Genomic DNA, 69,233 nt, shown 5'->3' on the forward strand with positions numbered 1-69,233 from the left:
TAATTTGATTTTCTTATTTTCCCTGTCATATCCCTAACCTTTTATATTTCACATCTTTGTCTTTCTGATCTACACACTACAGGTACATAATTTTTTCAGCTCTAACCTCCACCTTATTAATTTTTTTTCAGATATTTCCAATCTTCTACCTAATCTATCCACTGAGTTTTAAGAGTCAACACAGTATTTTTATTTCTAGAAATTCTTTTTGATTCTTTCCAAGTTTTCCTAGTGATTTATGCCCCCTTGTTACTTACTTGTTTTTGAAGTTCTCATTTCTCAAAGCCTATTAGTTGTTGTTTTTTTTTTATATTGTATTTGAAATTTTTAGTGGCTGAAGCCTTTTGTGGGGGTCCTGCTAATTCTCTCAACATGATCTATTTCCATGTGTGTTTTGCAACTTTGTGAGCTGCAATTACCCTTGAAATTTTGTCAATGGCAAGTTTTTGAGTACTGAAATGTGGGTGGGATACCAGCACAGAAGAGATATGTTTGGTTCTGCCAGTTACTTGAACAGCACCAGCATGATGTCACTTTAAATAAATTTCATACTTGTTTTTTGTATTGCGTGCCATATAGACTGGTACTGCATAACTAGAGAATCACAGGCATGTGGCTGTCAGCTTAAGGGAATATATATTCTCATTCCACCACCTAGAATGACTCAGGCCAGTTTCTTTAATGTCCCTATCTATATGGGCCTTTCTCAGTTTTCGTACACAGAATTCTGGACCCCTTGAGGGTCCAGCTTGATGCAGGATGATTCCTTGGCTTTGCCTTCTGTGCCCATACCCTTCAATGTCCTCAAAGGGGGAGCTCAGGGTCTTCAGGGTCCTACAGTAACCCTCAGGTTGAAGGCGAGGTTTGATCCCGGTTTATCAATCGGCATGTCCACTTCTGCCTCCATTTTGAATTGTGCACATTTCTTTCTTCAGTCCAAGTATAGCAATAGTTAAAAGTTTAGAAAGTTGTTTCATTTGGGAGGATCCTTCAGGTATCTAATTCATTGTTCTGTTAGAAATGAAACACCCTCTTCAAGCCAGGGTTATGATGAAGGCAATGCAACCATGACACATATAATGCTTTGTCTGTTCTGCTCCAACATCACTTGCACCCAGATGGCCTCTCCTTAAAAGGGTGTGTGCTACTTGGGAGAAAGAAACACACAATAAATTCTGAATTATCAGGGATCAAATGTCAATTAATCCCCTACTGAAAGAAGATAACAAATGAGTAGAGGGAGACCATTATTATCCACAAAGCAGGCATTGTATCTCTTCACCCCAAGGGTTTTGATAAGGAACTAACCAGCTGTAGGCACTAGGGGAGCTTTTCTATTGGGCCAGGGTGCACTGGTATAACCTCCAGGATGGGTCGGGTCAGTCTGAAGTTGAACACTCCAGGAATCGAGGAGAAGATGGGATGAGTCAGTGATGTAGAGACACTCGATTCTCTAGTTTCTGCTCCCAACATGGTGGAAATGGCTGAGTCACTCCAATTATCTCTACAAGGAACAGTGGAGATTTTGACATTTGCCTCTGAGAATCACTTCAAATTAAGATCAAGCATAAAGCTCCTGGAAAGAGAAACAGAAGGCAGGGAACTGGGACACTAAGATTATGTCAAGAGTATAGAGAAAAGGTGACACTGTTCGAATTCATTGTTTTGATCCAGCAACATGTTCAGAACCTCCATTCTGGCCCAGTGAGGAATCCACAGCCTGAGCTCTCAGGTCCAGGTATCTGAATGGCTTATTTCAATGTTCTTTACACCTTCTTCACCATGTCTTAGAGCTTTATTGTTGCTGTTGTGTGTTTGGGTTTTGTTGTTATTGTTGTTTTAATTTTTTATTAGTACATGTTTGCATTACACAATGACTACATTCATCATGGGGAATTGGTACATGTACATAACACATGTCAATTTCTTTTTTATCCCCGTCTTCCCTCCCCGCTTCTCTCTTCCTTGTTCCCCTTCCCATTTGAACATTTTTCTCCCTACATCCCAACATTTTGGTCCTTATTTGTGCTATTGGTTTCTCATACATGAAAAACACTGCAATATTTAAACATGTGTGTCCAATTTATTTCACTTAAAAGTATGGTCTCAAGGTGCATCCATTTACCTAGAAATGTCTCAGGTTTATCCATTTCTTTATGGCAGAAATGTCAACAGATGACTGGATAAAGAAAATATGTTTTTTATACACAGTTGAGTACTACTCATATCTTAGATTTTACTGAAGGGAAAGGACAGATAATAGAGTGGACCTATTATTCTGTGATATTATTTTCCTTCCTGGGAAGGTCCAAGTCACAGACTCTTTAATGACCAGCTCTGACAACCCACAACCTCCCTACCACTTGACAGGTGAGAAGTCTGGTGGTGAATAAGGAATAGAGGTACACACAAGCTGAAGACTTCCTAGAAGTTAGCCAAAGTCTTTTTTTTCCCCAGTACTGAGAATTGAACCAGGACCAAACTACATCCTTTCCTTTCCTTTTCTTTCTTTCTTTCTTTCAAGACAGAATTTCACTGAGCCACCATATTGCCTAGGCTGGTTTCAAATTTGCAGTCCTCCTGCCTCAGCCTCCCAGAGTGCTGGGATTGTAGATATGTACTACCATACCTAGCCAATACATTCTCTTCTTTCCACATTTTTTATTAGGGCATGTTAATTATACAGATCAATGGGTCTCATTTGGGCAGATTTGTACATGCACATAGTATACTTTAATCATTCCTCCTCAATACACTCCTTGCCCTACCCTCCTCCAATTTCATATGTTAAAATGCATGATATATATAAAGTATATAGGTATAAAGGGAGAAATATATACCTTTATACCCCTTTATACCCCTTTCCCCCCCTTATTCACTTCCTCTTGTCTCCCTTCTAGTGCCATCTTTTTTTAGATTTCACATATTAGGGAGACTATGTAATATTTGTGTTTATGAGTCTAGCTTATTTCACTCAACATGATGATTTTTAGGTCCATCCAATTTTCTGCTAATGGCAAAATTTCATTCTTTTCATAGACTATATACCACATTTTCTTTATCCACTCATCTGTTCATGGGCACCCAGGTGGATTCCATATATTGGTTATTGTCTATTATGCCACAATAAACATTGTATGCAGGTATCCCAATAGTATGCTGACTTTAATTCCTTCAGCAAGGAAGGGTAGAACTGGATCAAATGGTAGCTCTATTTTTAGTTTTTTAAGGGACCTCCATAGCAGATGATACTAACTTACATTCCCACCAGCAGTGTAGAAGAGTAGTTTTTTAATCACACATCCTCACCAGCATTTCTTGTTTTTTATATCCTTGATGACAGCCACTCTGACAGGAGGGAGATAAAATCTCAATGTAGTTGTGATATTCATTTCTCTAATGGCTAAAGATGGTGAACATTTTTCATGCACTTAATGGCCATTGGTATTTCTTGTGAGAAGTGTTCATTCAATCCTTTTGCCCATTTATTGACTGAGTGATTTTGATTTTTTTTGGTGTTAAGTTTTTTTTATATATTCTGGATATTAATCTTCTGTCAGAAGAATAGCTGGCAAATTTTTTCTCCCATTCTGTAGGCTTTTTTCACTCTGTTGGTTGTTTCCCTTGCTGTGCAGAAATTCTAATTCTATGTAGTCCCATTTGCTAATTCTTGCTATTCTTTCCTGTGCTATTTAAGTCTATTCAAGAAGTCTCTGCCAGAGCTTATGGCTTCAAGTACTTCCTCTATGTTTTTTTAGTAGTTTCAAAGTTTTAGATCTTTTACCCAGGTCATCAATCCATTTTAAATGAATTAACAAATTAAAAAATTGAAATAGATCAAAATGGAATGAAACAAGAAATCAAAAATAAGAGAAACTATATGAACACATGGAGATTGAATAACTCACTTTTGAATGATCAGTGGGTCACTGAAGAAATCAGGGAGGGCATTTTAAAATTCCTACAGTCAAATGAAAGTACAACATACTAGAATCTCTGGGATACAGCAAAGATAGTTCTAAGAAGAAAGTTTATAGCTATGATTGCCTCTAACAAAAAATCACAGAGATCTAAGTAAATAGTCTAATGATACCTCTCAAAGTTCTGGAAAAACAAAAGCAAACTGAAACCAAATCTAACAGAAGGAAAAAAATAATATAAATCACTGCTGAAATTAATAAGATAGACACTAAAATAACAACTCACAGGATCAATAAAACAGAGTTGGTTTTTTGAAAGATAAACAAGATTGATAATGCCTTAGCCAAACTAATCAAAGAGAGAAAGAGCAGACCCAACATAATTAATCCAATTAATACAATTAGAGATAAAAAGGGAATGTTACAACAGATATCCCAAAATCCAGAGGATTATTGGGTATTACTTTGAACACCTAATTCTAATTAATTGGAAGTTCTGAAAGAAACAGACACATTTCTAAACACATACAACCTACCAAAACTGAACTGAGGATATAAAAAAACCTAAGCAGATCACTAACAAGCAGTGAGATTAAAGCAGCGATAAAAAGTCTTCCAACAAGAAAAGCTGAAGATCAGATGGGTTCAATACAATATTTTACCATTAAAATAGAACACCAATGCTTTTGAACTATTTCATGAATAGGAAGGAAAACAATGTTTCCAAACTCATTCTACAAAGCCAACATCATCATGATAGCCACTGGACAAAGATACAATAACAAAAAGAGAAATATGTAGACCCATATCCTTGCTGAGCATCCCTTAATAAAATACTTGCAAATGAATTCAACAACACATTAAAAAGATTACATGTGAAGATCAAGTTGCTTTCATTCCAGGGATGCAGGATGGTTCAACATACATATACCAAGAAATGTAATACACCACATAATTAGAATCAAGGATAAAAATCACATAACCATCTCAATTGATACATAAAATGCCTCTGACAGTATTCAACATCCCCGTGTAATAAAAACCCTGAAGAAATTAGGTATTGAAGAATCACTGCTCAATATAGGAAAGGCCATAGATGATAAACCCAGAGCCATCATTATTGTGACACTAGAAAATGGAAAGTCCTCCCATGTTCATGGATTAGCATATTAGCATATTATTAAAATGACCATACTACCAAAAGCTACCTACAATTCAATGCAATCTCAATCAAAACATCAATGACATTCTTCACAGAAACAGAAAACATAACCCTAAAATTTACATGAAAACACAAAAGACCTAGAATAGCCAAAGAATTCTTGAGCAGCAAAAGCAAGGCTGGAGGCATCACAATACCAATTTCAATTAAACTACAAAGCCACAGTAACAAAAGCAGCATGGTACTGACATAAAAATAGACCCAGATCAATGAAACAGAGAAGACACAAAAACAAACCATCTGAATATGGACCATGGAGCCAAAAATATACACTGGAAACAATGTATATTAACAAATGGTGCTGGGAAAACTGGATGCCACTTGTAGAAGACTGAAACTAGACCCCTATCTCTCACCTTGTGCAAAAACAAATTCAAAATGGATCAATATATTCTTCAGTGATGGGATATGCCATCATTTTAAGAATACCCAACAGGCAGGGACAAGGGGAAAAAATGAGAACCAAGGCCTGTCATGTAAAGGTACAAGATCCCAATAACGAATGTAACTGTACTGTATACCTAAAATGTACCAATAAACTCAATGAGGAAAAAAAAAGAATACCCAACAGTTTACTAATAGACCTACAGATTTCTTTAAAATCACAATAAGGCCAAGCATTCCTATTCCCTCTCCCCTCCCCTCTCCTCTCCTTTCCCCTTCCCTCTTTCCTTCCTTCTTTCCTTTCCTTCTATTCAGTGATATAAGAATTAAAGACCAAGGAAAAGGGCGATAGCTTGTTGAGACTCCAGGTGCCATGGCAATTTTAATTGACTACAACAACTAATAGCTACAATGAATACATATTAGCAAGTTAGTTAATATTGAATGAATACTTAGTATGTGCCAGGCAGAGCGCTAAAGGTTTTATGTGGGTAATTTCACTAATCTCCTTGATAGCCCTATAAAGTCAATAATCTATTAGTATTTTTTATCCCCATTCTATTGGTGGCAAAACTGATTCTCAGAGAAGTTAAGTCATTTGCCCTGATTCACTTAGCCAATAAGGAAGAGTCCAAGCTCTTTTGTTCCTCACTCTCTGAAATCTCAGTCTCTGTGACTTTGTAGAAATGTGCCAGGGACTTCATCAGGCACAGAGAGATCACTAACCCAAATTGTTTTATGTTTCAAAGGTAGCACTATTCAAAACTCAAGTGCATAGAGGCCCGGGCTAAAGACAAGGTCCCCTACCAGACTATCCTCAATACAGGGGCAACAGTGCTGAAAGGAACTTCCAGAGAGGGAGAAGATGAACTGTGGCAGCTCACAAGCAATCTGTCTTGCTCCCTTTCCTCAGATGAGTGGCTCCATTTCTCCAAAAGCAGAGAGAAGAGGAGGAACAAGAAGTTGGAAAGAGCAAGATCCCTATTTAAAGGTAGCAGACTCTGCCTCTAAGACCCCACTTGATGGCTCACAAACTATAACTTTGGATGAGCCACCTAAACTTGCTGGACCTTCTGGATCTGAGTTCCCCTTTGTCATTCTCTCAAGCAGTAGCCTCTACAAGATGTGCTACATAATCTCCTGGGGATAGACAATATTATGGCTTCCTCTGTATTTGTTTTTTGTCTTCAAAACACTACGTTTTAATATGTTGAATATCCAGAGGATCATGAGCACCACAGGTAATCTTCTTGTGGCATGGTCATCTGGCAGGTACACTGGGGAAAGTATCTGAATTTAAACAAGGAAAGCCTGAGAAGTCAGAAAAAGGTTTCAGAAAGTATCAAGAATACCACTTGAACCATGAATTTATATTCATTACTGTTGATGAATGGCACCAAAAGTGTAGAGTGTACTTTCAGCTATTAGCTAATGATAGTACTTTACTATTTGTATGTGGGAATGGCAGGTTTTTTTCCAATAGGATTTTACAATCAAAAACCATTTGAGGTTGTAGGACCCGTGGATGACACCCAATAACACCACACCACTGTCATTCAGTTCAGAGAGACTTCTGCTGGAAATGGCACACGTCAGAAACAAAAACTGCAACAAAGTGACATCTTTAATGACATAGAACAATGAGGCAAATGCCACAGAAACGGGCAGCAGTGTCTCACAATGTGCTTGTTCCAGGCCAGAGGCCAAAGGCAAAGGAGAAGAGCTGTCAACAGCCACGTTTCTAGAGTTGGGGCCCCAGGGGAGAGATGCTGAACACATTCCTGGGCTGCTTATGGAATGTCCTTCCTGTTCTGGAGAAACAAATGGGCCTGTCCAAGACAAGGCTTGTGGGCCTTTGCTCATTGGTATGAAGAAAAAGAGATTGTTTCCCAATCACCCTTCCCGGAGACTTTCCTCTGCAAAGGGGGATTTGTTTTGCCTGTAGCTTTTCCCTACTGATCTCTTTGGCAGTAATGTGACACTAACTATCCTCATACCGGCTCCTGAGTTGCTTATTCCCACCCCAGAGTCTTTCCACTTCCCTCCATCACTAGGCCCTTCCACAAGGCACTCTTCCCTAGAGGACCACAATGGGAATCCTGCACCTGTTGTGAGAGTGACTGCAGTCACTGCAGAAGCCATTATTAGGGGGAAAGATCCCTAACCTCTGGTGTATTCCACCAGCCTCAGTGGATGGCCTTGGGCTTAGCAAAGAGTCATCACTGTCTGCTGGAGTTTGGACAGGAGCCCAGCAAATGCCTGGGAGCCTGGGAGAGCTCTGAGCTGCCTGTGCTTGGAGGTGCAGGTGGTAGTCTGCATCTTCCTTCCTCTGGCCCCCAGGCTCTGCATTACCCTGCCAGCAGACACCGTGTGCGGGCAGCAGGCTGGCAATCTTGGACTTGAGGATGTGGGAGCAGGTGGGAAAGACATGTGCCAAAGCCCTGAGGATGGAGACATGAGCTGGGCTACTGAGAATGGAGCCCCAGGGCCAGATGGATTAGGAGTGAATACCTGACAGTGCACAATTCCATCTAGAGCAGACTTAATTTGCAAACTCTCATTTCGCATGGCACGGCAGATAACTACCCAGAGCTGTTTTGCTCTGGAGAAGTCAGGACTTTTGAAAAGCCATCAGGTTTACCAGGGCAAAAGAGCCTCCAAAATGCAAGGGCTGAGTTAAGAGTCACAAAAGCAAACTTTGGATGACACAGGCTGCCTTGGTGGCCTTACCCTAACCATGTGATTTTGGAGGTAGAATCCTCCAAAGCTCTGGAGCCAGCATGGAGCCACCATGGGACTCAAGAGGGTGCTCCTTGTAAACCATGCTGGACTCCGAAATGCCCTTCTGGGACTCTCATTTTGTAGGTTCTAAATAAGAAGATGTCATGGCAAGATAGATTTCTTCATGTTTTTAGAATCAAATTCTTGGATGAAACCCTCCTTCCATAGGTTGCTTAAACAATCCATTCGGTATAACGCATGACCAAGGGAAAGTTTTAAAACACTGGGTAATAATCCAGAAATCAAAGTGGTAGACCCCAAAACAAAAGAGAAAGAGGAAGAAATGAGGGAGGGAGGGATGATAGAGAAAACAACAGAAAATATTGCAGGGCACTTCTTGTTTCTTTCTTTCTTTCTTTTTTTTTTTTTTTTTTTTGTACCAGGGATTAAACTCGAGTCCTTGCGCTTGCAAGGCAGGCCACCGAACCGCTGAGCTAGATCCCCAGCACACTTCTTGTTTCTTAATACATATTTATATGCATGAGTATACTAAGTCATGGTAAAAATTCATATTTTACTGAATCTAAAAAACACTGGGAAGACTTTTGTTTTACTTACTTTCCTTTTTTACAGTGTTTTCCATTCATTCACTCCATTTCCACCATCTAGAAAATAAAAAAGAACATGTTGTCCTAGGCCCTTTTTTGTCCTAAAAATAAATGAGTTAATCTTTGTGGGCTTAACTCAAAAAAAAAAAAAGTATCCAAAACAGGGGAAACAGTGTAAAAGGATATCTTGGTCCCTTCCTCCTTTATGACCCCACAACTCTGTCCCTTAGACTGTTCTTTGGGAGTTTGTTGAGTGACAGCCTTTCCTTCAGTCCTCCTAGACCCATAGGCATAAAATAGTTAAAGGTTTTTTTTTTTTTAATAAAATGGAGTACTACTCAGCAATAAAGAACGAGAAACTAGAGACATTTATAGCTAAGGGGATGCACACTGAGGCCATACTCTTAAGTGAAATTAATAAGACACACATGCATCAATACCAAATAGTTTCTCTGGTATGAAAAGCTAAAAATGTAAATAAGGATCAAAATGTGAACTGGTATTTTGTAATAGGAAGAAAATGTCTAAAAGAGTAGGGGAAGTAGGAGGGGCAGGGAAAGATAAGAAGGAAGAGAAAAGGAAAAACATGGAAACAATATCTCTGTAAACAGGGAAGGGTGGAGGGAGTGAAGGGAGGGCTGGGTAATGGGGAAAAAACAAGAACCAATTTATGTCAGGTAAAGGTGCAAGATCCCAATGATGAATGTAACTGTACTGTATGCCTAAAATGTACCAAATAGCCTTAAAAATAAATGAATAAAGGGGAAAAGGCCCTGTTTTGGCTTGTGTCTACATGTCCTTCCAAAGTCTTATGCAGTCATAGGTGGGGCTTTTTCAGAAGTAGCTGGGTCTAGAGTTTGAGATGCTGGAATTGCATCGTGGTGCAATGCTAGGATCAAGTACACTAGGATTAAGGGTGTGAGTGCTGCCCACCCTAAGTAGCCTGGATAAAATATAAAGGATAGAAAGAGCCATGGTCATCCCCTGCTTGCTCTTGCCTACCTGCTTGCTGTGGACTATTTCTCCTCTGTGATGCCTCTCAGCCATGCCACTCTGCCTTGGAGCCAGCCAACTATGAGCTGAAACCTCTACAAACTGTGTGCTAAATAAACCTTTCCTCTTTTAACTTTGGATGTCAGGTATTTTGTCTCAGGAGCAAGAAAAGTAACTAAGACAGGCCCTAAGAAAGGAAAGCAGTCAGATGGGAGTGGATCAGAGAGAGCTCAAAGGGCACACTTTTACCTGGAAAGCAGCCTCTGGGCAGCTTAAACCTACTCACGGGGACAGGGACTCTGAGAATCTCTAAGGGACAAGGTGACTCACTCAAACTCTGGCACCATGGTAAGGGGTTCAAAGTGTGTTGGCCAGCCTGGAGGAAAATGGTCAGGCTGCAGAAGACAGAGGTTCATGGGCTGCAATAGGCTGTAGCCTGTGGCCCACCTGCAGCCATACTTGCCCTGGCCACTTATAGGTACATAGAGCCAGAGAGGCCAAGACACTGGGCTCTGCTTTTTCCCCAATTCTGTGACATCAAGTGCACAGGCGTGGCCTAAAACTGGCACCTGAAATCTTTCCCTCCAGATAGGATGCACTTAGCACAACCCTTTGGTTTCGGTACCGATCACTGAGTCTATAGCATGAAGAAGTGTGTGTCTCTTCTGTTTGTTGTTTCGTTTAAGTTTCCCAGGGAGAAAATTTCCCCACTATCACCTTAATCGCCTACTTCAGTACTTTACTTCAGAACTTGACGTTTAATTTTCTTCTTTCCTGTTTAGCCTCAGTCCTTTCCCCAGGATCTAATAGTTAAGAGTTGGGAAAGGCTTGTTATCATACAAGTTGGCACAGCTGTCTCACAAAGTTCCCTGCACCAGCGGACTTGCTGGGCTTTAATACTCATCCTTCATGGAATAGCTGAATCATGCTAGCCAAGTCACTTCACCTCTCTATGCCTCAGTTTCCCACCTGTCGGCCTGGCCCCTTCAAGCCAGAGCATCCTCTTCTGTAAAATGTAAATGTGCAAACGCAGTATCTTCCCTGCCTGAAGGAGCTCACCAAACGCGGGATGACCTCGTGGGCATCTTTACTCTGGGATATTCTGCGCACTTCAGTTGCAATTCCCCCGCTGGACGGTGGAACTCAACGAAGGAAGGAACCCCAACTTTTCCCTCTCTCTTCTAGCATCTAGTGTGTACACAGGGAAACAAGAGTGGAAAGTCATTTTTAGCCAAATTTTTCTATGGCAAATTTTATGGAGCCATCCACAATTTCATGTTTCAGGACACACTTTTTAACTTTCTCCCCTTACCCCAATATCCGGGTAGGAAGGAGGAACTGGGGACCAGGAGCGCGGAAACAAAGACTGAGTCCACTCGATTGAGTCTCGAAGGGCTAGCGACAAAGCAGCTCCAGGCTCCACTTCGGCCCGCGTGCTCCTTTATCCTCCCTTGTGGGCACAGGCCGAGTTCCCCGTTTTCCACAGGCGCCCCGCAGCGCCACGGGCGGCCAGGCCCGGCCACAGCCCAGGTGGGGGTGACGCACCTGGCTGCGGCGTCCCCGGCAGGCTGGGTAGAACCACGGCTGCGGGGGTGGCGGGGAGGCGACGCCAATCATTACAGGCAGAAGCCTGGATCTGCACAGACGAAATCATCGAAAACTCTGCCCCACGGGGTGCAGAGGCATATCGTGCCCTACGGACGGCAGCAGTGGAAAAGTTTCACAAATCAGTCCCGAAGGAGACAGGGCAGTGGTTGGTTCCAAGTCAAGATGGTTGAGTCGCTGATGGAGCGCTCCGCGGGAGAGGACCGGACTGGTGGGCGTGGCTATGGGATGGGCGGGTCCTGGGCGGGGCTTGGGAGGGGCGGGGCCAGGTGCTGGGTTGTCTCTGCTTGTCAAAAGGCAGCAGCCCAGCGAGAGGCGCCGCGAGCTCCGAGCAGCGTGTCCACCCACCGGACCAGGTGAGGACCTGGGAGCAGTGGGCAGAGAGGTCCTAGGATAGGTATTAGGCCGGGGTAAGGGCGTCGGGGGTCTCGAGGTCTGCGTTCCCGGGTCCGAGTCCTGGAGTCTAAGTCAGAGCAAACTTGTTGGCTGAGATCCCGGCTGTTGTACCTTGAGGTTGGGACACTGAGGAGACACCGATGTCTGGGAGAACTGAAGTTTGCTCTAGGGTGGTGAGGAGGGATCAAGGCAGAAGGACTCCACTAGCACAGTGCTCAGCACTTGGGAGGCCAAAGAAGAATTTATTTCCTTCCTATGTCTGGCGCCTTGGCTTGGAGTGGAGGAGTAAGGAAGGAAGCAATTGGCTGTCGAGGGTGCCAAGGTCTTCTGGGAGCGGAGTGTGTGTAGCCTTGTTGATTGTCTTGTAGGAGCTCCATGTGGCCACCTATGATGGTGGACCACCAATGATTTGACACCTAATTGGCTCTAGTCACTAGATTGATTTTTTCAGGAGCGCTGGGCCATAGATGTCCAGAGGAATTCAGGGGCAAGCATGTAATTGAAGAGGGTACTTAGAGAATAGTTTCTATTTGGGTCCCGAGTCTGTGGGTGGTGGGTGAGGATTCAGAGGGAGTATTTAGGTGGGAATTGCATGTGGTCCCCAGGACCAGTGGACAGCTGCACCCCCTCCCATGGACCAGAGGCTGAGACCCAGTTGGTTTGCACTGGGGAAGCCTTGGATCTCTGAGTCTAGACCATTCTCTGTCCTTCTGCTCCTCCTCCTCCCCCCCCCCCCCTCCTCCTCCCCTTTCTCCTCTGTGCAGTGAGTGAGTCAGCCAGCCTCCTGTCTGGGCTCAGTTACAGCCAGAGGGGCCAGAGCTCAGGCAAGCAGTTGGGCAGGCATTTTCTGAGTACTGCAGAAGTTCTGGGCAGAGTTCAGCTGTGCTGAGGCTCCCTGCTGGAAGGTGTTCTTCCTCAGGGACAGGGGTAAGGGGCAGGGGTTCAGACAGCCCAGAGCAGTGGATGACTGGGATAATGCTATGGGTTGATTCCAGAAGGAGTTGACCGTAAAGGGATTGTGGCTTTGTGGTAAATCCACATCTCTTATCCTTCTGTAGGATTGGGAGATGCATCCCTTTTCCCATCCCTCATCCCCATTCTACCTAGTGGTCTTGTTAGCTGCCCTTCTCCACTAGTAAGGTAGGCATGGAGAACAAATTGGAAAGATTGTAGTGCCAGAAAATGAAACAAATGCTTTAACCCAGGCTGGGGATTTGGGGAGGTTTGCTGAGGTGGGATGGGTTGTCTGGAACATGAACTGGGAGTGTTGTACGTTGAGGGACCTTCACTCATTCCTTCCCCATTCAAATTCTGGAAAGAATCATAGATCTCTCTGATATTGTTTTAGGACTGGCATGCAGCCAGATCAGGAGGTAGTAAGAGTGAAAATTTCTCTCTCTGTTTTGTTTTGAGTTCTAGAGATCCTTGAATAGAAATGGGTGACCCAGAGCATGTGGCCTCTCTAGACTTATTTGAGAAGAATCCAGGGAGGCCACCCAGGCTATGGAGCTAACTCAAATTGCAAGAAATTGGGGAATTCATAATCTGTGCTCCGCCTGGGCCCTATGGCTGTGAGTTTGGCTGGTCCTTAGCAGCCATGACCTGGTGCCTTACCAAGAAGGAGGGGCTGGAAAATGAAGTAGGGAAGGAAGAAAGTTAGGAAGGCTTCCTGACCCCTCACTCCTCTTCAGTCAAGGCCATCAGATTTTGTACTGTTGAAGGTCTGGGTGCTATTCAAGGTGGCGTGGTTATTTGTGTTTATGGTTTCTCAGTCTCCTTCCTTCCCATGTTTGGCCTCCAGACTGATCACCTTTTGGGACAGAGTCTTGGAGGAAGCTTCCAAATCTCCAATAAATTTCCTGGTCCCCTAACTTCTTGACAGAACAGATAGCAGGTGTGAAAAGTCGACACCTTCAGTGGGGGAAGGCTTAAGGCCTGGTGGGCTAGACCAAGTGGTGACCCAAGACAGGAGGGGAAGTTCCACATCCTATGGGGGCAGGGACCGTGCTAGCCAAGGTCAACCTCTGGATCTCTGCTAAGCATCTGCTGCTACTGTGCAGTGGGGTAGGGGTGTGGGGTCTTGTGCCTGCATGGCCAGGAGTGCCTGCATGATAACTAGGTTTGCTGGTGGGTAGAGGTTTATAGAGCTACAACTTTTGTTTGTCACTACCTCAAGTCCATTTGGGATGCAAGTAGAGAGAAACAAAGAAATGACCAGATTGGTTCAGAGCCTCCTGTGTGGCCAGCATGGTGCCAGGCCCTCTGAAGGGATATCAGGAAGCAGATTCCAGAAAGCCAGGCCGCCTCTGCTCCAAAGAGGATGGAGCACCGGGAGGGGCAGCAGCCCCCAGGTATCCCTCTCTCCTTCTCTCCCTCTCTCTCCCACTGTCCAGCACTGAGAAGACCCAACTGGGCTGAAGTGGCCTCACTTCTAATTATTCTTTTCTCTGATTTCTCCCTAACCTTTTTCTGTGTCAATGCCCTGCTGGATGTGCTGCAGTGACTGTATGATATGTCATCCACACAGATTCTTCCGAGAGTAAACAGGGAGGCTCTGCATGGTTACACCAGGACAGTGGACACAAACCAAAACTTTCCAGGGCAAACTGGAACATCTCATCGCCATAGTGAATACCATTCCAAACCCAGCAGCACTCAGAAGACATGGCGATGCTCATGGTGGTGCAGTCGGGGGCTTCATGTGGAGGAGAAATGGGATAGCTTCATTCCGAGAGTAGTCCCACGACTCTGACCTGCTCCCGGAAACCATCAGCCAATTCCAGTCTTTTCCGTGGGGGTAGCACCTCTCCTGCCACCTTGTTCCTTCCCTTCACACTTCGCTTGTAACTGGCATCATCTTTGGTTTCCCTGCCCCACGCCACCTCAGACTAGGACAGAAAGCCCTGTCAGCTCTTCTTCATCTTCCTTGTGGGAACTGGGGGGATTCACAGTAGAGCCAGGACTCATACTCATGCTTCCCCTTCTGTCTTCTCTCCCATCCTCTTCATACTGTCCCTTTGGCTTCCCAGAGCTCTACACCAACCCATGGGAAAATCTGGCTCTAAAGTGGGTTAACACCAGAAGGGGAAAGGTAGTCAAACTTTGCCCATGTAGATAAAAAGCACTGGTCACTTGTAATCAAGATCTAGGCATGGTGGCGCATGCCTGTGATCCTAGCACTAAGGAGGCCGAGGCAGGAGGATTGCCATGAGTTTGAGGCCAGCCGGGGCTACATCGTGAGTTCAAGGACAACCTGAACTGCATAGTGAGACTTTGTTTCAAAAAACAAAACAAAGAAAAAAGGTCCAGGAAAATGCCAACCAAAGTGGAGACCAGAGCTAGAGAAAAGCTGCTTAGCAAGACATGGAGTCTGTCCTTGGGGACACTAGCCTTTGACTCTCCAGTGTGGTCTGGCTGTTAGGGAAATGGTCTGGGGTGGGGACAGACAGTTCTTGCTCAACCCAAGCTATAAGCGTTGGTGGCAGCAAAGCATCCTGTGGTGGTGACATGTGGAAGAGAAACTGCCCCCGCCTTGTGCTCCCCAGTTCTAGGATCTTGTGGTCCATCAGGTGCTCAGGCAAGGCTCCTTGGAGAGTCCCTGAGGTCCAATGTGATTAAGGCATGGGGCTCTGGGGGAGTAGAGCCTCCTTTATGACGTTGTAGTGATTCCTCTACTCTGGCAGGAAGGAAGTTGTTCTCATCAAGACAAATAAAAGAGCAAGTGAAGGCCTCTTGGGAAATCCCAACTTTCAAGCAACTTGTGGGGATGTGAGGTGGCAAGATTCCCTGGGCTGGCTGGAGGCAGGTAGGAGTGGCTGGTGGGTAAATGGCAGGAGGGAGAGGCAGAAGCAGTAGGTGCTCTAGGAGTCTGAGTGTGTGTCATGCATTTACAAACCTGCCCTGCAGGTCCCGTGCCAAGGAATAGACTAAGCAGTGTTCCCAGAACCAGATGCCACACAAAGTCTTCATTCTGCACAGGGGAGAGTCCTGGTCCCTCACAGGGTGTGGGTAGCTACACCAGCGGGAAAGTGGAGTTTAGGCAGGGCCAGGCAGCTGGTTCCTGGGAAGCTGCTGCCTCTCACTGGCCTTCGCATGACAAGCTGAAGCTTTGAGATGTTTTGCAAAGTGTGATATTTCAGGCACTGGAGCACCCAGGAGGCTCTGGCTTTGCTGGTGACACATCCAGTGTGTGCCACCTGCTGGCACTAGTATTATAGGTCCAGGAACAGTGGCTCACTGATCACTTACTTGGTACTGGGTGCCATGTTACAAGCACTGCCTCCTGGGCCTGTCACTACCTCGTGAGACAGGAACCACTGCTCTGTTCCCTCTATCAATGTGGAAACTGAGTTTCAGTGAGGTTAAGCCACATGCCAAGGTGACACACTGAGGAAGAGTCAGGACTTGCAGCTAGGTGTGCAGGATGCTGCAGTCCGTGATCTCTCTTTCTCTCTCTATCTGTTTCTTGGTTTTTTGTTTGTTTGTTTGTTTGTTTCTGTTTTTATTTTCCTAGCACTGAGGATTGAACCCAAGGAGCACTGAGTTAAATCCCCAGTTATTTATTTTTAATTTTTTTTAGATAGGGTCTCCCTAAGATGCCCAGGGTAGCCTTGAACTTGCAATCCTCTTGCTTCAGCCTCCCAAGCAAAGCCGTGCTCTTCAGTCTCCTCAGAACCCTACTCCCTTTGCACTCACAAGGCAGCCACAGGGCACTTGGTACAATGTCTTGCTGTTATAGGACTGCAATAAATATTTGCCAGCAGCAAGGTGAGTGTTACTAACTAGTTTGAACAGGCTGACCTGAAAGCAATCCTGGTTTGCTCAAAGGTTACTCCGGTGACTGTGGCATCTCCAAAGGCTTCTTCCACCAGCACCTTTCAATCTCGGTGCCTCTCTGGCGGCCTCAAGAATACTACTCAGGTTCAAAATGGCAAAAATATATAAATTTTAAAATTCAAGAGGCATAATATTGTGCAGAGAGATTATGGGGAATCAAGTAAGATTTGAAAGATCTGGAAGGCAAATAAACACTCTGCATTTCAAAAACTTAATTGATAACATACTGTGTGCTGAGTGTAATGAGGTAAAAAAAAAAATAGATCATGTGTCATTGGCCAACCAGGAGCTATTCTCACCCTGCCTACCTTTCCTCCCTCCTGGATGCTGTCCCTTAAAGGCTGCTGGACCTAGCCCACTGGGAAAGAGAAATGGATGCTGGCCTCCTCTGACAAACCCCTGCTCATCTCCTGTCCCTGTTAGTCTGCACAGCTTCTCCTGGAGGTAAGTGTTACAATTGTCTCCAGTGTGTAGAAGGGGGAAATTTGGGGTAGAATTGTTAGAAGCTGTGCTAGCAGCCTGGAAGAACAGGAGAAACAGAGTTTAAGTTAGACATTGAGGTTCAAATTATGACTTCATTGCTTTCTAGCCAGTGACCTTGGGCAAGGTTCTTAATCTCTGCCAATCATCTCAGTTTCCTTATCTGTGAATGGGGGCTAATAATAGCGCCCTTGTTGAATTGTGTGAGGATGAAGGCAGCAAGTCAAGTGTGTGGTGTGGTGGGCCCCTGAAAGGCACATGCAGACAGACACCCATCCAGCAGATGTGGGCTGAGAACTGACTTTGCACCATGCTTTGCTCAAGACATCTGAAATTTAACAGTAGGGGGAGAAAAGACTTTTGCAATTATTTTCACATTGATTCACTGAGAAACCTGATTGTTAGAGGCACCATGAGGACCCCAGAATGGCTGTCCTGGCACCTGACTAAGTTCAGATTTGGGAAATTGGTTTCTCTTTTTTCCATTTGTTAGACAATGCACTTGGGAACCTTCCTGAACTTCTCGGGGACTCCTGGTCTTCAAGGTTTTTTTGTCTGATACTTTTAAAAACTGAAATAAATATTTCATGCACACAAGAGTATATAATACACTAATGAAGCAATTAAAGAACAATATATAACTGTACTCATCACTTATGTTAGGAATAGAGTATTTACAGCATTTTTAAAGCCCCTTGGGCTGGGGATGTAGCTCAGTGGCACCACACCTGCCTGGCAAGCACAAGATCCTGAGTTTGCTCCCCAGTACTGCAAAAAAAAAAGCCCCTTTGCTCCTCCCCATTTATATGCCCCCTCCACTCCCCACCTCCAAGTGAATTCTGGTTAATTATTTCCTTGCCTTTCTTTGTAAATTATCATTTATGTGTGTTTTACAAAACAGCATATTGTTTCGTTCTTCCTGGCTTTGAAGTCGACATACTTGTATTCTCTGCAAGCACTCCCGTCAGTACCATGTTCTGTGATTTATTCATATTGATGAATATCTGCAGTCTATTAGTTTGCACAGCTGTGTAGTATTCCAGTGTAGAAATATCCAAGTGTGCATATTTTCCCCCCTTCTTGATGAACATTGGGTTTGTTTCCAGTTTGGGGCTACTGTGTTGTGACAATGCTGCTAAAGACACGATATGCTTGTCTCCTGAGGTACATGGTAGTCTCTCTCCGGCACACGCCTGGGAGTGGAATTGCTGGCTCAAGTGGAGTCCTACATTTGGCGTTCCCATACAGTGCCAAAGTGTTTTCCACAGTGGTTATACCACAGAGCACTAGTTTCAGCAGTGGATGAATTGTGCCCATAGTTCCCCATCCTGTCCAACTTGATAGAGACTCCATTTCTAAATTGGAAAGGTATTAGTCACAGTTCTACCACTTTTCCTAACTGAGATGGTATTGCCCATGACCAAGGACCTGGTTTCTGGCTGCTATGTGCGCCTGTCTGACACCTGTTGTGCATAGGTGACCTGTGCATGCAACAGCCTGGCTCTGAGACTCCTGTGTTGGATCCCAGTGCAGCTGGAGCCCTTTCTGCCTGAGCTTCTCCTAGCAGTGGCTGAGGGATCTCGTGGCTCTACATCCTCCCCACGGCTTTGTGGTCTCTTCGATTCAACCAAGAGTCTATTGTCAGCCCTGAGGGGCCATACCAGCTGTTAAGTTAACCGAGTTACATTTCTGTCCAGTGGGTTGGGAGAGATATTTGTTTCCCTTGATGATTAATTCTGAGAAAATAACATAAAGTATCAGAACCATGAGTGTGCTAGCTAATCAAAGCAGATGGGGTTGGGACTATGATGAGATTCTCAGCTCTGCAGGGATTCTTGATCATTTAAAGGTGGATTGAAGTCTAGTAGTCCCCACTGTCCCTTGTTCTTTGGCTTTTAGACTTGTCCCTACTGAGAACCAAGGAGCAGGTAGAGGGCTGAGGTGAGGGGACATAGGAGGAGCCACACAGAATGGCTGCAGAGAATCCCTTTTCATGCCAAGTTTGAATGCCCTCCCTAGGAGTGCTGGGGAAAAGAGGTGTTAGATGTATCCAGAATCCTGGTAGTCACATAAACAGCCAGCTGCCCACCCACTCAGCCACCCACAGGTCAAAAGAATGTGGCTGGCCAGCCAGTTGCATGGGCCACCCCAGTTCTGTAATTACCCAGCCAGTCTGTGCCTGTCAGCTCCAGAGGCAGGCGAGTGCCTCTGCCTTGTGCCTTCCTTTGGGTATCAGGCCTGTGCAGGGCCCTGCCTATTCTTCTGACTTCACTATCACCCCCAACTCCACCCCCACGTCTGTCTCTATAACAACCTTTGACAACCTTTGGCCCTTATGAAGTTGCCTTATTATATAATAGCTGAAAATTATATTTGCCAGTGGCTGTTATAACATACTACGTTCCAGTGCTGTGTTAAATGTTTTCCATGCATTTTCTCGTTTATACCTCTCAATAATTCTGTGAGGTAGGTAATCTCATCCCCGTTTTAGGAAGAGGAAACCAAAGTTCAGAGAAATTAAGAAGTGCCCTAAATCATTGAGGTTCTGAGACAGGCCCAGAACTTCAATTCAGATCTTTTTCAGTCTGGTGTGGATGCCCCCTTCTTCTCTTGTCCACTGCCTTTCCCTACAGGGCCACGATTCTCCAGCTTTGTTTCCCCACCCCTGCTGTCTCAGGAGGGCTGGAGAAGAAGCAGCAGATAGTGTCCACCCAGGGTGAACCGGGAAGTTCCAAACTGGCTGGGCAGATTCTGGAAAACACCTTCAGGGCAGAGTTCTTTGTTCCAAACTGCTCTGAGTTTCCGGACTTCTGCCAGGGGTGGGAAGTTGCCTCTGCCCAGCCTATTTGGCAAGCACACTCACATCTTGGGTGCCATGATGTTAAGAGGATAGGCTGCCCCAGGTAAAATTCCATTATAATGAACTGCGTTTGTGATCTGATCAGCTTTGTTAAAATCCAGTGCGCAGCCTGAGAAACTGGAGGTGAAGTGGAGCCCAGTCACTGTAGGAAATCTCAGTGAAGCCCCTGAAAGTTTGGAGGCTAGAAGTAGGAGAAAACAGTCAGACCCACCCAGGTCTTCTCTGATTGCCAAGAGCCTGAATAGTCAGACCCTGGCAGGGCTGAGTGGGGAGAGCACGGTGCTTAGCTCTACCTGGCAGTGTTGTGATCATCCCCACTCTACGGGGGCCCTCAGAACAGATCCAACATCATCACTGAAACAGCACTGCTCGACACCCAAAACATCAGATTCATTCAAAAGGTGTTTATGGGATGTTTTTATATAGGCTGGGTCCCCTGAACTAAAACAGCTGAAGGACAGTTGCTCTGTGTGGGTAAAGCATCTTAAAGAGCTGGGCTACAGCTCAGATGGATTCTTGCCACGATTGATTCTAGCAAGGTACACGATAGGAAGCATTAGCATTTACTGCACAGGTGCTATGTGCTGGGCACAGTGCTAAGCACTTAACATGCAGGATCTCATTGAATCCTCACTTACCAAGAAAGTAGGAATTATGATTTTTCTCTTTTTACAGGCGAGGAAACAGAAGCTTAGAGAACGAATGTAATAGGGAGTGGACCCAGCCAGGCAGGCTGCCTCCAGAGCCTGTCCTTCTAGCTGTTTCTCCCTGACCACCGAGCCCTGTGGCTGTGTCTGCGTGGGGTTGGGGCTGGGGCAGGGGCTGGGGTCAAGGTAGTGAGTAAGGCTGCAGGGGTGCAAACCCTGGCATGATGGCTGGAGGGCACAAGCCTGATCTAGCAAAGTGGCCCTCCTTGAGCCAGCAGGATTGTCCCTAGCACTGCAACCTTATGTGACCACATGATCCACTTTCTTTGTAGGAAAAGTGAAATCTCTCAATTTTCAAAACATTGATAATGAACTTTACAAATCTGTAATCACTGTTGGTGATGGGGAGGAGCAATCATTACACATCTAAGGCAGGTTTAGCCTACCAGCTTCCAGGGTCCTCTGCTGGTTTCTTTTAGCAGGTGACTGTGGTGTAGAGTAGAAATCCCCTGTAAGAATTCCTTACTAGAGAAATGAGTGATTGCTCTCCATGCATGTTGCCTAGCTTTGTAATCAGAGTGTTTCTCTCTGGTAAGTTATCACGAAACCTTTTAGAATCATGATACCCTAAAGATGAATTACCCCTTTGAGTTCTTTTTCCTATACTCAGTCTTCCAGGTCAGGGCTTTCCTCATAGATATTAGAAAGGAAATTCATGTGGAGGAAAAAATAGGAAACCAACAGCTAAGAAAAGAATCTCCAGGCAACACGAAACAAGCAAAGGTAACCAACCAGTGGAGGGTTTCAGAAGGGGCTTGGTGCTTGACAGGCAGCTCGAAAGCCCTCTGTGTTGCATTTTGTGTGGTGTTAGGGACTGAACCCAGGGCCATTCAGGTGTGGGGCAAGTGCTCTGCCATTGAGCCCCGGCCCCAACTCCTGGGCTATATTCTCGGCTCTCCAAAGCTGCAAGGACCTCATGCTGGCAAAGCCACAGTCACGCTTTTGAGACCCTTCCCAGGTATCTTTTCACAGCTTCCACTTTATACCTAAACTTATACCCCCTGCTACTCTTGAATATCTGGGAAAATAGTAACATAATAACTAATGTTTTAAGGCGTAACCTTTTTTATAATGCATTTTAAATATTTTATCTCAGCAGATACAACAGTCTTGTGAGGTAGGCAATGGTTAGAATATCCTTTTTATGAGACTTGCTTAGGTAGCAGTGATGTCTTCCTCTTCCATTTTCTTCTGTTCTATGACAGCGGGAGCCAAAGAGCTTTCCCTAACCTGTGCCCACCTTGAGTCCATAGCTGGGAGTAGGTGGGGTAGACAGTGACTTTGAGAACCTTTGATAAGGGTCCTCACTTCTCCGAAAATCCCAGCTCCAGGATGAGCAGGGAGAAGGACCCTAAGCAGATGCTGCCTGAGGCCAGCCTCCTCCCTCAGCTCACCCCAGTGCCTGTCCACTAAGCTATTATTTTGAAAGCTGGGCAGAAAATAGCTCACTCAGTAGAATTATTTTTGTCTCTGCATGAGTCCTTTACCTGAGCCAGGCGCTGACCTGCTCCATCAAATTCTCTAGAGATGTTTGCCTCTGCTGGGAAGAGTTGGAGTGAGGAGAGTGGCAGTTCTGTTACCTGGCATAGAGGCCCAGGTGGGCAGCAGGCCTGGGACAAAAGTTGTTTCTCTGAGTTCCTCCTCTGCCCCGAGGCAGCATTCACTGAAAGAATGCTGCCCTGTGAATTTAATCTGGCCGTCTTCACCCCTGGGTACCAAGGAAAAACAAGGAAGAGGAAAAGGATAAGGGACATAGCCTGAGGAGATAGACTATGGTTTGGAGAAGGATGGTGGGACCCACCACCTTGGGTGAGTTAGGAAAGGTATAGCTTTAGGTTGGTGGATTAGGAAAGCTCTTTCCTATCACTTGGTGACCCTGTGGAGGAACCTTCCAGGCCAGAGAGATGATATTGGGCCTGATATGTTGAAATAAGAGCATTATCTTCATTTGTAACTTGGAGAGTAACATGAGGCCTGTGCAGGGCTGGCCAGAAGTAAGTTTGGTCTCAGGGTGTAGATTGGCCTGTGCCTATATGTATGAGGGATTTTCCGCCTGTGACCCAAGTGCAGGTTGTTTGTGAGTATCACGTCTTTGTGTCCTTAGAGAATTTCCTGGCAACAAGGAAGTGACCTTGTTGGCCTGGAGAGCAGAGAGCTGAGTGGCATGGTAGAGGCAGGTTTGGGCACCCAGAGGCTATGTGGTATCGTTCCCTGTGCCCAGCAACCATATCTGGCCATCCTGGACAGATTGATGAATGAAGGAAGGATTGGCTGGTAATGTGGTAGCTGTGTTGTTCACCAACTCTGTCCTCATTGAATCTTTTTTTTTTAATCTTCTTTCATGAAACCTCTTTTTTTCCCTATTGACATGGGCTGAATTTTCCAAAAGTCTGTCCTCCACCTCCTCCTTCCAGCTCATTTACTGATGATCCTATCCCCAAGGTTAAGGATCCCCCAAGGGCTCTGGGTGTAACACACAGGGCCCTCAGCTGTGCTACAGAAGAGACCTGCTGCTTGGCTGTCTTCTGGGATCCTTTCCCAATAAATCAGTGAGAAAGAAGCCCCATTTTTCTTTTCTTTTGTTTTCTTTTTGCGGGGGGTGTTGAGACAGAGTCTCACTATGTAGTTGAGACTGACCTGGAACTCACTATTTAGCCCAGGCTGGTCTCGAACTCAGAGCAGTCCTCCTGCCTGAGCCTCCCAAGTGCTGGGATTCCAGGCGTGCACCACCACGCCAGGCCCCATTTTTATTTTCTTCACAACAGTCAGACTGGGTTGGGAACCTGAAACTCTTCAGTTCCAAAGCATTGTTACATTGATGTTTAGTTCCTGGCATTCATGACTCAATGGGTGTCTTAGTTACTTTTCTCTCATTGCTTAGACAAACTACTTGACAGCCAAAGTAAAAGGGGAAAGGTTTATTTAGCTCACAGTTTGTAGAGGTTTCAGTCTATAATCAGCTGGCTCCACTGCAGGGTGGCAAAAGTAGAACAGTTTGTAGCTGGCAGGAGGTAGAGAAAGCAACAAAGGACCTTAACAGCCTCATTCTGTGCCTTCTATCTTATCCAGACCATTTAGGGTGGGCGGCATCACACCCTTAATCCTAGTGCCCTTGAGCCTGGCATTTCACCGTGAATCAATTCCAGCGTCGCACACACTAGATCCAGCCACCTGTGAAAAAGCCCCACTTATGACCCTGAGAGGCTTGGGGGGCCACCTACACACAGCCGTCACAATGGGTTCACTAGAAGTACTTGGTAAAGGGAAGAATGGAATATACTTCTTACATATCTTCAAAATGAATGTGCTCTCACCAGTGAGGCAGTGGGAGGCTGTCAGTCTACGAGGCTGAGGCAGGAAGATCAAAAGCTCAAGCCCACCCTGGACAATTTGACAACTTGATAACGTAGTAAGACAAGGTCTCAAAATTTAGAAATTTTACCAAGGGGGCAGGGAACCAGGGATGTGGCTCAGTGCAAAGGCCTGAGTCCAATCCCCAGTACCAAAGAATGTGGTTCTTCTCTTCTCAGTGCCTTCCACTCACTCCAGTCATGCTTCTCCCTGTTGCCTCTGAGCCTTTGCACATGTAGTACCCACCTCCTTCCCAAAACTTTGTCACCGTCTTACCACTCCCATGTTGAACTGTCCTGCTCCTTCCTGTCTTCACTGACAGGTGGAAAGGCAACCTGCTCCAGACACCCTTCTCCTGTCCCTTCTCAACAGGACAGGGCAAGGGCTCTGATGTACTCCCGGTCTTCCTTGTACCTATCTCCACCCCAGCATGTGTCTGTGAAATGGGGAGTCCTGCTTGTCCTTTCCCAGTCCTTCTTGATACCGTAAACCTCGAGAATCTCATAGAGGCCCCTGTGGCAGCCCACACTTTCCAGCAGTGACAAGGCACAGCCTGCCTGTTACCTGAAGAACAATAATCAACCCAGAAATCTTGTTGACAAGGCTGAGGGCAGATTTTCCACTGGAAAAAAAAAAAAAGCCGCTTGCAGGAATAATTGTCGATAAGGAGTGGATATCAATCTAAGTAAGCCATGTGTTTCCTGCCTCAATGCCCGGGGCCTCCCACCTCTGCATTCTGCTCAGCTCCAACTTGGCCTTCACCTTGAGAAGTTGCATGAACACGTAGGGAGTGTCCACTCCTCACTGATGACCTCGAGGATGGGCATGGCTCCTTAGGCATCTAAGGAGAGATAGAGCTGTCAGTGAATGAGTTTGTGACCTGGTTTATATGCAGTGACCCTCTAGCCCCTGACATTGTTCAGGCTGAGTATGACTTGCAAAGGTTCTCAGAGATAATCTATATTTCCAAAAGGGTTAAAGTCTCCTGCCATGCTGGGGGGTTAGTCACTTATTCTACCATTGTGGTCTTTAAGTCTTCTCAGTAAGCCTGATAAATGCTTAATGGTGCAGTGCCAGAGGCTGCCTGCCCAGAAACCACAGAGATGCAGAGAGCAGTGCGGGCAGCCTCGGGGCGAGCACAGGGAGCCACTTGCTCACCGCTCTAGACCCTCTCCCTGGCTGGGAACTGTGCTCTCCAGGTAAAGGCCATGAGGCAGGCACATCTGCATGTACCACCTTCTTTTCCTGCTCTTTCAGGGTCCATGATCATATCTGAGAAGTTTATGGGATCTCAATCAAAATTAAATGAAGCTCCCTTCCTTCCTTTGCTTCTCCCCTGCTTCCCCATTCACAACATAAACATTGTACATTTTTATATTTGCATGACAGTTTTGTAATGGATGGAAGTACAATGTCTTGAGGAATGAATGGGTCCCTTTTTTAATTTGCACAACGACACTACGTGATGTTCCATCCAAGCCTTCCCGTGAGTGCCTTGGTAGGTTTATTATCTATGGCTGCAGAGAGCTGGCCTAGGACCAGCAGCTAACTGAAAGCTACAGGAATCATTTCATCTATGCATGATGAAGAACTTGCCAAGCATGGAGCCTTACAAAAAGAGTGGATTGCCATGGGAGTTATTTCTCCATAGAGAAAAATATTCAACCAAAAGCTAGAAAACCATTTGGCTAGACTATTCTAGGTGAAATTTGATGGTACTAACTTGGTGGTACTAACTTACCTTCCAGTTTGGAGACTTTCTGAGATGACTGGTATATATTGGGTTTTACTTTGGGCATTGTAGTCTGTAAAAAATAATTTCTAGGGGCCAGGGGTGTAGTTCAGTGGCACCATACATCCCTGACAAGAGCAAGGTCCTGAGTTTGATTCCCAGTACTGCAAAAAAAAAAAAAAAAAGAAAGTAAATAAATGCAGAAAGGAAGGAAGGAGAAAGAAAGAAAGACAGAAAGAAAGAATAATGAATAATTTCTAACCATTTTATCCATGTTTTTAAAATGCATGTATATAGAGGAGCTGAGGAGACAGTAGGGTAAGAAGTAGTTGGGTTTGGTCTATTTATACATTAACCCTCTCCCCTTCTCCTCATTTTCACTGTGTCTTCTCTCAGCTTCTAGAAGGTGATGTTGAGATTGCTCTGGACAGAGAAAGTGGGTTTCCGATGGGCATGGTGGGGTAGGAAGAAAGAGTGTCATCTTAGCTGGCAATGATACCACTTTGCCTATGGTGTACCAAAACAAAGAGATGACAAGTGCAAAGTTAGGTGGGTTCTCTAGTGCTTGGTGCTCCCTGGGCAGAGTCAAAAGGATGCTGAAATGAAAAACACCAAGAAAAGACCATGCACACTCAAGTACACGGCAGCTGGGGCTGGTGGGTACACAGGCCTCCTTGTTCCAGAGAACCCACGGTGTGGTTTACTCTATGTGTGCCAGTTGTGAAAGAAGAATTTCTTCTCTGCAAGGAAACTGTTTTATTTCCATTTCTTTCTAGAAGCAGTGGGAGCTTTGAGCTCATGCCAATACTTAGAAAAAACAGTTTTAATCACTCCAGTCTCAAGCTGACCAAGGACCTCTCTCCTGGGTGCCCATACTCCACTGGGATCCACTGGGGCCATAACTCTCATGCCCTCCCTGCTCATCAGCATCTGCAAATGAGAGGATCTCACTTACTTAGGCATGTATGTTGGGGACTCATGTGAATAATGAATTTCACTATAATGGGAATTCTGGTCTTGGAATTGCAGTTTTGGAGCTGCAAAAAACTGTAATGGTCAGCCCCCTGCCCATACCTGGGGTCTTCTCAGAATATAGCTCTATACCCTCAGACTTCTGAGGAGAGTTCAGTCAGTGTGCTAGAAGCAAACTGAGTCCAGGGTGAGGCAAGGATTTTGATCCTTGTCTTTCTAGAAATCTGCCCAGGATATCCCACAAGACTGTCCCAGGTGAGGCTCTCCCCAGGGATGCTGGTTGAACTGAAGATGCCAGAAGGTGGGGTGCCTACTATGTGAGCTGGCAGGTAAACATGTGGAGTGTCTGTGGTTGTGGCCTCAGGGACTGGAAGGAAATAGGCGATCTTATTTTTCACTAAGGGAGGGTTGGGACTGAGGTCAAGGTCAGGCAGGGGTTTGATGTGGAGTGTAGACCCTGAAGGATGGAAGCGAGGGCTTTCCGCAGAGTTGGCTTCTCCCCTCTGCTTCTTCAAGGGTCAGTACTAGGGACTCCAGTATTTCTAAAGCAGGGTCAGGAGAGGGTAGCTCTGGGGACAGCCCCAGCAAAAGCAGTGGGACATCCTAGGTATTCAGAATGTGATTGCTTGTGGACATGGGGGATGTATAATGAATGGGTACAAAATGAGATGAATGGGTACAAAATGTTCTTTCCACTTGTCCTTTTTTTCACCCTATATTTTTGCTGTACTTTCCTATCAATTTGCACTTGTAACAAAGGCCAAGTCTGGGGTAATCTCTCCTAAAGGATTATTCAACAGTGAAAAGTTTAGCGGGGGAGGAGTGGATCTTCCATCGATGGGTTTTCCCAAGATGTGGGCTGGCTAGCTGATGGCAGATGCAGGCTGAGGCCTGCCATCCCCCAGCCAGGAGGCCCTTGAAAGGAAAAGAGGCACAGTGTTCTCCCCTCATGACCTGGGGATTTCTCTCTGCTTTGCTCCGTCACTTCATGGAAGCAAAGGGTGTCCAGGGCTTAGTGTTAGGGAAATGGCTGAAATGTTTCTCTTAGGAAATGCCATAGAGTAGAGACTCAGCTAACTGTCTTGATCCAAATCCTGGCTCTAAAACCAGTCAATTTCCCTGTGCCTCAGATTCTCATTCCTAAGATAGAGATAATAACCGTACCCATTTGACAATGCTCTTAGGGTTAAATGAGGAGTGTGGAGCAGGACCTAGCACAGAGTATACCTGCTCCAATGACTGTCACTGGGAATGGGAGGAGTTAGCAAGAGTCAAAAGAAGCAGTGGGTGCTGCCATCAGACAGGCGTCCTCATTTGCTCAGTACCAGCATTTTCCTGGCCATCAGGCTCTGGACAAGCCAGATTGCTCTGAGCTTTGTCCTCTGTGAAACAGATCTGTTCCATACCTCACAGAACTGTTGTGAGAATTGGAATAAATCACATAGCACTCATCAGGCCTGGCACACAGTAGATATATTGTAACTTTTTTTTTAAGGTCAAGTGTAATGGTCTACCTAGATATCACCTTTCACCTTGAAAAGCCTTAGGAGTTGAGGACAGGAAAGTGTTGTTTTTTCCTGTTCCCATTTTGCCCTCACCTCAGCCTTCCTGAGGAGCAGGAAGGGAGCCTAAGAAATCCATGAAGCAGGAGTAGAACCAAGAGGAGTGTCGCCAGAGCCGGAGATTTACCTCAGTGGTACCTGCGTCACAAGTGCAAGGTCCTGAGTTTGATCCCCGGGATCCCCAAAAAAGAAGAGTGTGGCCATCTAGGGTACATGGGTTATGTGAGCAGGGGAGGGAAGGAGAGCCTGGCTGGAGGTGAGCAGTACGTTTGTCTGCAGCAGGCACTCCCTACCACCCACGGCTTGGGAGCGGGCCAGCCTCGCTTGGGTTGGCTTCTCGTCCACCAGTGTTTTCCTTGTCTGTTCCCTAGGGCTGGCGGCACCTGACAGGTGGCAAACAGGTTCAGGGGCTGGCAGTTCTAGCACTGGGCCCAGGTCTTGGGAGCCTCTTGGGCTCTCCCCTTCTCTGCCTAATGAGGCCCCTCAGGGAGAGAGAGCTCTCAAGAAAAGCAAAACCTGAGGGACCACACCATCCCTACCTGGTATTTGGCCTAATGGCTTTTACCAGGTGTGGGCTCTGGTACCTGCATATCTATGTATTTCCCCAGTCACCTCCTGTGGGCATCAGAGAAGGGCATAAGTGTGTGTGTGTTTGCGTGTGTATTCTCTGTCTCATGGGCAGAAGTGGGAAGGCTGAAATTCTGCCAGCCCCACCTTGGTGACCTGCCACACCCCCAAAGACCCAGAGCCTGGGCATGGGATCAGCCCTACCTCAGCCTTCCCCAAGGTCGGGGGTGTGGAACATGTCTGGGAAGGAGCTAAAAGTGGCAGGAAGCATCCTGTCTCAAAGCTCTGCCTTGCTGTATTTAGCCCCTGCAGTACCTGCTCATCTACACCAATGTCCTCAGATGGGAGATCCTGGACATGGAGGCCTGTGCTCTGGGCTCCAGTGAGCCTGCTCCTTCCCATCTCCTGTGAGACTCCTCCGCAGGCCTGGCTGGGGCAGCTGTCTTTCTGTCCACTCTCTGCAGAGTGCTAGGCTGCCCTGTGCCTCTCCTTCCCAGAGGCATCCCCAAAATCTGGGAGCAAAGCAGTGGGAGGAACAGGTCTTGGCTAGGGGAGGAAGAGGAATGTCTGCAGGAGGCTCTTTCCTTTTGCCCAGTGCTGGTGCTTTCTGCACCCTTTCCTACAGCTCCTTGCACTCACTGCCTCAGAGGGAACTGTGCTGGCTACTGCTGTGGGCGACATGGCTTGCCCATTCCCAAGCAGTCACTTCTATCAAATCTGGGGACTAAGGTCCCTGGAAAGGGCCTTGTTGGGCTCCTCAGAAGACTTCTGCTAGTGCTTTAAATAACATGTCTCCTATTGCTCATTTCAGAGTCCTTGTGGTTGGACGTGTCCGTGACCTCACAGAGGAGCACTGCTGGCCTCTTTGTACCTGTTCCCTGCTCCTTTAGGTGGGTGCTTCTCCACCAGCCACAACATCCCCGGCTTGTTTTCTGTTTTTGAGGGGCCAGGATGGATCATAGGAAAGTTGTAGGCAGAGGAAGGAAGAGAGTTCTATCTAGGCCTTTGCATATATGAGTCTCCTGTCAGTAGAATCTGCAGCTGGACCCACAGGCATCCAGTGTGGGGTAGGAGTTCAGAGAGGGCTCAAGCAGCAGGGGCTTGCTGGCTCCAGGAAAGGACACCTGAAGTCCGTCCTGTGTGCTTAACATTTCCTTTCCTGATCCCTTCTTCTCTTTCCCCTGCCCTCTGTAGTCTCTCCCTGTCTTTACTGGAACTTTCAGCTCTCAGGCCATAGAGTCCTGGGCCTCATATCCACATTTGGGCTCTGGCTCTGGTTGCTCACTTCCAAATATCAGCAAATAATCCCAAGCAGGGATGGGTCTCTTCTCAGCTCCCCTGCAATAAGCCTGCCCACTGTGGGCCTCTACCTTTCTGTCCAGACCAGCCCAGTATCTGGACCCTTGTACCCAGCTAGGAGAACTCCTGACACCGAGGCAGTACCTCACCCCACTGCAGGGCTACACTTTGCTATTCTATGGCTTGTGCTGTTCTAATTCTTTTGCATTGTAACATTCCCAAATGAGGCCACGTAGGAGACTTAGCCCTTGTTAAACTGATTGACTGATATTCCTCCCCACCTCCCATTTGTCTTCTCTATTTTTTACCAAACCCATGGGGTATTGGGGATCCTGGGGGAGGGACCCAGACAGTGTAACAGCATCATGATGACTCGGGAGTTACGACAGCTCAGTCAACCCAGGATTAAGCCACAGCCTCCTAGACGGTTTCTGCTATTTCCCCACAGTGGTATTGGGCTCTGGGATTACCGCCCACATCTTGGATGCCTGCTGTGTTCTAGTAATTTGGAGGAGTCAGCTTGGACTTGAACTCCTCTATAGGCATGATGTTGACAATGCAGAAGCACTTTTTCTTTCATTTTTAATTAGATTTAAATTAAGATCATATATGGAAAACAAAGATGTTGTATTTTAAAAGGATATCATATACCTACCACACGAAGAAATAGAATACTGCGAATACATAATGCTTCTGAATACCCTTCCTAATCTCATCTCCTCAGAGGCTTCTATTAATCACTCTTGTTGTTTTGCATTGCTTCAGATAACCAGGGTCTTACAAATGCTAGGAAAGCACACCACTGACCTTCTTACTGCCCTTTTGAAAACTCAGGAATTTAGGCATGTGCTACCATGCCTGGTTCTCCCTCTCTCCCTTCCTTTAACAATTATAAACCCAGCAGTGAAAGACAACAGTATCACCATTATTGCATTAGTTTCCAGGAAAAGAAAAACTGAAATGTTAGGGGAGCTAGGTCCATCTGTCTGACCAGGATTCCCTTTGTGCCTTTGGAGTTGACAATGCTGTGGGCCGCTCCTTGCCTGTCTCCCCCTTTTCCTTCCCTTGGCACTGAGCTCTTTGCGAACATTGTTTTCAATTAAATATCTGTGCATTTGTCAATGTATTGTCACTAGAGATGCCTCAAGGTCTGGGTGCTCTGGCCTCACTGCTGAGGGGTAGTGTGACAACACCATGGACCCAAGACGTTCCAGATCCTGGCTCAGAGATTGCAGGCTGCTCAGCCTTGAAAAGTAGCTCGCTCCTCCCAAGGGTGCCCACAGTCCACGTCTCTCCCCTGAGAGGAGTGGGAGGAAATGGAACCCTACTTTTCTCTCCTGTTTCTCCTGACCTGGGGGACCCTCTTGCCTTGGGTCAGAGGGGCCACTGAAGCCCACAATAGTCTTGTGAAGGTTAGGATAAAAGGGAGCCCTGGGAGAAGCAGAGTCTGAAAGCATTTTGCGGAGCCCCGAGGTGTCCCAGAGTCAGCTCAGCTCTGGGCCTAACACTAGTAGTCGAATCAGAGGCAGCAGGCAAAGCCAAAAACAATTTGTCTGATGGAAGAGTTGGGTCAGCTGTTTCCTCAGTAGGGCTTCCTAGAGCAGATACACTTTGTTCCTTCCCTCCCTTCCCCTCAAGTATGAAATCCATCTCTAGATGATAAGTCTATTTATAAATACTGTCCCTGAAAACAGAATTAGTTAATTGGATATGATTCATATTGCTCAAAAGGATGTTCAAAGTATTGTCAAAGGCTATTGCAAAAAAAGTAAGCGGGGGTAGCTTGGTACCAGATACCAAGGATACTAGGCCAGTTAGTCCTGAGCCATGTAGCTTCAAGGAGCAAGACCTGGAATGACAGCAGTTGGGTTTGGGCATTAGAAGACGTTCTAGTTTTCTCTTGGAGGGCACAACAGGTCATGTAGAGACTTGTGACCTGTTGCTATCTGTCACAGAGGTGGACAGGTACCAGCAGCATTAAGATCACCCTTCACTGCACACCCCGTGGAGTGAATCCTTCAGATGAGGACAGTGAAGGCACTGAAAGATAAAATGCCCTATTCCAGAAGCCCTAAAAATGCAGTATCCGAGTCCAGGCACTTAGATTCCAGCCTTGCTCTGCACTGTGCTGGCCGGGTAGGGAAAGCCGTAACATTCAGGGTCTGGCTTGGGCCCTGGGGAGCCACGTGGCTATGCTGAGCTCTCCAGCATGGTGGGTGGTGATGCAGAGGATGCAAGTTGGCCCTGGCACTAGCTCCGGCCCTGGCTGTGACCGATCTGATGTTCTTGCAGGCATGGAGGCAATGGCAGCCAGCACTTCCCTACTTGACCCTAGTGACTTTGACCGCAACGTGCCCCGGATTTGTGGGGTATGTGGAGACCGAGCCACAGGCTTCCACTTCAACGCTATGACCTGTGAAGGTTGCAAAGGCTTCTTCAGGTAGGTCTCCTGCCAGGCTCCCCCTGAACAAAGGAGGGACAAGAGCAAGGCTGTCCCTGGAAGAAGACCCCTGTGCTTTTTGTGTCCCCTTCCTGACCATGTCCTTGGAACTTGTCAATTCCCACATCCACTATGAGCAGTGGGGTCTTGGTGGAGAGTTTCTTATTCCCACTCCTCTTGGCCCAGCTGAGTCTTTGGCCCTCTCAGAAGTCAGTTTCCTAGGAGTTTTTTTTTTTTCATTGGCCCTAACACCAGCCCCCGCACTGACCCATGTCCATGCTTCTGAGTGGGCCTCCTTCCTGATGATGGTGGCAGCTTCTAATCCAACAGTCCAGCCAGGCATGTCTTTGAAAAAGCCCTGGAGCCTGGGTTATGTGCTTGCCTTCCTATCCAACCCAAACTGTTCCTTAGAACAAGGGAGACTGTACCCCTGGATAGGCCACTGTGCCTGATCTGTGTCTACCTCTTCACGTGTGGCTGGCTTATCCCAGCTCTGAATTCCAACGGCAGGTACCCAGGAAGTGCTAAAAGGTACCCACATTCTTATCCTGTTGGTCACAGCTGGTGTCTCTCCCATGAGTCCAGGATTCCAAAAACAAACTGCAGCAAAGTTCTGGGAAGGCCAAAGGATGTTCCTATCTAATGCTGAGGAGGGAGGACAGAAACAGGTTGGACTGAGGCGGGAAAGAAAGACCATGAGAATTTGACATTTGGCATGTATTGGAGAGAGGGAGGGGCCTGGAAGCCGGCAGCCAGAAAAGAGCTAGTAACAATCTGGATTGGAGGTGGGGAAAGAGGAGGACAGGGCTCTAACCATCAAGACTGGCAGGAATAAGTCCAGACCAGAGAGAGGAAGCTGAGGCCAGTCTGGCTCCTGTCTGAACTGATGAGCTTGCTTGGTCTTGACAGCAGAGTGATTCTGAGTGCAGGCCCAACTCTGCTCCAGCCCGGGGCTCCCTACGCACCTGTCCTCTGCCCAGAAGCCAGCAGGCCTAGGGTTCCAAGGCCTTGAGCAGTTGCTGGGCTGTGGAGGTGCTGTGGGTGCTAATTGCCTGTTTGGCCCTGTGCAGTCTGCCTGCCCGCTTGGCTTCCCAGAAGGCTACTCCCCAGCTGGTGGAACCAGACCAGCAGCATCGCTGCCTCTACGTCCTGTTGTGCATCTGTCAGTCCTCAGGGCTGAAGCCCACACTTCCTGGAGGGTGGGCCTTCCAGAGTGGCCCCTGTGTGCCAAGTGCCACTTGGATCCTTTCCTGCTGGGGCCTGAGAGTGAGGGAGCTGCCTTTGGAGAGATAATGGGTGTACATATCGAGGCCTGCTTCCCATCATAAAACCAGCCAGAAACATGTAGGCTGGTACTAGCCATGCCATTAATTAATTATATGCCGTTGCTCAAATTCCTTGACTTCCCTGTGTTCTGGTTAGCTGATTGCCCATGTGTATCACCTCTCTGCTGTAGATAGGTAATCTGAGGATTAATGAGGTACCAGGTATAAAAGGCAGATGGTGCTCTGGACAGGAGTGTGGAGGCGGCTGAGTGGAGGGCGCATGGGGCCTGCCGCGCCCATGGCTGGGTGCTGGAGATGGAGAGCGGACAGGGATTCACACCTGTGCACGTGTGTCACTGCAGATCCACAGTGCAGCAGTGCTGCTTGTGAGCACATGACACTATTATACCCTCCGCCCAGGCCCTCTTGACAGGGTCCCTGGGAATTAGTTATTAACTGATGGCCACCACAGCTCCTGAATGGTCTGTCGTTACAGGCAGCCAGAACTGTTGTCTTGATCAAAAACTACAGTGAATGTTTCGTCTTTTTAAACACATTTTGTATTAGTGAGAGACACCTCGCCATTAATCCCCATCAGAATAGTCCCCTCAATTTGAACACGCATGTCCCATCATTCTGCCACTTTGTGAAGCAGTTCTTGAAGTCCTCTTTCATAACTATTTCTACAAATTGGAATAAAAAATGCAGTGAATATCGCTGCTGAGTGCCAGCCGGTGGAAAGGTTTAAAACATTATGATGTGTCCTCATCCGCTTTATTAATTCAACCTTTTGGCACCGTGTGACTTCTGACTCTTCCCCAAGTGAAAATGACCATGAGAGGTAAATGTTTTGATAGATTCAGGACCTTGAGGCAGGCACAACTATGCCACTTTCTAAGTCACTTGTCAGTGAGGACTTCTAGAAGTGGCTCGGGAAATGGCCAGAATGATGTGTGTCGGAAGCAAGGGGACATGTGAGTGAAATTAATGGCAATGTGTCATTTACTGCAGGAAACTTTTAATGTAAACATTCACTACTCATATCTAGCTCCTCTCATTACTCTCCCTGTCTAGGTGGCTGAGCCAGGGTGCACTTTCTAAAACAGTCAACATCTTTGAATTTTGTTTGTCTATGAGTAAAATTAAATAAACATCCACATATGTCTATCATCTACCCTCATTATTTGGGGGGTCTGAATTTGCTAATTTGCCAACTTGCTAAAATTTACCAACATCAGTACTTGTAGCACTTCTGTGGTCATTTTACAAACATGGGTAAAAAGCCATGAAGAGCTTAAGTCTTCTGATGACCACGTCTCCAACAGAGGTGGCACCAGGAGAAGTTGCACAAGGTGATTGTGTCACCTTCTGTTTCAGCTCTCACACTTAATAAAACAGACACCCTTTCAACAATCTACGTAGGGCTACATTTTTTTGTATTTTTGTGATTTTTATTGGTGATTTCGCTATTGAAAATGGTTCCCAAGCATAGTGCCAACATGCTGTCTAGTGTTCTTCAGCACGAGAAACCCATGCTGTACCTTACGGAGAAGCACATGTATTCAAGAAGCTTCATTCAGACATGATCTATTGGCTGTTGGTTCACTATTAATAAATCAACAAAATACATTGCATATGTATTAAATAAGTTTTCTTTAGAAGAAAAGGCGTATACACCAAGGTTATACATTCATCAGTTGACAAAGATGTTGTCACCAGAGGCTCACAGGAACCTGACCCCATATTTTCTGCAGGAGTATGTTCACTAATCTAGTGTAAGCGATGACTTTACAGATCATAACTACTGTGAATTACAAGACTGACTGTATCTGTATTATTTCTCCTCTTCTCTGTTCCCCACCCCCATTACTCCTCTTTTGTTTCATCCAAATCTTATTTATAAGTTTTCCATTTTGTCCCAGTACAAATAGTTGCTTAAGAATTTTGTTGCCAATTATATTTGTTTGTTTGTGCAATTCTGATCCCAAGAAGTGGTTGGTGTCTTCTCTGTGTGAAGCGAACCTAGAGATGAGTACACCCAGGTCCTTGCCCTTAACCCTCAACTCCATCATGAGCACTCTCAGGAGAGAGTATTGCTTTAGTGCGGTGTCACTGACTGCTTTCCAAGCTCTGTAGACTGTCCATTTAATGTTTGGTTTGGCTCCTAAGATAGTCAAACTAAAGTGCTTCAAGGGCTAGTGATGGCATACTGGCAAGTCCGAGACTTGTAATCAAACCAGAGGGTGAATACGAATGTTGGAAGGTTGGAGCTCAGTTCTCTTGACGTATATTCAGGAACTGGAGGCCGTTGCTGGTCAATTCCTTATACAAGCTATTTCTTGTTATATCAACTTCCTGCTGACCTGGAGCACATAGACATGGTCAAAGAAAAATGATATTTTCAGTGTGAATAAAAGATCTATACAAGTAGGCTTGTAGATGGTCTGACCTTCTTGGCTATATGTTAACCAGAGTATAATTAAGGGCCAAGGAATTGGGGCGGGTCTACTAAAAAATCAGATAGGTAGGTAGGTAGGTAGGTTGATAGATGATTGAATCTCTGGTCATGGAAAGGTTTATCTAAGTTTCAATATAAATGGAAAGGGAATGCTTATAGTCCTAGCACTCTGAGAACCTGCAGCTGGAAGGCCAGTCTGGGCAACTTAGTGACTTCGTGAGATCCTGTCTCCAAATTAAAAAATGAAAAGGGCCAGGGATATAGGTTGGTGGCAATTCCCCAGTTCTCAATCCCCAGTTCTTCAAAAATTAAAAAAAAATAAATCAAAGTTTCATGGTGAAATCTGAGAGACAGTTTATTGTTGAGCAACAGTTTATTGTTGGTCTCTCTATTTTCTTCTTCTTTGTCCATGCCTTCTTAATTATGACATTGTGAAGGTATGTGGTGCAAGCTTCAAGATAATAAACAGAAATGTGGGGTTTTTGCTAGTTGCCAAGGTCCTCAGGGACCTTGTTAATTATGGGCCTTGTAGAGTACAGGGGGAGAAAGGCAGACTGGTGAGGACCCAGGAACATGAGGAATGTTTTGGCTCTCTGGAAGATCAGCCAACTGATATCTGTAGCTCTTCTAAGAATTTTGATGTGAAAAGAAGCAGAGAAATGGAACAGATGCCTGGGGAGCTAAAACTCAGTGTGCTAAAAGACAGTTGAGTCAATAGAAAAGAGGAGAGGAGAGCTGCACAGGGCATTCCATGGACACAAGCTGCAGGAGATAACTTTGTCCAGGTTAGCTGGTTTCCCTCCCTAGATGCTGAAGGCTGTGGAGGAAAGAGGGTTAGTGTGGTTCTCTATGGATGGTCTAGCCCTGTGTGAAAGCTTGCGGAAAGGAGGCCAGCACGTTTATTGGGAAAGGGAAAATCACAGGAGTTAACAGAAAGACAGTTGCATAAAGATGAATGTCTTATATTTCCTTTTGTTTGTTGTTTTATTTCTTTAGGAATTTAGCTCTCTAATCTAGGCTTGTTCACATGAAATCACTCTCAGCATTTTCTGGGGATATGCTCCATGCTTAGACAATAGAGGGCCAGTGGAGCTTTAGAAGTTACTCCACTCTTCTAAACCATCCATGTCTGGACTGCTGTATCCATGACTTCTTTGCCCTCAGACAAAGGAGGAGCCCTCAGACAGCCTTTGCTTCCTGCTCCTGGCTTTAGGGAGGCTTCTAGTTCTGATTAAGAGAGAGCAGATTCTTATGAAGACCTTAGTATTAAAAAGAGCAGAATCTTTGGAGTCAAACAGATCTTGGTTATAGTCCCAGCTTTTACACCGATTAACTGTGGGAGGGACTTTAAGCAAGTTATTTAACTTTCCTGTACCTTTTTGTACAGCTTGTAAAATAGGCATGCCTACTCCCAAAGTTTATTTAAAAGCAATGGAAACAATCTTTCTCCAATATATGCCAAATAATAATTTCTCTTTGTACCCGCTTCCACTGAGGTCTCAGTGACATTCAGTTACAGACAGAGCCCACAGGAAACACTTGACCCCACACTGCTGGCAGTGGCCACCCACTTGAGGAGGGACCTTCCTGCCCCATCTCTGAGGCCCCAGCCCATGGCACTTGATGCTTTTGTAAGCATCTTGTCTCTCATGTTTTGATGAACTGGTCTCTGGCATGAGACTCATCAATGTCCTCTCTCACCCCTGGCTTTCTAGAAACTGTGTTTATATTTAGCTGGTTGCCCCACCTCTGTCCCCTTTCCTGAGCTGGGGTATAATTGCCAACCATCTGGAGGATGACAGGGTTGAGATCCCAGAGAGCCGCTGAGACCTTGTTCTCGTGTGGAATTCCAAAGCTCTTGTTTCTCAAAACCAAACCAGCTCATAGGCAATTAGAACTGGGAGGAAAGTGGGGTAGGGTGTGGATCTTCAGGACAAAACACTGAGCCACAGCTGAGCGGTCTGGCTGCCCTGACTCCTTGAGGGCAGAGATAGGTAACAGCCACATGTGTGGAAGCACCCTCAGAAGGCAGCAGATCAGGGAATACGTTGGCCCAAAGGCAATAGGACCTCTTTGCAGCCCAGCAAACATTCTTACTGCGCCACAAACACCTGGAAGGCCAGTCCAGGGAGCTGGGTCTGGTCCTAGGAAGAACACAGGACTGGCTGTTGGAGCCAGTGAATGAACTTTCCATGCCCCGAACACTGACCCCACTCCAGAGCAGGACATCCAATCTCCGTCCGCCCGACCGCCAGCTCTTTTGCTCTGTTACTGTTTTGAGAGTAGTAAAGAAGAACCACTTGCTGTATTTGAAAATATAATAAAGCTCCATAAATGTATAGGATGCTTCAGTATTGCTCCAATAATGTGAAGACATGTAGTAGAGTCAGGGGCCTGATGGACGATGCATGCAGAGGCCAAGGGCACAGGCTGTGATCTTCCTCTGTTCCAGTCCCCGCTGTCAGCTCAAGTGCTGGGCTCCAGAAAAAGCTCCAGCCTCCCTATTCTTCTCTTCTTTCTCTGTCTCATTTTCCTCCTCTCCCTTCCCTTCTCCTTTGTGGTACTCTTGGGCTTTCATAGTACAACTCGTAAACCGGAAGCACAAAACTGGGGTGTTTCCCCCACATGTTTTCTTTTAACCCACCTCTGCATTTCTAGTCTTCTGCCTCCCAGCCTCAGTAGGCTCCGTTCCTGCTCTCGGGGAAGGTTGTACTGAGTGGCTCTTTGCAACATTTGGTGTGTGGAAGCCTAAAATTGAGCTTCAGATTTAAAACATGAGAAAGATTTCAAAAACAAATAAAAGACAGCGAAGCACTAAAATATTTTTCCTGACCACCTGTGGTTGTAGGGCTTTCCCCCTCCCGTGAGGATGAGAGGCAGGGCCCCTAAATCCCAAGGAAAGATGGGTGGGTCCCCGAAGGCCACAGTCCCCCTCCTGGAATCTCAGGACACTCTAGGCCCCAGAAGGGACTGGCTGAAGGTTTGGCTAGTGTCCCTGGCTGTGTTCCTCTTGGTGCCATGGCCTGGACACTTCACAGGAAGAGTCAGAGCCAGACAGGACAGTGGGTGGGTCTGAGGATAGAACAGCCCCTCAGATGTGGGCAAGACGCCTGGTTATAAAAAAAAAGCAGTGGGGGATGAGAGTTTGCTCTGAATTAGAAACTTCTGGTCTTGAGTAGGTGTAGAGAGCTGTGGTAGTAGGTGAAGCCTTGAGAACCACAGAGAAGGAGGAAAAAGCATCAGCGTACACAGCTTTCATCCTGGGATACATAGATTGGCCTGAAATAGTGACAGCATCTCTCCGGGGTAACCCTAACAGTTCCTGGGTGCTTTCATATTTTGCTGTCCCTCCAACAAGGACAACCCTGCAGCAGAGTTACAGGGGTGAAAGCGAAAGGCTTCTTGCTTCCTTCAGTCTCTCTCCAGGCTGGGATGGACTTGCTCCAATGGTCTGGCACTGCTCTACCTCCCCACATCCCAGGTCTGCTGCTGGCCCCTTGAGTAAGGAGGGTTATCACAGAAAGGTACCAGAGCCAAGATCCAAAACTAGCAGTGGCTTCTTGCCCTGGCACTGGGTCCCTCTTGGCTTTGAGCTGCCCGAGACTATTTGCCAAGAGCCTCAACTTCCCTGAGGTTCCAGGGTTGAAAGCTATCCAGTAAGGTGAAAGCTGAGCCTGGGACCCCAAGGCTTCCAGATTTGAAGCCCTTCACTTCTTGCTAGACAGCCTGATTGATAAGTTCCTTAAATTACGCAGTCCCATCTGTTAGACAAAGGGCTCACACTGAGCATCCCATGAGGTCACTGTGAGTGTAAGTCTCTGACTGCCTGTGGCTATACAGAGCCTCACTCTAGTCTCTGGTCCCCATCTGAGCTTGTCAACTGTTTTCCTAGACCTCATGTGTGTCCCACTGATCTCAAGCAGTGAGTGATTTTTTACGAAGGATCATAGCTAGCATCCATCCAGCAACTAGCTAGGATGCCATCACTCACTCTTCTCTGGAAAGAGAAGCTGTGGGCTAGGCCTTTGCCCCTGAGGCTTGAGCAGCTCCACTCAGTAGCCCCTTGGAAGATGCTGCCACTCTTGCTGCAAGGGATGCTGCCGCAATCTTAGGCTGTTGTTTTTCCCAGCTAGCTCTTGCTACCTTCCCTAAGGAGAAAAGTGGGGCGTACCCTTGGTGGGGCTGAGAGGAGTACCAGGAGCTTCTAGAAGGGGATGGTGAGAAACTAGAAAGGATCCATCTGTTATGCAGCATTCCAAAGTCCACAGAACAGTGGAAGAGAATGAGCAATTAGGAAAATGAGCTCTCAAATGTACATGTGCATGCAAGGGAGTGCAATTGTGCACTGTACACACACTTATGTATACGCACAGAGTGTTAGAATGGGACAGCTTGTGGGGGTTCTTCCTACCTAAAACACTCTTCTTTATACTTTTATCTTTTTTATTAGTGCAGTGCTTGCAGTTTATAGTCACCTTGGCAGAAAGCCAAGGACTCCCACCTGCTCACCTGGCCTTTTCTCTTTCTAGACATCCAGAGAAATGGTTTGGGCTGTGAGCATTTTTTCCCTTCTCTCTTTACCTGTGCACATGCCTATCCTTGAATCACAGGGATTCCAGTCACACGTCTCTGGACTCTGGAGCACAGAAAGCTGAGACTAGCATGCTTGCCTCTAATTAAAAACCATTATGAGGGCTGCTCTACAGATTTCAGTATTTTGTAAAGTTTTACTAAGAAAATTCACTTGTGCATTTCCTGTGTAATTTTTAAAAAAGGGAGGGGAACAGAGGACTGTAAAAGGGAGTAAAAGCAATGATGGGAGCCAAGTAGGCTCTAAAGGAAAAAGGAGGGTCTGGTTGGTGCACACAGCCCAGGGCAGGGTGCTGGGGGTCATTCCAAGCAGCCCAGGGGCTGGGATGGGTCCCATATCCTCTGGGGTAGAAATAGAGATCGGGGACCTATTCATAGCCAGGGCTGAAGGTGCCTGTAAGTCAGTGACCCAGTGCAGGGTGTGTGTTCTCTCGGCAGGCGGAGCATGAAGCGGAAGGCACTGTTCACTTGTCCCTTCAACGGGGATTGTCGCATCACCAAAGACAACAGGCGCCACTGCCAGGCCTGCCGGCTCAAGCGCTGTGTGGAAATCGGCATGATGAAGGAGTGTGAGTGACCAGGGAGGGGCCCAGCAGAGGCTGGGCTGGACTGGGGTCCCTGGAAGGCTTTGGCCACCGCCACACAAATCTCACCAGAGAGGTGTCCTCTGCTCTGTGGCTGTGCACATCCCACACCAGGAGCTTGGGTGGGAGCAGGACCGCAGCCAGGGGCGAGGCTGCGGAACTGCTGGGTTCTGGCTAGGACTTGTATTTGTGCCTCAGAGACTCAGAAAGACCCCTCAGAGTGAGGCCTAAGCAAAGGGGGGACAGGATGGCCCCGGCCCTTGTGACTCTTTCCTCCAGCATTGTCATACCTCACTATTTGTTCCCTGGGAGGTCTTTCCTGGAGGAAAGGGTGATACTCAAGACTCCAGTGATCTGAGGACTGGTGCCCAGGGAAACTAGGGGGAAAGACCCTGTGAAAGGAATCACCAAGGGCGTAGGACAAGACTTGGGTTCTGAGGCTTGTCCTGCTTGGAGAAGAGGAGTGGTAGCAGATTTACAGGGATGTTCTGACCCACCACTAAAGACAAACTCTGGACTTTGCATCTGAGCTCCAGTACAGTTATTTGGTGACCAGAGTAACCACTGATTGCAGCAGGCACTGGAAGGGGCTCACCAGCCCTCCATGGGTAGGAGCAAGGGGTCTGGGTCAGGTCTGCAGAAGGAGCCCTCTGCACATTCATCTTTGCCCAGCAGTGTGCATCTGAATGCCTTCCTTGCTATGGGGCTGTGTTAGGAAAAGTAGGGTGAGGACAGATGTCAGAAAGATATGTCAGGAAGAGGGGGAAAGTCATAGGAAAGGGTTTAGGGGATGGGAAATTTCTTCCTTAATGGAAATAAATTTACTACTGCTGGGAACAGAGGCAGAGTCAGGGTCCTCATCTTGGGTCTCCTCCTGGTCTTGACCAAGGCTCCTCACTCCTGATTCCGGCTCCCCAACCGGCATTGGCAGCCCTGGGAGGAGTTCCCACTCCCACTGGAGTGTGCAGGCCTAGGCATGCTGATTAATTCCACCCAGGCCCTGCCCATCCCAACCCCTGTGTTTATGCTGGAGAGAGTGGGAGTATGGAGGCCCAAAATCTGGGTACCCTGTGAGCTATGCACACATTCTCAGGGGGCCTGCTCTGTGGGATATGCTGGGTGGGTACCTGTACCTCTAAGGCTTCACCCATCCAAGAATGGCAAAGGCTCCCCATGTGGGTCAGTAAGTGTTGAGTTAGGGCCACCTTTGTTGATGCCCCAGATGTTTCTGGCCTCTGTCTCTGGGGGTGGGGGCGGGGAGGTGTCCTATTAACCAGAAAGAGGACAAACAGAAATCATCTGAGGCCCAGAAAAGGAAAACATCAGAACTGTGGCCAGAGAGCAATTTGGTGGCCAACCTGAGACTAGAATACAACTCATGTCCCCCTCTTAGGCCCCTCTAGGTCCCCGTGAGGAGCAAGATATCCATAGTGAGGGGAATACCACACCACATGGTGGGACTATCTGTCCAGAAGTCAACCCCACCCCCAGATCAGCACGATGCCTCAGACTGATCCTACACCCATAGAATCCCCTTCCCACCTGGCTCTCATGACCTCAGTGCAGGGAGCTGTGCTGAGCTGTGGATGGACTGGCCTCTCTGGGTCCAGAGCTCCAATTAGAATAAACTGTGGGGCCAGCAAGAGGCCACTCCTTTCTACCACCCTGAAGGCTGGTTGTCCCAGAAAAGATGAAGGCCCTGCCTGGGTTAGCCCAGCCTGTGTGTTGGGCCTGGGAGGGCTGCTCACTGATCCCTGGTGCTGGCCCTTGTCCCCAAGGCCTAGCCTCCCCTGAAAGGATCAAGTGTCTCAACATTTGTAAAACCACAGGAAGGGATCTAAAAACCCAGGGTTCAGGGAGAGGAAGGGAAAGTGGGTGAGCAGTATTTGTTGACCACATGCTATGTGCCAGATACCGTGTCAAGCCCATGCATTTACTTCCTAAATTCTTACAAAATTTAAGAATTACAAAATTCTTACAAAATTCCCTAAATCTATAAATAACTCCTTTTTTTAAAGCTAAGAAAGCTGGAAGGAATTAAAGCATAAGGTCTTGGAGCTAATAAAACGCCAGTGTTCTGTGTAACATAGGCATTTCTGCTTCTGAGGCCAGACTCGTGGGCTCTACCCCAGAATGACCCCTGTGGGTCAGACTCACTTCACTGTACCTTTTCAGGCACTGCCTGGGGCCGTAAGGGATAAATTAAAGAGACTTTGTCCCTACAAAGACTCTTTGTTTGAATCAAGACATTTCGTGGTTGAGTGATTCCATCTTGCTTATATGATATCCATCCTGCACAGAATCGCCTATGAGGTTACTTTAATGTGTTTACACACGTCTTTTCTCTCCAGTGTTAACACCTGACACCCAGAAGGTGATCAATAAATACATGTGGAATGAATGAAAATCAGCTCCCCACTGTGCTTCTTCTATCTCTAGGTCGTCACTGGTCTAGAGATCAGTGAGATTATCCCAAACCTTATATTATCTGTGTCGTTCATATGGGAAAAATGTTATGCCCTCTTCCTTGCTGTCCTTAGATCACCACTGGCATCTTGAAATGTTTTTAAATTATTCATCTCTATAGATCTTCCCTTCCCAACTTGATTCTAGACTTCATTAGACAGGGAATATTTCTTGAGTAGGAATAACTTGGGCAAAGCCATTTCCTACCCAACAAGGAGCTTAGAAAGAAGTCAGGGAAGCTGCTGAGCAGTGGACTGCTTTCATGGTCATCAGATACTGTACCAAAGTTTACATGCTCCATTCAGCTGGGAGCCCGTCAAACTCTTAGCTCTTGCTGGGGGCAAAGGGTTACATGTGCCTGCAATCCCAGTGACTTGGGAGGCTGGGGCAGGAAGATCGAAAGTTTGAGGCCAGCCTGGGTAATGTAGTAACTTAGTGAGACTCTGTCTCAAAATAAAAAATAAAAAGGGCTAGGATACTTTGGTACTGGCTTCAATCCTCAGCACTCAAAGTACAAAACAATAAATCTGCTTAGCTCATTCTGTCAGTGACTCTTCACTTCAAAACATGTGTCTTTCTTACATGATATTTTATCAGTTATTTGTGAAAATAATAAAAAATTTCCTCTGAGATTAACCCCTTTTTACCCACATTATTTCATAAATCACAGCAGCATTTGTATATTCATGAAGCTTGGGGCTTATTGAGTCTCTACACAATGCAACCTGTGGGAGGCTTTCAGTTTCCATCTCCAGAGTCGCCCGCACCCCCTGGACCTGGACTGCTGCTGCAGGGGAGTGATTGGGACGAAGAGTGTTGTAAGTTTAACTGTGAATCTTCTGTCTTCTTAAAGTGAATCATGGACAAGCCTTGCTCCTTTATTAAATTCTCCTACTCCTCTGATGGACTGCACCACCCTGGGTGTCAGGTCCCATGGCTGAGGGCCAGAGTCCTAGGCACAGTCTCAACTAGATTAATCAGAGCGAGTTTGGAGTTGTGGTTACAGCCGCTGACTCCAGAACCAGACTGTGAGGTCTGAATACCAGTGCTACCATTTGTTAGCTGTGTGACTTTGAGCATGACCTCAGTTCCTTGTCTGTGAAGTGGAATTAACAGCCCCTATCTTAAAAGGTTATTGCCAGGACTAGATATATGTGAGTCAATGTACCAAAAAAGCACTTGAAAGTGTGTCCAGTACATTTTTTAAAACTGTACATTATCCATTATTATTATCTTTTTAATGCAACAAACTTGGTCACCGGGATCTTTGTCTCCTAACAGATCAGAGGCCCCTCATAAGGAGAGGAAGGCACACTTGTAGAGACAGGCAATAATAAGAGATAATCTGTAGCATTCCAGAGAGACACAGCCTGAAAACAGTGGCAAGCAGAACAGGGACTCCAAAGCTATGACTCTGAACTCATGATCTGGTCCTGCAAAGTTCAATGGTTATTCAGAATGATGCCTCTAAGTCATGGAGGAAAGGTTATGGGATGTTACAGGTGTCGCATTATATGATAGTCTGCCTTGCAAATATTTTGGTTGCAATTATTTAAGTAAAAGAAGTAAGCTTCACTCAGCTCCCCAGTGGCCCGGCGTGTTGTATGTCATACCCAGTGTTACAGGGTGCAGGTGGCTTGGGGTACTCCTCACTGTCCTTCCCTGAACCCAGGAAAATGGCTTGCACAATGGGTGCAAGCTGTGTTGCTGTGTTTAACACTCTATGCAGAATACCCAGCAAAGGTGCGGGCCACAAAGTCCCCTGGGCTGCCTCTGTGGGGGAGACACAAGAATTAAAAGTCAGGGCCCCTGCCCTTAAGTATTCTATGGTATAGTGAAGGAGATCTTGAACTTCTTAGGATCTCTTTGTAAGCATTTACTAAAACCTGTTCTAACCATGAGTCTTGAAGAATAAAAGGCGATTAGGTGCCATTATGTGCAGGAAAGACCATGTGAGGCACAAGAAATGAGAGCTCAGTGCAGATCTGGGCAGTGGAGAAAGGCTGTGTGGCAGAAGGGGATGGCTGGGCGCTGAGGGAGGGATGGGGCCTCACAGCCGTCAGAGGAGAAGGGCCCCAGCCATTCAGGCATGCAGCACAGGTGGAAAGGCAGTGGCGAATAGGAGCAGGTCACGCTCACGGGCCAACTGTGCCAGCCAGACTGGAGCAGAAGCTGTGCCCAGAGTGTGGGGAATGAGACTGGGAAATTAGGAAGAAGCCAAATCATGTGCAGCCTTGACTTCGGCTTGGACGTGGTCAGCAGTACAGAGTCAGCAAAAGTTCCTAAGTAGGAGAATAGCAACATCATGGAACACAGGAGGACACCAGAGCCCAGTTAGCTGAGCGACGTTCCTGTAGATGCTCGTGGTCTCACTGGAAGAGACTGGCCACCCTTAGAAGAGCAGAAAGGATCAGATGCCTAATCTGGGCTTTGCCAGGTCAGGGCCTCCTCCCCTTTCTTTGCCTGAGATGTACCCTGCTCCTTTCTCTCCACCCTGCTTGACCTCTTAGGGTCTGAGCAGACACCCTCTGTGGGAGGAGGCATGGCAGCTCTTTGGGCAGGCTCGTCATTCACCGTGGCTTGGCCTCCTCCTAGCCCTCCTCTTGGTATGTGCCTTACCAAGGCTCCTCCTTCCTGCTGTACTGTGGCTTGGTTGTCCATCCCCCGAAACACACACACACACATATATACACACACACACACATACTGTAGGCTCTTCTTCCCTGCTACTAACTTCTCTGGGCCTCATCCTACCAAGGGGCCTGAGCCAACCCACTTTTGTTGAAGCCTGGAACTCACCCACTCTGGGCTTCTGGTTCCTTTCCCTGCTCTTGTGAAATGCCCCAGTTCTGTGGGCAGATACCCTGGCAGCTCCAACACAGATCAAGTAGCTACAGGCTGAGGGCCCCAGTGCCCACTCCTGCTGTCAGCGCTCTGCAAGCCCTGGCCAGGAGGTCTGTTTGCCCAGCTGCCATGCCAGGCATCTCTGCTCCACCCCATCCTCCCAGGCAGCTACTCCGGAGCAGAAGCCCCTGCACAGCCTTGCACAGGTAGCAGAGGGTTTCCCATAGTTGTACACCAGCTAGCAACTTAGAGAGGGCATCCCAGATTAGAGCCATAGGTGGCAGACTTCAGGCACTCCAAGAGGACTCAAAGCTTCTGGGAGCTGAAATTTCAAGACTGGACAGGCCAGAGGAGGGGTTATTTGGGTTAACCCAAGAGGCGAAGTCTTCTGTGTTGGCCAGAGATACCTGGGTTCCATGTGGGAAAATTGACATCACTGCAGCACCACAGTGACAGTTTCCCTTTCACTATTGCTTTACCTTGATGTCTCCTTCAGGATGATGGATCGAGGTGAGGCCCCGGAGAAGGGAGGGAGCCAGGGTTTAGTGAGCATCTGTGCTCTGCCGGGCACCATCCAGTTCTCATAACAGTCTGTCCTTTGAAGGAGGTGTTATTGTGCCCCCCTTACACATGCACACACACACACACACACACACAGACATTCACACACAGACATGCATGCACACACATGTGCACAAATATTTTATAGAGGAAGAAACAAGAAATGTACCTTAGAAGAGATGGTATGATGCAAATTTCTCATTTTATTAATGAGACAATGAACACTTAAAAAGAGGTTTGAACAGCTAGCCCTATGTCCCACAATTTATTTATTTATTTGTTGGTTTGTTTGTTTTTGTAGTACTGGGGATTGAAAGGAGGGTCTTGCACATGCTAGGCAAGCGTTCTACATCCCCAATCCCTTTTTATTTTATCTTGAGACTAAGTTGACCAGACTAGGCTCAAACTTGGTATTCTCCTGCCTCAGTCTCCTAAGTGGCTAGTATTACAAGTGTTCACCACCACACCTGGCCCCACAACTCATCCTTGAGAAAACAGAGTCTAATGTCAGACCACTCTGCCTCTCAAATCCTCTTTTTTCCTTTCACAGGCACCAAACAAAAGGCAGTTTTTCTCCACATGTGTGTGGAGTCACCCACTGTAGCAGGGCCCCTAGGGACCCAAAGGCAAGACAGCCAGCCCCTGCCATGATAGTCTGGTCAAACTGGAGTTAGGTATCCTGGAGGCGCTGCCAGCCAGCTCTCCCACTCCCCTCCCTCCCCTGCAGTCATCCTGACGGATGAAGAGGTGCAGCGCAAGCGGGAGATGATCCTGAAGCGGAAGGAGGAGGAGGCCTTGAAGGACAGTCTGCGGCCCAAGCTGTCCGAGGAGCAGCAGCACATCATCACCATCCTGCTAGAGGCCCACCACAAGACCTACGACCCCACCTACGCCGACTTCACCCAGTTCCGGGTACATAGCCTGCTGGCAAGGAGAGTGAGCAGGGAGCAGCAGGAGTGTGGGGACGGAGAGCTGGGGACCTATGACACTGGGAAGCCTCCCCTTCATTTGCTCTTACTCCAAGCCGCTCCCTTTAGAGGTCAAGGCCAAGGCAGGAAGGTGGCCGAAAGAATGGGGGCCTCTGAGACCCTATCTTTTCCTCCCAGCCTCCAGTCCGAGACGATGGAGAGAGCTGTCATCCACTCAGCATCTCCAGGAACTCTTCCTCATCTGGCTCAGATCTCTACACTGCCTCTCTAGGTAAGCAGGGGTCCTGCCACCACAGAGTGAGGGGAACCACCCCACTGCCCTCAGGCTGCCCTGCCAGTGGAACTCCCTGACGTGAGCATAAACCTGTGCCTGGCAGTGTTGCTCAGAAAAGCGCTCTCTGCCAGAAGGGGACTGACTTGCACAACGCTGTGCTGGGGACTAGGCCTCTCAGGGATGCCAGTGCTGCAGGCCCAGCCTCCCAAGCCCAGCTCCTGCTAAGCCAGGCTCTGGCTCCCTGCCTGGGGGCACCTGCTTCCTTTCCATGACCCTGGACACTTTGGGAGGTGGTCTGGAGTGGGAAGGAGAATGTGTAGGTCCATTGCCCAACCCTGGGGGACTGCCATGTCCCTGGAGGACCTGCCTCCTCCAGCTCACCTAAGAGTCTGGGATACATGGTGCTTTTCTTCTTATGAACCTTTCATATCTTCCTCTTCATCCTACCTCACCCTCCCTCTGCTATCATCCTTTCCCCTGCGATCTCTCTTCCAACCCTGGTATCCTCCTGCCTGACAGCAGGGTAGAAACCCTTCCTCCCCTCCCCGGCAGCTACAGCCCTCAGTTATGGTGCCTCTAGACTCAGCGACCAGTCTGTGCCTGGATCCAGAGAGGAAGCAGGGGACCTGGCCAGCGGAACGGAGATAGCAGTGAGAGCAGATGTGTCTCCCACCCGGAAGTGACAGGAGGAAGGTGGCACGGGCAGGAAGCACTGAGTGCTGGATCAACTGACAGACCTGCCAGATTCTCTCACCTTATAGGGACCCTGCCACGTGTAAATTCTGCTTTTTTCACCAACTGGCAGATAGATCTATACCAGAGAGGGTCAATTTGTATAAGATACACATTGCTCTCTACTTCCCTCTTAAATAATCATCCCATAGGTTAATTGATCAACTAAAGTCTCATAGGTTAATTGCTTACCCCACCAGTGGTACATTCAGTATAGCATATTTTTACTTAAAATTTCAAACAAGTTAAAATTTATAATTAAAATGAAAGTATACATTGGTACTACACATTCATCACAGCAAATTTAAAATACCTGTAAGTTTATTATATAATCTTTAATCTTACTGCCTAAAGAAAACCTACTATTAACACTATGACATTAGTTCATCTTTTTATAACATATGTACATTCAAAAGTGGATTTGTGCTGTGTAGTCCGGTGACTTGCTTTTTTTCTCTTAATAATAAACTGTTCCATATTTCCATGTCATTTAGTATTCATCTAGAATAGTTTTTAAAGGCTGCATAATATTCTGAGATATAGTAACACATATGAATCCCCTATCACTGACTCCCTAAATTGTTTTTCAGCTTTTTAGTAAGATAATACTTTGCTTGCTGATAAACGTATACACTTATTCCAAATTTTTTCCTTATGATGAATTCATGGAAGTGAGATTACTGGTCAAAGATTAGATCTAAGTGTGGACTTTTGACCCCTCAGTTCAAATGGCTTTTTAGATTACCGACTCAGATTTACAACTTCTGCAACATCCAAGGACTGCATAAGTAGTGCCTGATTCCCTGTATTTTTACAAATACTGGCATCAACATTTAACCATATTTGTTTTCAGTTCAGGCGAAGCATGTAGGTGTTCTTTTTTGAAGTATTTGATCACAAGGAAGTAGGCACAACAGAGGGACTACAAAAGTGTGGCTCCAGGAAGACGTGTTTCTCTTAGAGTCTCTGGCTTTTTTATTTTAACTGCTTCACGCTGCTGAAACAAGAGACAGAGCAAGACCCAGAGGGAAGCTGAAGTGACCTTTAATGGGAGGCTGTCGCTGTGGGCCCTGGGGATGGCTCTGCCGTTAGGACAGACACGCTCAGCCCTCGCAGGGGCAGGCAGGAGAGGCCTGGCCTACACATCCTCAAACGGTCCCTTCTCTCGCTTCATCCTCCCCAGACATGGTGGAGACTTCCAGCTTCTCCCACCTGGACTTGAATGAAGAAGAAGACTCAGATGACCCTTCTGTGACTCTGGACTTGTCCCAGCTCTCCATGCTGCCTCATTTGGCTGACCTGGTCAGTTATAGCATCCAGAAGGTCATCGGCTTTGCCAAAATGATCCCAGGATTTAGGTAAGAAGCTTCTTCAATGTCTTGGAACAGTCAGAATCCTATACTGAGCTAGAGAAAAGCTTGGAAAATGAATCTGTTGCTTCCCCCAGAGACTCAGGCCCTAGCCCACATCTCTAAGTCAGACCCTCCAGGAGAGGCCTGAGAGTCGAGCGTTAGCCCATCCAGCATTACTCTGCGAGCTACGCTGGAGAGCTATTCCATCTCCACACTTTGGATGATATATTGATACATAGTTTCATGTTTATTTTTGTATATTTTTAATCTTCATTCTTTCCAGAAGCTCACTGGGTACATTGCCATTAAAGTATACACACAGTGTGGTTGAGAATAAAAAGAAATAAATCAATATCAAACTATATTATCATCATTTCAAGCGATAGCAATAGCTGCAGTTGTAGCAGAAACGACAGAATATTTTCTAGAAATGCTCGGGCTGGGTGCTAGGATCTGGGAGCTGAAAAATGACAATGTCAGCTAGCTCTGGATAAGTTGATGAAGTGCCATTTGCTGTTTAGTGGCCCTCTCTGCTGTGTAGAGAAGCCACAGTTATTGCCTAAATAACCACTTTGCCAGCCAGATGATGGTAATTCACAGCATTACTCTACGAGCTAGCCTAGAAGATGATGGAATGAAAGCATTTCAGTTTGTTTCTACCCTGACAACTGTGTGCTATTTTTTGTCTCTCCCCAAGGCAAATATCTGAAATTCTCTAAAGCTTTTCCATGAAATTAGTGCAAAAATTATGGTGAAGAGAGAGACAGCAAATGCATTGAAACATGTTTGATCACAGGAATGGAGTAAGGGCAGCCTGGCAGTGAGGTTAAGGAGAGGGACTGAGTCTCCAGGTTGGGCAAGGCCTGGTTCTACCCTCTGGAGCCTTCTCTTGGAACTGACAATACATTCCCTTGAGCACATTTCCAGCTCCCTCCTCCACACTTGGTGTTACTGTTTGCAGATGTTTGTCTTCCAAATTCTTGTTTTGTGTAAATAGCTAGAGAAAAAACACTTCAAAGTATGGAAGTCTACACTGTAGCACCTGGCTGCAGCTTGATTCTGAGGGGTAGTGTCTATGCAGGAGTCCTTTTGCCTTGCTCTGGTGGGGAGTTGGACAGTTGGCCCATGGGGCCTCTCCAGGTGCAAAGGAGAGGATCGCACATGCGGGTAAATGGTCCTGAGAGGAAAGTTCCTCGTTAAACCAGATCATTGCAGCTCTGCTCCCTTCACAAAGGCCCCTGGTCTCCGTTTTTCTCCTGTGCCCTTGACCCCTGTCTCTTACCTTACCTTCAGTTTCTCTCCCCAAGACTGAGCTGAAGTTCTTTCCTTTCAAGCCTCATTTCCCCCCGGATTCCTAGTCTTGCCCAGAAGTAGCAGGCAAACTGAGGTACCTGTGGGCAGGTGATGGAGCTGCCCACCTATTGGCTCAAGTGGGTTAAAATGATCCTAAACAGCCCTAGATTGGTTTCTCTCTCTCTCTCTCTGGCTTGACTTCAGAAATCTTAGAGCAGATAAAAACCAAGCAGATCTTGACAAGTGGTCTTGGGGGACACCGATGTGGACACTGTGCCCACATTGAGGGGATGCTGAACCCAGATGGGAGCCAGAGCCAGGGGCTTTCTGGTTCTGCTGGTTTCCACACTGAGGAGTTCTGTTTACCCAAGAAGTGTAAGAACGGTGGCTGTGTCCCTGGTGCCTTTGATCTTGCTGCCTCTCAGGTGGCAGCAGCAGGTATGAGGAAGGCGGGATGAGACTTCTGTGTGGGAGCCAGACTGGATGGGCTGTTCTGGGCGTGGACTGCACTGCGGCCCGGCCTTGGCCCCACTCCCTCCTCCCACCACCTATCCTTCACCCTCTCAGCTCACCGTGCCAACCTCCCTCTTTGCTGGTGCTGCAAGACAAATGCATAAAGACTTGGTGTCAGGAGCACTTGGGAGAATGACAAAGAGCACCCCAACTGCCACCTGAGGCAACAGAAGACCAGACCACCCCAGCTGGGGCCCGACTCTGTGGATGAAAGGCCCAGCCTTGTTGCCACTGCGATTTCCAGGGACCTGGGGGCCGCCGAGCTTCCTTCATCTCATTCTCTGTCTCCACATCCCTTTGTTTATTCCTCCATCCCACCGACCGACCAATGGCTTTCTTACACAAACTGAAAGGGATACAAGTCGACTAGGATACAGTCGCTAGGCTGCAGGGATTCAGTGTCGATGGAAGGGATAAACGTGAGCACAGAGCAGCAGAGAGGAGAGGAGACTGGCTAGGCCCCGTGGGAACCCCTGGTCAGGAGGGGCCTGACTCCGCCCGGGAGGTGGGAAGGATAAGAAGGACGCATCTCCACCCATGAATGTGAGGTTGCTGTGGGTTTGGCTCATGGAGCAGCATGTCTGCCTCACAGTAAGCAGTGATCTCACTGAACTCTCACTGGGCACCAAGGGCGCAGGATATTTGTTTACTTCTAGTCCTCCATTCTGGGTCAGGCACTGAACACAGGGCTGTGTGCAAAGATATTTCCCACAAAATCACCTATGCGAGGAAAAATTAGAAAGTTGGGCATGATGACACACACCTGCAATCCTACCACTTGGGAGGCTGAGGCAGGGGGTTCGCTGCAAGTTTGAGTCCACCCTGGGCTACATAGTGAGTTCAAGGCTAGCCTTAACTACATAGTGAGACCCTGTCTGAAATCTCCTTCCAAAAAAAAAGAGCAAACATGAGAAGTAACCAAACTATCCTAAAATAGGTAAATGGGAGATTGATTCAATAATCTGTAGTTCACTGATATAACATTATACATATTTAATGTTTTGGGAGTTTTTTTGCGTAGCTGGGGATTGAACTCAGGACCTTGCGCTTGCCAGGCAGGCACTGACACTACTGAGATAAATCTGCAGCCCAACATTAAACATACTTAGAACAAGGAAAAAGAATTATTAGTGAGCCATGCATGTGGCATATACCAGAAATCCCAGTGACTTAGGAGGCTGTGGCAGGAGGATCACAAGTTTGAGGCCGGCTGGGGAAACTCCAAGAGACTCTGTCTCAAAATTTAAAAAAAAACAACAAAAAACAAAAAGTAAAAATGGGCTGGGATAGTCCAGTGGTAGATTTCAATCCCCAATGCAAAAAAAAAAAAAAAATTAATGTTATGGAAAAGTGTGATACAGAATTAGTATAAACTCAATTGTTAGAAAAAGTTCCTATTTGCATAGAAAAAAGATAGGAAGGAAATACACCGAAATGTTAATTATGGTTATAAGCATTTTTATTTGCTTTTATATTTTCCAAAGATTTAATAATAAATGTTTTACTTATGGAGTTTGAACCAAAATGAAAGTGGTGTTCGTTTTTATTCTTTAAACGTGGCCCTAGCACCAAGAAAAAAGTGACAAGGACGGTGAGAAGGTTCAATCCTATCTATCCTGAAAAAAATGAAAAAAAGGACACAGTAGTTTTGTTTTTAATAATCAAAACCCATTGGTCACGATTAAAGGGAAGTCTCTTGGCTAACAGAGGAGCCTGACTCCGGGCGCCTTCAGAGTACAAAAGTACAACAGTGAGCAAGTGAGTGAACGCAAGGATCATAGCTCAGGAGAGGAAGAGGCCATTAGCACAGAGCTTTCTAACAACCTCCTGCCTGGCTCCAGAGGCCCAGCGCTCCCTGGCAGCAGGGGAAGCCTACAGAGCCATCTGTGAGTCAGGCTAGAGGAAGAGGCTGCCCACAGGACCTCCAGAGGGGCCTTCCACCCTTAGCGCTGTGTGATTTCTTCTCACCCCACATCCTTTGCTCACCCCACCCCGATCATGCCCCCTTTTCATCCTCATCGTGTCTCAGCCGTGGACACAGAACTCCCATCCGCTCCTGTCTGCATCGTGTAGCTGCATACCAAAGCAGGGCCATGGAGAGGATGACAGCCTGCGAGCAGGACATCCAGGAGGAACCAGACAGTTGAGAAGAGAAAGGGAAGAAAAGCCAGAAGCAAGTGATCTGTGGGCCCTGCTCTTTCCATGCTGTTATTCAGATAGCCTAGCACATAACTCAGAATAGTGGAGTAGCCATTGGCCTCCTATCACATTGGCATATACTTACCTATTCTCTTGTATTCACGTTTCAGTGAGCAGCATGTGGGCACCAGTAAGGTAACTAAGAATTTGGCTTTCAAGTAACTTACAAATAAGCATCAGAGACAAACATAAAATAAAGAACAGGGCAGAGAGAGAATGGTCAAAAAAGAGCACAAGTGATATATGATGGGTGTTAAAGAAATCCAGTGGTGGGCCAAGAATGTAGCTCAGTGGCACCACACCTGCCTGGCAAGCGCAAGGTCCTGAGCTCTGTCCCCCACACCAGGAAAAAAACATCCAGTGGTGAAGTCTGTAATGGGAAAGATAGTTTGGAGCTGTACAAACAGGTTGCCTTGACCTTGGGTGTTCAAATCAGTGAAGATTTCTGGGCCTGACAGTGACCTTTACCCACAGCAGCAGTAGGAAAGATGAAAGAGAGACTTGAAAACCCTGAGTCCAGATCCCAGTAGGGAGCTATTATAAAACAAAGGTACTTTGGCCTAGAGCAGTCCTGGTGGTGGTGGGAATAAGGGCAAGGGCTTCAGAGGTGTTCTAGAGACAGAGCTGGCTGAGAATCACAAGAGGACAGGGCCAGGGATTTAGCTCAGTGGTTCTGCTGCCTGCCTCGCAAGCGCAAGGACCCAAGTTTGATTCCTGGTACCAAAAACAAACCAAAAAACAAGAGGACAAAAGGAAGGGAAGAAAAGGAAATGTGAGAGTGGTTAATGATGAGGGGGCCACACCTTTCTCAGAGCTCCCTATTCATGCCACAGCATGGGAGCGTCCCCAGGTTCTCATTTCTGTCCCCAATAGCTCTGGCTGCTTAGTCACCGGGTTTTCCTTGTCCACTTCACTTCTCACATTGGCACACGGCTGTCTTGAGTTGTTCTCTCCTAAGAGAGCACTCCTGTCCATTCCTACCAGGTTGTAGACTCCTACGTGGAGGACCCAGGCACATGCTGGTCGCCTGGCCGGTGTATCCTGGCCAAAGCATAAACTTGATTTGTGGGACTTGAAGATCTCGACTTACAGTAGCCTGACCTCTCCCCATTCCTCTCCCGGCAGAGATCTCACCTCTGAAGATCAGATTGTGCTGCTTAAGTCAAGTGCCATCGAGGTCATTATGCTGCGCTCCAACCAGTCCTTCACCATGGAGGACATGTCCTGGGACTGTGGCAGCCAAGACTACAAGTACAAGGCCACTGATGTCGTCAAAGGTGCGTCTGGCCTCGACCTCCACCTTTTGCAGCTCCCAGACTCTGGCTCCTCCTCCACGGGGCTGTAGGTCCCAAACGGGCAGGGGGAAGGGCGCTAGGCAACAACAGGGAGAGCAGGGCCAGCTAGGGTTGGAGGTGGGGTGGATGATGCCTCAGTTCTTCCCGTGGCACCTGGCCATTCTCTCTCACAGCTGGACACACGCTGGAGCTGATCGAACCCCTCATCAAGTTCCAGATGGGGCTGAAGAAGCTGAACATGCATGAGGAGGAACACGTCCTGCTCATGGCTATCTGCATTGTCTCCCCAGGTATGAAGCCCAGCGGCGAGAAACTCAGGGCCCTGGAAAGTGGGGAGTGTGAAGAACCGAGCTCTTGAGGGCCAGCAGGGTATCTCAAGGGAGCAGAGAGGAAAAGGAGAGGCAAGCGAGGAGACACCCACTCTGCTGCATTTCCATGACCCGTACACTGTGTGTATGCTTGGCTGTGCCTTAGAGAGATCACAAGTGATGCACAGAATTCTATGCAATAAGATAAACAGGGTCCCCCAGACCACCCTCAGAGTCCCTAGGTCACTGACGGGCCTGGATGTTCCTAACACTCAGGCTGTGCTGCTGCAAGCGCTGAGCTCCACATTGCTGTCACTCGAGGTTCCTTGGAGGCAGGGCTCAAAACCCTGGGCACGATGGATGCTTCTGCCAGGACGATTTGATTGGTTGTGATTCATTTTGGAGACCATGTGCTTTGACTCCTGACCTTTTCTGCTTGTTAGGGGTAGGAAGAGGGAGAAAAGACTGAGGAAGAAGCTACTGTAGCCTTGGTGAGGTTGTGCTGATGGTGATGAGCCCTGAAGGGGCAGCCTTTCCTTGCATGGACCATGGTCAGGGGATAAAGTAGTGGTCCCTGTCAAAGGATGGCTTTCCTGGACTGCGGGCCCAAGGAATAGATCTGTGCTCCCCAGACCCAGTCTGAGCCAGCATCGGCTCCGTTATTCATTTATGGACTCTGCAATGGTATCCAGAGCACTTGCCAGGTACTGTGCTAGGCACGGAGAGTCAGAAGCAAATGACACAGACTTCTCCTCCTGGAAGCTCAGTAGGAAACATAAAACAAATGCCATTTAATAACTAATGCTAATATGATGAGAGGTTTCAAAATAAAACTATGTGATACTATGAAAAGTAGACCAGCAGCAGGGAGCTAGTAAAGTCTGGGTCATGGAGGTAGTCAAGAATAGCCTTCTTGAAGAATGTTTCTTTTATTTTTCAGTCCTGAGTATTGAACCTAGAACCTTTGCACTGAGCTAAATACCGATCCTTAAAAAAAATTTTTTTTTATTTTTGAGCCAATGTTTCACTAAGTCACTAAGTTGCCCAGGCTGTGCTTGAAACTTGCAATCTTCCTGCCTCCACATCTCAGGGTGCTGGGATTGCAAATATTTGCCACCATTCTGGCTTGAAGAAGGTCTTTTAATCTGCTAGCCAAAGGATTAGTCAGTCAGGCAAAAGAAGAGCTGAGTTGCAGAAGAGGTAACGCAGAAGTGGGGCACTGGTGCGAGGACAGAGTACAGAGACAGAGGAGTGCGCGGAGGTGGGACAGGACCAGATGCCCACAAAAGGACTTGATCCTAAATGCAGCGAAGTCACTGGGGGGCTTTAGTCAGGATGGTGACATCACAGGTCAGCAGTCATAAGGGTGGGCTGGGGTGCTGAGCGGGCTCATCCAGGTGGGTGGGTGGGTGTAGCGACACTGAGCAGCAAGGGGCCCGGCTCAGAGCCTCTGTGTATTCTCCCAACCCCTGTGTCTCAGACCGACCTGGGGTACAGGATGCCAAGCTGGTCGAGGCCATCCAGGACCGCCTGTCCAACACGCTGCAGACCTACATCCGCTGCCGCCACCCACCCCCAGGCAGCCACCAGCTCTACGCCAAGATGATCCAGAAGCTGGCTGACCTGCGCAGCCTCAACGAGGAACACTCCAAGCAATACCGCAGTCTCTCCTTCCAGCCGGAGAGCAGCATGAAGCTCACGCCCCTTGTGCTCGAGGTGTTTGGCAATGAGATCTCCTAACTAGCATGATGCGTGGTGGCACCTGGGCAGGGCTGCTCTCCCAGGGCCCGGTGTCCAGGTCTGGGGCTGTGGTGGCCCTCCCACACTTCCTGGAGCTCGGCTCCTCCTCTGCCATCTCCCTTCTCCACTAGCCTAATAACAGGTCCCCCTTTCCTGTAGGCCACAGGCAGCCCCCAGTCCCTTGAGATGTGAGTCACCAAGAGAGGCATTTGTTTGTCAAAGAAACTCAAGTGGGGCCTGAAGTTAGAGGCTGGAGGCCGGGCCTTGCCTAGGGAGGCCCCTGTACTCCTGACATGGCTGCTGCTGGTGCCCGGGGAAGGCAGGCAGGAGAAACGCACCATTCCTCAGGGACAGAGATGTCCACTCTTCCCCCACACTAGGTCCACATGTCCAGAGCCCAGAGGATAGGATCCCCCCTACCCACCCCGGATCCATACCAGCCCACAACCCCACTGCGCCCATCACACCCTGCTGCCAGACTGTGCTGTTCTGTCTCAGGCAAGTGGGCACCATGGGGCCTCGTCCCCCACACATCCTCCCACTCCTGGTCTCCCTGGGATCCTCCAAGGATGACCAAATCCAAGACAGCTAAGGTTGCAACTCCCCATGCCCACCCTGCTGGCCAAAGGGCGCAGGTTTACCCTGCAGTCCTCGCCTTCATCCCTTTGTCGTGGTAACCCTCTCACTGCTGGGCAGCAGCTCTGGTATGGTGGGCACCCTACACATCTCTGGAGCCACTGGCTGGGAACCCTTCTACGAGGGAGCCCAGGAGGGTGAAACACAGGGCCTGGGCAGTGAAGAACGGACAAAGCTGGTCTCCTGAAAGGGTTGTGGGTGGTGACCCCAGGATGTAGCTTTCACAAAGCCCAGGGCCTGAATCTAAGGAGTTGGTCATGGGGGAGCTGGCTCCAGCCGTCCATACTGCAGGACTAGATCATCTCCAGTCCTGGTTGCAGAGAAGCCTCTCTCTAACTCCCCACCCTGCCTTACCTCCCACCAAGGACAACAGGCCTTCCTATGCTTTTCCCCTCTCCAGTGGTGCCCCAGAAGTCTGGAGCAGCAGGCCCTCCCTCTGGCTCTCCTGCGGGAGCCACATCTTCCCTGCCTGGCAGGGTGGTGTGGAGGAACTGGGCTTTCCACTGCCCAGTTATCGTCATAAGACTGCTATGCAGATGAAGAAGCAGGCACTGGCGTTCTGTCGGAGCCTCAGGATGTAGAGGATGTATGTGTAGGGGGCTGATCAGGGCATGTGGCGGTGGAGTGCAGTGGGGCTGGTTCCCTTCCTGTTCTCATTCCGTCACCCAGAAGTGAAATGGAGCCTGTGAGGCAGGGCAGCCTGGGTACATCCCTCAGACCTCACTTCTCTGTAGCCAGCCAGCCCAGGAGATGAGAGCCTCCAGACTTCTCACCTAGGATGAGTTCTTTGCCATAGGTATGTGGGGCCTGAGCAGAGGGGTTCATGAAAGGGGACTCCACGAGGGGCCTCGAGATGACTGCTTGATTTGGGGGAACATCACGGCATTGGAGGTATCAATAGGGAGGTATGAAGGTGACCTTACTGAGCCCCCAGAAGATGCCCCTCTACTGACACTTGTTTTTCCCCCAAAACCCCAAAAGGAGTCAGACTCAACACTGCAAATGTTGCCAGTATGCACCCATCCCTGCCTGTATTTCTCAGGATTCTTCAGGTGGAAAAATATCTAAGAGCCACATTCTGCTGTAGACTAGAGCACATACAGCTTCATAGTAAATATATTACATCTGAGTTGTTTCAGAATCAGACAGCATCTGTACTATTTGCAAATGTCAAGGGTAGCAGGCACCACTGATCCAGAGCTGTTTATTCGGGGCGGGGGGGACTTGCATTGTGAAAATGCTATACATTCATGATTTTTACTGTTTGTGATTGTTTCACAAGAGAAACATCTCTGATTTTAGCTGCACAAGGCCTTGATCTAGCTTACTATTCAGTGGGAGGAAGAGCTTGAAAATTGCTAAACTAGTCCAATGCCCTTGTTAAAAGAAATTGACACTTGGAGGAAAGCATGGTTTGACCAAACTCATCTGATTAGTTAGAAGTTGGGGCAGGACTGGGCAAGAAACTGGAGTCAGGGTCCAGAGCCCTTTTTCTCTAGATCACTTCGCATTCCCCTGGTGGCTGACCCAGTCCCCAGCGGGGAAGGCCTGGATTTTAGACAGAGCAAGTCTAGATGTGGGACACTCTCTCCCCGTTCCCTGGGTTGTAACTCCACGGAGCTATCAGGAGGAACACTTAGCCTGTGCTTCAATGTGAATCTGAGAGTTGGCCCTCCGTGTGGCCCTGTCCTTTGGGCCCTCCACCTTAGGCCTGTGTGATACTATCAATGCAGTGCATCGGTCTTTATAATGTATCCACCTTCCCAGATCTCCTTCTGACCCTCTTCTCCCCAAGGAACTCCCTGGACCCCTGTGAACATCAGGTACTCAGCCCAAGGACCCGTAACCATCCAGGCCACTTCCAAAGGGAAAGTCTAGGTACGGAGGAAAAAATAATAAAGGAACAAGGAACATTTCAAGGGTCTGAAGTGGGAGAAAATGGCATCATCTAGTCTGTTTTAGAATAAGAGTATGAAGGTAGACACATAATCTACAACTTTCAAAATGTATTACTGAAAATTAAGGAAGGTGTACATCGCAATGGGAAATAAACAAGATTTCCAGAGCTAGGGAAATCTTCCTGCTGGCCGACTGGAAGAGAGTAGGGAAAGCAAGTAAAGCCAGCAGAGAAGACTGGAATGTGTAATAAATGTGGTGAAGGCTAGACATCAGGCATAGAAGGCTATAAGGAGTGCCTCCTGAGTGACTTCCAAAGAGGAGAATGTTTGCCAGGAGTTTGTCAAATAAACCAATGAAAATAAAACCTTTGCTTATGGTAATAAAATGGCTTGTACTTACATACCACTTACTTTGTGCAAGTTCTGCTATAAATAAATGCTTCGTGAAACCATCTTGTTTTATCCTTATAAGAACCCTAAGAGTGATGGGCTGTTACTGCTCCCATTTGACAGAAGAAATGACTAGTCTCAGGGCTCCGCTGGTGGTGGGAGGGGTGGGATTTGGATCCTGGGCAGCTGGCTCCAGAGGCCATTCATTCACTGCTACCTTATACTGTGTCCTACTGAGCTGTGGGGGGGTGTCCTGTCAGTACCTTCCTAAAGAGGATTTAAGGGAGGTTCCCATTCCTAAAGTGGGCTCCAAGAGGGAGAAATTAGACATGCTACATCAAAGAGTGCTCTACTCTCAGGAAGTCTTTGCTTAAATTCATCAGGCCTAATCAAGTGTGGCACTTGAAATTTCAACATGAAAACAGAGAGCTGTTGACAAAATTGTGTCATTCATAGAGATGGCTGCTGTTGCCAGTGACTTGTAGGATTGCAAGTGACTCCTAAGAAGAAGTAGGACTCCCAAGGATCCCAGAGCAGCAAGGGCCCATACAGCCCCCTCTGCAAAGATGCATGATGAAGGCTTGCATGGCTAAACACACAAATGAGAACCACCAAACGGGGACATAGCCTTGTGATCTTAAATGGCCTAATCATGCTCAACTAATGTATATGTTTCAGATAAGTTGGCCTGGGAACCTGTGCATGTGATTAATTTTCAGAAACAACTGAAAAGATTTCAAAGCATGGGCTAAAATGTGCCATTGTGGGATTAGAAAGGAGAGTAGAATTGGGGATAGGACTAGGCTATTTTGTCGTGAAAAATCAATGTGCTTAGCCAGGCATGGTGGCACGGGCATATCACCCCAGCTGCCCAGGAGGCTAAGGAAGGATTGCAACTTTGAATCCAGCTTGGGCAATTTACTGACTTAGCAAAACCATTTCTCAAAATGAGATTCTGAAAAGGACTGGGGGAGTAGCTCAGAGGTTGAGCGCCCCTGGCTTCAATCCCCGGTACTGGGGGAAAAAATGCATGGATTTAGAGATATGAAATCAACACCTACATAGATGATAGGTGGACATGTATTCGGCTGGAGACGTGTAAATATGACAATTAAGAAAATCTTGGGCTAGGGATGTAGCTCAGTGGTAGAGCACTTGTCTAGATTGTGTGAGATTCTGGGTTCAATCACCAGTTCAGAGGGGGGGCGGAGAGACTGAGTCAGTATATTAATAGATGCTTTAGGGAAACACAGAATCGCCAAGGCTGTATGTTATATTTAATTTTTCCAGGTAAACTGAGAAATTGTAACCCAGCAAGTTCTTAAAATTAGGCCAAAATGAATTGGAGTTTTCACTTTCCAAATTTTGGTCCTATATCTGCACTGTTCAATAGAGTAGCTATTAGTCACATGGAACTATTAAATTTAAAATAATTTGACATTAAAGTGATTGTGCAGCTCCACAGTTCCACAAGCCACAGTTCCAGGGCTCAGTAGCCTCAGGGACAGTGAAACACAGTACATTTTAATCACTGCAGAATTTCTGCTGGACTGCACTGGTCTGCACCATACATTCTCCAGGTGACTCCCTGAGGACGCTGGCTCAGTTTGCTTCTGCTGATCTCATGTGCAGAACATAACATGGAAAATATACAAGGGACATCCCCCCCTTTAGCAGGTAAGCTGCACCTGGACCACTGTGAATAGTTCCACTCCTCAAAAGAAACACAAAGGAAAATATCCCACAGCCATGAGGTCCATAGATCCAGAGCATCAGACGGCATAAATAGGTCAGTGGTGTGTGGAGCATAGGTCAGACACTTTCGGAACTGAGGTCAAGCAATCAGGACCCCCTTGGAGTGGCAGAATGCCATGGTCAGTGCCTCTAGCTTCTGCAGGGACTGCCTGGAAGCTGCCTGTGCAATGTGTGATCTGTCTGCCTGCCCCATGCAGTCTCAAGGAGGCTAAATGCCATCTGGCACTCCCAGGAGGACCAAAGAGATGTGTCATGATACCGACATCCTATAGGCAACAAGGAGCCTGCATGGATCCTGGGGATCTGCTCTGAGCCAGCAAGAAGCACAGCAGGTATAGAGCTGGTGTCTGGTGAGGGGATTCTGGGCGCTACTGCTCCGGACATGTGCTCTCAATGTCTGTATGGGCACATAGCATATAAGTTACACTGGGCAGTGCTGCAAGTATGGCTGCAGCGAAGTAGACTCTGTGATGTGCACAGATGTACAGGGAGCTTGTTGGAAAAATGTCTCAGGATCTTCAGCTTTGGTAGAAGGGAAGGAATTCAGATCAGGCAGAGGGAAAATGGTGCTGAAATGCAGTCTCGACAAAGGTGTCAACTTCATGGAGAGCTCTGAAGTAGAGATAGCTTTTTAGATTACCTTGAGTTGAGGTGAGGAAGATGAGCTTTTCTATTTCGATGTTAGGGAGTCACTGGATGCAAGCTGTCCCTACAAGAGCATGACTAAGCTAGGCCATTCTTTCCAGCATATGACCAATAGTACTGGGTATACCTCTTCATATTTTGTGAAACCAGAAGAGCTCTTATGCAGTGAGCTGCTGTGACTTTAGAAGGGGCCAGAAGAGTCCTAGTCCCATCTTTGTGACTCTGAGAAGGAGACAGCAAGAGTTTCGGCTACCTTCTGAGGATGGTATTCCCAGTCTCCCCAGCAATGTTTTTTTCTGAAATCATCCTGGGCTTTACCGCTAGGGGGTGCTACTGACCAAAGGGATAGGCTTCAAGTGATGTTCTTCCCGCCCTCCTCCTCTTAGCTCCTCACTTCCTTTCTCTAGTTCCTTGATGCTGACAGATTCAGGAAGACCTGAATCCCTGCTATTGAGGACACCTGGAGATATTCACCTTTCCCCACTGCAGCGACATGAACAAGGGACCTGCTGTCTGGCTTTCCAGGGCACCTCTGGGGTCAGAGCAATGGAGTATCTGACACACTGGGGCCTGGCCTCCTGAACAACACCTGTACTGCAAGAGCGAGGCTGCAGATTCCCTCTGCGGTCCTGCATGATTGTGTCCTCTTCCAATGCCTCTAAGCACAGACACACACCACTGGGCTCCGTGCTGAGGGCAGAGCGATGAATGACAGTCACTTCCCCACTCGGTCTGGTGGGAGAAGGCAGACCCCCAAACAGATGATTCTAAAACAATACCAGTAGAAGCCAGAGTGTGCCATCTAACTGCTGGGTTCCGTTCCTGGCTCTGCCATTTGCTACTTGGGCCACTTGAAGTTTTGGTACCAATAAGCCAGGTGTGTTGATATATGCCTGTAATTCCCAGAACTCTAAGAAGCTGAGGCAGGAGGATCACAAATTTCTGCTAGCCTAGGCAATTTAGCCACCTAGTGAGACCCTGTCTCAAAATTTAAAGGTGGGGGAGCAGATATAGCTCAGTGTGAAGGCCCTGGGCTAAATCCCCAATTAAAAAAAAAAAAACAAAAGAAAGAAAAGAAAATTCCACCAAAAAAGGCAACAATAGTAGCTACCTTGTAGGTTTGCTGTTGTGTTGCAATCTGTGAAAAGCAGGGCATGTAGTCATCAATCGGAATGGCCAGCTGCATTGTTATTGGATAGCGGAGGGAGGGAAGGTTAAGGAGCAGGCAGCATTTTCTTCATGCTCTAAGCAGTGATCTTTGCGGGACTCTGGACTGATTGCAGAGTACTCTCTTTGGCCCCGCCTCCTGACTCAGCGGGGCGGGAGGGAGGAGTCACTGACCCATATGGCCACAAGGGGGCAGGTGTGCTACTTAATGAGCCGAATTAGCCCCAGCTGAGGGGAAGGAAGGGTAGTGTGGGAAAGAAACGGAAAGGTGGAAAGACAAACCTGAAACTCCTGGGACTGTAGTTACTACTACTGTACTATCCCCAGAATATTTCAATTATGTTCTTTCTTTGCCAACTTCATCCTCTGCAGTCCCTCTAAATAAATAAATGCTGTCCCCCACCTGTACCTCACTATGCCTGAACTTCTGACCCATAATTAACGTTGGTGTTCTCTGATGAAGACTGGCTCAGGCCCAGATAAAGGAGAATCAGTAGAAATTTCAGGATCGGGCCTGATCTGTGTACTTGTTGTGCCATCGTTTCTCATCACTCATTAAGTCTCAGCATTTAGCAGAGCCCTACTTCTTCAGTGTAATAGAAGTCCCATCAGGATCTCTCCAGGGTCCTGTGCACTGCCCTAGGTGTTAAAACTCAAGCCACCGTCATGTCCAGCTCTTCCCACCTCTGAACATGCATCTCCCAGCTTGTCAGTTTGCCGGTTCTCAGATGGTTTGCTCATAGGACCCCTTTCCCTCTGCGCGTCTGTCTGTCTGTCTCTCTGTCTGTTACTGGAGATTGAACTCAGGGCTTTCACACTGGGCTGCCTTTCCAGCCCTTTTTATTTTTGAGAGATGGTCAAACTTAATCACTTAGTTGCTTAGAGTGGGCTCAAATGTATGATCACCCTGCCTCAGGCTCCCAGAGTGCTGGGATTACAGGCATATGCCACTGTGCCCAGCCTCTTTACTGACTTAAAAGTAAGGACCTCAAATTTGATCCCTGGTACCAAAAAAAAGTAAGGACCCCAGTGCCAGGAATGCTGGGTCATACCAATAATCTTAGCACTTTGGGAACCGGAGGCAGGACGATTACAAGTTCAAGCCCAGGCAAGTGAGCGATTTAGAGAGGCTCCGTCTCAAAATTTTAAAAGGGCTGGGGTTGTAACTTAAGTGTTCAATCTCCTGGATCAAGCTTCAGCACCACAAAAATAAAAATAATAAAAAATAAGGACCTCAAAAAACTATTTATATAAGTAATACCTAACAATATTTACCACATCAAACTAAAAACAGACATTTTAAAAACCTGTTTATTAAGAGGAACAAGGGAGATATGCAGGGGAAAGGAGAGAAGGGAAAAGAAAAAAGAACAGAACACAAAAATGGAAAGGAAGCTTTTGAAAATAAGGAGGGGAAGAGGGGTTGAAGGGAGCGAAGGACAATGAGGGATGAAGAATCAGGATACATTATGTATAGGTACAAACTTCCTAAGATGAATGTGATCATCGTGTATATTTAAACTGTACCAATAAAACTAATTTAAATAAACCTTTTAAACAAAAGTAATGTTTAAAATTATTTTAAAATAAATAAATAAAGTAATGACAATAAATCTATTTGATGGGAACATTAACACAACCTTTACTAACATAACTATTCTCCAAAGCAGAACTAAATTAATGACAAGAGGGTATAATTCAGCAAAGCTCTTTATTGTCTGGTGTGATAGAAAGCAGCTACATTCTCACACTGGCTTCTGGGATCAACTTGGTGTGATAGCACGTGTCATCAAGGAGTCCCTGGAGACCTCTACTATCAACTTGTGAGAGGATGAGAGTAATATAGGAAAATAAATGGAGCTGGGAATGCAGCTCAGTGGTGGAGTGCTTTGCTAACACAGTTGAAGTCCTGTGTTCATTCCCAGCACTCAGACACACACACACACACACACACACACACACACACACACATTCACAAAGGCAGAAAATGTCTTAATATTATGAAAAGAGTTGGAAATATTTTGACCTTGCAGAATACGCTCTGAAACCCACGCTATATACCTTTCTACACATTGTTTCCTTGGCCTGAAACACTGTACGTGCTCCTTATCCTTCAATTTTCCCCATCACAAAAGCTCCTGCTGTTCTTTATATTTGCAGCTCAGGCTTTGCGTCTTTCACAAATTCTCCTCTGAACTTCACCATCCTGCACCTCTTCCTTGCCCCATTTGCTTTCACTCTAATACAGCAATTTAAGGTGTGTTTTAAATCTCCATTTACCAGACTGGATCAAAGTAAGGACTCCATGCAACTGTACATATGGATGGATAAATGAATACGAGACAATGTGAACCCACTTCTGTGAGCATCTAGATCCGATCTTCACAATAAATGTTAAGTTAAAAAAACAAACAAAAAACGGTTCTGCCCAAGCAGAACACAGCATTGCCTGCCCATAATTCCAGCACTCTGGGAGGCTGAGGCAAGAGTGTCACAAGTTTTAGCCCAGCCTGGGTAACTCAGTGACTTGGGGAGACCCTGTGTCAAAAAAGAAAATAAACTGCTGCTGGGGTAGCTCAGTGTGAAGAGGCTGGGTTCAATTCCAGGGCTGCAAAAACAAAATAAAAATAAAGTAAAGTAAATACCTCTGTTGAACTTTGAAAACTGAGAAGTTAAGATCACAAGGCCTCAGGACACACATGCTAACTCCCTCTTCCTAAAACATCTGAGGCATCTCTCTCTCCTTCCATTCTTGGCTGATTTGTTTTTTGGACCAACATGCAGAATGTAGCATTTATCACTATTCACACTTATCTGACTTGATTTATTCCTCACTAACCTGCTCAAATCTTTTGACGCCTCATTTTGCCATCTGGTGTTCTCACCATCCTTCCTGGCCTTGTGTCTTCCAAACTGGTTCAGGGTTGCTGGAGACCGAGCCAGAGACTCACCCTTCTTAGGTCTGACTTTAGTGCATTTTCCAGAAAGCCTTTGGTGCAGTGTGGAAGACCCTGCTGGTAAGTAAGGGAAGGGGTGGGTGGTAAGAGGCTGGGCCTCAGGTGAAGGGAGTAATTGAGAAGACTCCATTACCCCCGGGAATATAAGGAACTTGTCACTGCTTCTCAGAATCAGTCTCATCCCAAGTCTGAGTGAATTCCTGTAGAATTAGGCCAGATCAGCACCTGGGGCCAGGGATCTAACATTATCTGATCTAGGGAATGCAGGTAGGGGTAGATCGAGTATCAAATTCCAAGTCAGATTGTTCTATAAATTCTGTCTGAGCTGGACTTGGGAAGAAAGGCCCAGCCTCCTAGAGACTGCTGAAAGAAATGAAGACAGAGAAGTTCCAGTCAGATTCTAGGCATCCAGACCTTTGCAGGAAATGGAGAAGTCCTGCATAGCCAACATTGTGGGGACTCCCTTCTGCCCTCCTCACTTGTACTCAGAATGCCCCTAGGCCGCTGCAAAGACCAGTGCCACCCTGACCAAATCATTCTAACTAAGCCACCTGCAGACATTTGTGAACATCTGTGGCAGCCAGCTGAGTCAAGGACCAGGGGCCTGGCTTAGTCGGTTCCTGGCTCCCATCTCTCCCACCACCTACCTACCAGGGCAACTGTGTGCCAAGCTATCTTCGCCATAGACCGTGAGAAAAGGCTTGGTCTGACAAGGACTGCAGGCTTGCGGGGAAGAGCGCCAGGGAAGAGTGCCTGCTATGCTACCTGTCCCCTTCGCTTCCCCCACCCCACTCCCACTCATTTAAACGCTTTACTCTCGCCTACCCAGGAGCCTCAGGGGACGAGGAGGATGAATTATGAAACAGTCTTGGGTGATAAAAAGGGGGCCAGGGGAGCAATGATAAAGGACGTGGGGAGAAGCTAGCTGCACTTCCTCCCTGATAGGGTCCCACCCCAAGAAGCTCCCTGCCTGCTGCTGTGTTGACAGGAAGGACTTGAGGTGGTGGAATGGATGGGGAGGGTGGCAGGCAAGATATCATTGGCTTATGCAGTCCTTCGTCCTGGAAGATGACCGTTCATTGTTCGTTTCATGGTTTGTTCATTCACTCGGCAAATACCAACCACAACTCCTCCTACCACTGGCTCAGCGCAGAGCTGGGTTGTGCTAGCAGATTGAGCTCCATTGCTCTCCCACTCCCTTTCCACAACTCCCCAGCCTTGAGCAGAGCAAGCAGCTGGTGAACAAGGACACGTACTCAAGAGCGGGTCACCCTGGCAGTGTCTCTCCCTGGCTGGGCAGCTGTGGGGGAAAAGCTTGAGGTCCCTGGTCCCATTTCGTCATCCATGAGTGGTATCACAGTGTCTTTGTAAAGATGACAAGAAGGAAGGCTTCTAGCTGTCAGGGACCTGTTGAGGGCAGCAGAAGGTGCAGTAGGAGTTGAACAGTAGAAGCAGCGCCAGGCAGGCACAGGAGATGAAGCTGGGCTCTCTCCTACAATCTGTATATTCTCTCTGTGTCTCCTCTGCAAGCCAAGAGAAGAATGGCACTGTCTTCAATGGTACTGTAAGGGCTAAATGAGTTAATACATAGCATTTAGGATCGCTATCATTGGGTGGTACATTAGCCTTTCTCATTATATGTTCACTATCCTCTGGGGATTCTCACTTCTACCTACCTCTTCCATACAACCAGACCCTGCAACACACACACACACACACACACACAC

General features: G+C 47.3%; 1 protein-coding gene and 1 long non-coding RNA gene across 5 annotated transcripts in view; both read left to right on the forward strand.

Moving 5' to 3' along the window:
* Positions 1–8,594, forward strand: part of LOC104872171 — a 50,317-nt gene extending 41,723 nt beyond the window's left edge. The window contains exon 4 of the long non-coding RNA XR_783082.2: positions 6,276–8,594. This is a non-coding gene — a long non-coding RNA (uncharacterized LOC104872171). The remainder of the gene's footprint in view (positions 1–6,275) is intronic.
* Positions 8,595–11,728: 3,134 nt separating this feature from the next.
* Positions 11,729–60,685, forward strand: Vdr (vitamin D receptor). 4 transcript variants are annotated; one of them, XM_010638332.1, is made up of 11 exons: positions 11,729–11,809; positions 17,026–17,129; positions 29,728–29,806; positions 32,508–32,655; positions 41,407–41,537; positions 48,151–48,335; positions 48,530–48,623; positions 50,542–50,716; positions 55,841–55,992; positions 56,184–56,300; positions 57,799–60,685. In XM_010638332.1, exons 4-11 carry the CDS (start codon positions 32,510–32,512, stop codon positions 58,056–58,058), a joined length of 1,260 nt encoding a protein of 419 aa, XP_010636634.1. In that variant the 5' UTR covers positions 11,729–11,809; positions 17,026–17,129; positions 29,728–29,806; positions 32,508–32,509; the 3' UTR covers positions 58,059–60,685. The 4 variants fall into 4 exon arrangements, with proteins under 4 accessions (XP_010636634.1, XP_010636638.1, XP_010636635.1 ...); XM_010638333.2 differs by lacking the exon at positions 11,729–11,809 and adding an exon at positions 15,636–15,654; XM_010638336.1 differs by lacking the exon at positions 29,728–29,806.
* The last annotated feature ends 8,548 nt before the right edge of the window (positions 60,686–69,233 follow it).

This window comes from Fukomys damarensis, unplaced genomic scaffold (genome assembly GCF_012274545.1).
Source record: "Fukomys damarensis isolate Sample0158 unplaced genomic scaffold, DMR_v1.0_HiC HiC_scaffold_15, whole genome shotgun sequence".
Lineage (NCBI taxonomy): Eukaryota > Metazoa > Chordata > Mammalia > Rodentia > Bathyergidae > Fukomys > Fukomys damarensis.

Bases quoted from the DNA above. Each gene is read 5' to 3' on its own strand.
- Vdr (XM_010638332.1), top strand. From the start codon at position 32,510: ATGGAGGCAATGGCAGCCAGCACTTCCCTACTTGACCCTAGTGACTTT. The intron at 32,656-41,406 runs GTAGGTCTCCTG...TTCTCTCGGCAG, and splicing joins GGTTGCAAAGGCTTCTTCAG to GCGGAGCATGAAGCGGAAGG. The intron at 56,301-57,798 runs GTATGAAGCCCA...CCTGTGTCTCAG, and splicing joins TATCTGCATTGTCTCCCCAG to ACCGACCTGGGGTACAGGAT.